At 39.4% G+C, this 57,289-nt stretch overlaps 1 protein-coding gene and 1 long non-coding RNA gene across 3 annotated transcripts; one reads left to right on the top strand and one right to left on the bottom strand.

Annotated features, from left to right (window-relative positions):
* Window positions 1-27,635: 27,635 nt before the first annotated feature.
* LOC104611628 (uncharacterized) lies at window positions 27,636-28,973 on the bottom strand. The gene is made up of 2 exons (XR_737699.3): window positions 28,717-28,973; window positions 27,636-27,977 (listed from the first exon to the last, which is right to left on the bottom strand). It is a non-coding gene; the product is annotated as an uncharacterized LOC104611628 (long non-coding RNA).
* Window positions 28,974-47,745: 18,772 nt separating this feature from the next.
* On the top strand, window positions 47,746-56,576 carry LOC104611629 (phototropic-responsive NPH3 family protein NPY2). Of its 2 annotated transcripts, none has more exons than XM_010278764.3 (5): window positions 47,746-48,236; window positions 48,776-49,547; window positions 53,539-53,608; window positions 54,273-55,451; window positions 55,736-56,576. In XM_010278764.3, the coding sequence occupies exons 2-5, from the start codon at window positions 49,486-49,488 to the stop codon at window positions 56,315-56,317; spliced, it is 1,893 nt and encodes a 630-aa protein (XP_010277066.1). In that variant the 5' UTR covers window positions 47,746-48,236; window positions 48,776-49,485; the 3' UTR covers window positions 56,318-56,576. The 2 variants fall into 2 exon arrangements, with proteins under 2 accessions (XP_010277066.1, XP_010277067.1); XM_010278765.3 differs by lacking the exon at window positions 47,746-48,236 and adding an exon at window positions 48,470-48,611.
* The last annotated feature ends 713 nt before the right edge of the window (window positions 56,577-57,289 follow it).

Below are 57,289 nucleotides of genomic sequence, written 5' to 3'. Positions count from 1 at the left end.
TTGCACTGTACAAATTGGAATGAATGAAATAGGAAGAGAGGAATAAAAATTAAAAAGCAAGTGTCGTTGACGTGTGGGAGACGAATTTGAAGTTTTGTTAATTTCTCTTTCTTTGTTGGGGGAACCTAAACGGGGCCAAGTATATATATGTAAGCTGTCCAGTAATATTAACAGGGTGGGTGGGTATTATGGTCATACAAAGGAAAGTATTGAGAAAGCACCGATGCAAGCGCAACTGCGCAAGGAATACAGGACGATTGAAATAGAAATACAGTGGGTGAATGGCTGGAAAAGTCCAGAGTCCAGACTGCACACGACTGGGCCGGCCTGGTTAATGGAATAATGGTTAAATATTGGCAATCTCTCTCATTCTAGAGACCTAATATGAAGAAATAATTAAAAACCCACCACACCACTTGGATGGATGGATGAAACCACTTGAAAAGTCATAAGCGGTTTTGAGAACATAATTATTTGCAACGATAGGGTTTAAGTGATTAAGTCGTCATAACAATTAACCAATGCAATCATGATTAGTAAGGGGCATGGATATTTTATGATGGGTGGATCCTACATCCTACGGTCCTACCAATGGCAGTGACTACTAAATTACTAATACTGTAAAGGAGTGGTCTTGCGCTGCAGTCCGGCAGTCCCACACCACCGAGTCCAACTCAGAAATGATTAGATAATTAGGGAGGTCGGCAGTTGGAGGTTTCCAGCGGTTGCTGCTGGTTTCACTTTTGATACAGATAGAGGGGAGGATGTGTACCACATGTATCCTCAAACCAACCATTATGCAGTATACATGCATCCATATTTATCAGTTGGCCGTCACATTATTCATATTGTTATTGTCCTTTACTCATTTTTTGGTTTATGTGGACCATGAGTCACGATAATCACCGTTTTTGTAGCGATGCAATTTTGGGTCTTCTGCTTTTGCAATTACCTCTTACTCCCCATCGCCCTCATACTAACTACTCTGGAGTACCCCATGGGTGATGGGTGAAGAAGGGTCAGCACCCGATAACCCTGGGCCTGACGAATGACCAGGGGAGTTCGGATCTCCTGCCCACAAAAGTTCTGTACATTCTACCCACAGCCACATATAAGGAATATCTCATTCTCTTATGGGGAGATATTATTCTCAATGCACAGAACACAGAACTAATGTTTTATGGGTAGACATGGATAAAGTTGTTGTAGGCAGGAGATCCAATCTGTTGAGGGCCGGAGGAGGGGGATTTCTTGTTTCTTTACTTCCAAGTTCCATCCATGCATGCGCAGCGCATCCCAAAATTTCATTTTCTTTTTGAACTTTAATTATTCTCTTCTTCCACTTGAAATGTAACATACTTTTAAACCAATATATTAACCCAATTTCATAAGTAATTGATTTGGTAGGGCACAACAAATAGATTAATTATTAGATTTTTCTTCAATTAATATATTTGTTTGTTTATTTTTTAAAAGTAACAATCGTTTGGGTTATGATTGATCTGGCCAAGAATGTCATGTGGCAGCTTCAGCGGCCATTTTTTATCTCTAGCCATGTTGGCACCATGTATGATAGATAATTATGGTCAAAGAGTGTATTGCACAGATGAGGAAATTAACTCCATTGAAGAAGATGAGACATTCCAAAGACCTCGGCAGGCAACCTCATCTTAATAACCTCGGAAGCCTCACCCTCTTAGAACACGGACGTGTAATTATAAATAAGTAATTTCCACTCAAGGTAAGTGATTTTTTGGGACTAGGAATACTTTTGCACCATCTCTTCTGCTCGGACCAACCACTCAATTCTCTACTTGACTGACTTGAACGTTAGAGTGCCTACCCGGGGAATAATTCTTCGGGCCTCTAATTTCCCCTCTTGGTTACCTTCATCCTTCTACCTCGACTCTGTTCAGTTGATAAGATAAGACACCTCAAATCAAAAAGCATCAACAACAACATCTAATAGTTGATTCGGTGCAATGAATTATATAACGGGCTTTTAGAAAAAAAAGGTAACAACTTCGAAGATTGAAACTATATATATTGTTGATCCGGACAGTGAAACTTTTGACTCCGAAACCGGTCATGTTTCGTGTCCAGTTATGCCTTAAGCTGCTATTTAAAGAAAAAATTAAACAGGTAAAAAAACTGCTACCTTCGATGGTTGAACCATTTGATTCAGGAGGTGATTAAAATTTAATTTAAAAGAAAATATATAAAAAGACATTTACACCCATTCGATAGTTTTCCCTAATTTGCCGAGTCTTTCTTTCTCAATACTCAAGAGAGAAGACTCTCAAAGTTTCAATTCTGAATGATTTGGACGGACTCAAGGGGCAATCAAGGGATTTGGCAATTGGCGTGGCGAAAGAGACCATCAACGACCAGATGCACAGTAAGCATGTTGGTAAATTGGGGGTATTTTAAGAGAGGTGTCAAAAAATTTTCTAAGGACTCATTCAACGGGCTTACAACATTGTGCCTATTTGATCCAGACTGAGACCATCAACCCTCACTGGCCGTTGGTAAGCAGTTCGGATCAGGTAGGCACAATGTTGTAAGCATGTTAAATAAATACTTAGAAATTATTTTAACACTTGTCCCTTAAAATACCCCCAACCTACCTTTGAAAAAGATTAATACCATCGACTTTTGATAATTGTCAAAATATTTATCAAATGTTCGCTTAACATGTTTACTTTGTTGTGCCTAGTAGATTCGGTCCCACTGGTAACTGCCATTTATAGCAGGGAACAAGGGTTTGGGCTTGCAATCAATGGTGACCAAGTCCCTCTTTCTATTTATTTTTTGCACAAGTAATTGCCATTTGTAGAACTGGTCACCCGTGGTTTGGGCTTGGACTTGGAGAGGCAACCAAATCCCTTTTATTTTTTCTCTTATTCACTTTGTGCCGGCGACCAACTCCCCATAGTAAGGGCTGGGTTTGCAGCAGCAATCAAATCCCTCATTCTCTTAGTAGGTGGTTGGCATCATGTTGGGAACATCGCACCATTTTCTGAGAAAAACGGTGTTAGACATGTGGAATTGTAAGCACTATTTTCAGAAAATGGTGCTTATTTTTTGTTTGGAACTAATGTTGTTACATAAGCAATTTTTTTTTTTTTGTTTTTTTGGAGAAAACAACACTGGCTTTGTTTGGTACTAATGCTGGCAACAACACTTTCAACATTGATCTTATTATCCAACGTCCAAGATGATGCTACATTGATGCCACATCATTGCATCGTTGGCAGCAACACTGTTTTCCCAGAAAACATCAAATATGGCGTTGCTCTAGACTAGGGGTGAGCATTATTTGGTTAAAATCGAAAAGCCAAACTGAAAATTTTGATTTTGATTTGTTCGATTTAGTCTTTTTGATTTTTGATTAAATCGATTTAATTAATTCGATTTTTGGTTTCGATTTTTAGAATTAAAAGTTCAGTTAACCGAATTAACCGAATGTAATATATAATATATAAAAGCGAATGTCAAGATATTTTTATTTTTGAGTGAATTTTTAAAACCTTGCATATAATAACTCTAATTCTCTAAAATCGTATAAAAAGAAATCTATCTATATATAAGAATATAATAAAAAAAGCACATAAGATAGGCTGCCGAATTAAAGTCATTTGACAAGGTTGATGCTCTCCCGTTGGGGCCCACTCGATGTTGGCAGATGAAACCTCTCACTATGTAACAAGGGCGGGATATGACGACTTATGGGGGCCCCACCCGCAGCTTCGGGTCATATAACCCCAAACCCAAGACACGCCCATATGCAAGATTTATATGTAGTGGAAGATATGGGTACACAATAATGAATAAAGCTGGAGTCATAGTCTTAAATCTTAATAAACGCAACGCAACCGACAATTGAAGAAGTAGTTTTCTTTCTTTCAATTACTATATCCTTCTAATTTAATAAAGAAAGTAGGTACTGATAACTTTCGGGTAGCGAGGCAATTTGGTAGATCATAGGGTGTGGGTTGAGCTATCACCCACCCAAAATAACTCAACCCAGTAATCCGCATGCACCAATCCACTAGCAGCAGAGGAAGAGACGTTCATCCACCCACTAAACTTGACCAATTAAAGTGGCTAGAAATCAACCATAGAAAACCAATTAAGTAAAGGAGTGGGTTGAATCAGAAATCAGGACCCCTAGTCACGCCTCCTAAGTCCTAGCCTCCCTCCTAGGGACTTAGGGAGGAGGCGTGGATGCCTCAGTCCCAACTCGTAACAGTGGTAGCTCAAGCTGGAGCCAAAAGTAGTCACGGTCACGACAAGTAATGCACTCACTGGCTTTTAGAGCGCGACTAGAGGCAGAAGATGCGATTTGTTGGAAGATACATGCATGTCAAAGGTGGAGGTGGGTGTGATTGAAGCCATCCCCCATCGGCTTGTGTTTGCTTACCAAGGAGAGGGTCAGTCGTCGGGAGTCGGTTCTGTTTTGGTGGATTGTAGGGAAAACAAATTTTAATTTTCAAACGCGGATTACGGACCTGGTCATCATCTTGTTTTTTCTTTAAAACAATTCTTAATTTCTTAAGTGGTAAAATATAGTGTGCTGTGAGTTCTGAATGAGCTGTTGTCTTGTGTACACAGCATATTATTAATTCGTAACTCAGGCAGCACAGCAGGCGCTCAAAAACGAGTTTCTTAGCACTTAAACCATATTCCATTTAGCCTTCAATGAGCAGCATCATCAAATCAACGTTGAATAAAAGCTTGCATTTGAGTTTTGGGATGCATGTAAAGCAAGCAGCAACAAATTGTTTCAACCTTTGAAGCATTTTGTTGGCTTTTGAAAACAAAATAATCTCAAGCCATAGCCCATAGGGAATTTGTGCTTTTTATTAGGCCTTTAAAACACAAAACCTAGCTTCAAATGCAAATTCCCCACCGCACAAAATCTTTAAATAAAAAGCTAAGGTCTAATGCCAATTTAACCTTCTTCCTTGCCAAAAGGAAAAAGGGTTTTATTTATTTAATCTTTTTCCTTTTGTGATTACAAATGGGGCTACTGGTGACTGGTGAGCTTGGACTGGGCTCAACCCGGCCCAATTTGCACCCTTAGCTGGTTGTTACATCCCGATTCCCGAGTGGGCTACGCTACCCCTTCGTCAAACACTACTTCCTAACAACACTGCTGTGCTAATTATACATAATTGGTCAAAGTCATACCCATATATAACCCCCCATGTAACTGTACTGCGCATTGATTTGTACTCGGGAGAAATGCCCTTGTGGGGGGTTTTTTGAATGTCTGCACCTAATACTAAAATGCCTTGTGCATGATTGAGTCGTTTGGATTTTATTATTGCCAAAATTGTGCTTTTGCCTCCGTTTGAAAGGAGTACAACTGCAAACGTTTATATTTGTACTCCTTCCGAACTGAGCTTTTTATAACAGATGAATATCGAAACTCATCCTCCAAACGTGTCACCTCTAAAATTTGGGTTAAATTACAGGTTGACACATAATCTAAAGTTTGATTTATTCTTTTATAAGCTTTCAGTGAACATAAATTATTGGATGATATCTGAACGCGACTAATGAGATTAATTTATGGACGATTACTTGGTTATCGATCTCCCAAGATAAAAAAAAAAAAAAGTAATTACCAGCCCCTTTCACTTTCTTTTGACTTGTCAAAGTAGATGTTTTAGTGAACATTTACATGCTAGTAAACCAGGACTAACCAGGACCAAACCTAAATATAAGGCCGGAGACTGGATTCGACTCATTGTCAAGACCGATCCTGAACTGAAATTTGACATATTTGGATTGACCCATTCCCAGATTGGGCTTAATGACCTCAAGCACGCCTATTAGGCTCAACATATGCATGCATGTATGTTTAAAACCAGGTTAGGCTTGGGCTAAATAAGGGCTAGGCCCGGGCTCAGTAAAAAATAGGAAAGCCCAGGGTTTTGTGCCCATGCAGGGTGCTTAGGTTTAGGCTCAGGTTGGGCCCGCCCACCCAAATTGCACCCCCTAATTTAAACCTCTTTAATTCATCTATCTGTCAGTAGGCTAATAATCATTAGTCGGCTGAGTAGAAAAAAGAAAAAGCAAATAAAAACAAAAATAATTTGGGAGGAGATTTCTTCTCAACCTCGCCTTATCTTCTTTCTTTAGGCTCCATTTGTTTGGAAATTAACAGAAAATTCTGCTCTATTTTATGCTTTAAGATTTTTTATTTTGTTTTTCTTTTCTGTTTATGAGGAGTAAAGTAATAAGTAAAAAGATGTGGTCCCCACTTCATAAGAGTATTTTGAGATGTTTGGCCACAATCCAGCCCACACACCAGGCTTGATATTATATGTCTGGGCCTGGGTCTGGACCAGACCAAGTTGGGCCTTCATTGGCCATTTAACTTGATAAAATTATTTAAGAAAATTATATGAAAATTTTATTATATATATACATATATTATATTATATTATATTATATTATATTATATTATATTATATTATATTATATTATATTATATTATGTTATGTTATAGGGAAGAATTTAAAGAAAAACTTAAGTGGGAGAAAAACAGCTTCTTATTGAAATTGCTAGAAAGGAGACAAGTAGAGTATAACCAACTCCATATGCTTAAATTCAGTCACTACAAATATATAGAGTATAAAGACATACAAAATAATACAAAATACATGGTTTTGCACTCTACATATTTTTATTTATCTTCATTCCAAACTATGCCTCAACTATCTTAGACTCAGTATCATTTTTGCAACCATCTATTACCTACCCAAGACTATGGTAATCAGACTATGAACATAATCTCCATGAAAGTTACATTTAATGTACCTCCCCATCTATTCCAATTTCCAAACATAATCTCATGGTTTTCAAAACAAGACCGGACCGGACAGTCAGACATGAAAAACCGGTAATCGATCAGGGCCCCGGGTCTGGTTACACTAAAAACCGAAAATCTTAAAAAAACGTTGAAAAAGTCAAAAAATCGCCAATTCGGGTGGTCGGACCGCTAAACTGTTCAACCCGGGTAGCGGTTTGTGGGTTCTCTTTTTTATTTTCAATGATTTAAATAAAATAAAATAAACAAAAAATAAAATTCCTTAATATCCCCATCCCAAATCAATTAATCGAACGAAGGATTAGAACCCCATTTTCGTTCTTCCCTCCTCCCTCACACCCAACCGACCACCTACGGCGGCCAACACCTCCGGCGTTTGATGGCGATACACACCGCCCGATGGTGACCGACGACGGCGAGTTTGTAGCGGCGGCCAGCGTATTTCGCGATTTGTAGCACTTCCAGGCTTTGCGGCAGGCGAGTTTGCAGCGGCGGCCATCCCTCACACCCAACCGACCACCTGCGGCGGCCAGCACCTTTGGCGTTCGATGGCGACACACACCGATCGACCGCGACTAACGACGACTGGCGATGGCGAGTTTGCAGCGGTGGCTAGCATTTTTTTGTGATTTGCATCACTTTCAGGCTTTGCGGGTTGCGGCAGGCGAGTTTGCAGCAACGACCATCCCTCACACCCAACTGACCACCTGCGGCGGCCAGCACTTCCGGTGTTCGACGACGACACATACCGACCGACTGCGATTAACGGTGACTGGTGATGTCTAGCATTTTTTGCAATTTGCAGCACTTCTGGGTAAAATTTATTGTAATTTTTTGATCAATTAGGTAAAATTAATGTGTATTGAAGTCTTTTACAGATCAATCTTGGTTGCATAGCAATCTATCATTCTAGAGTGAATGCTCATATTTCTCCCCTTTTATTTTGGTGCCAGGGGAATCTATCTCTGTGAATCTTGATTTTAGGTCAAGGATTTTTGCATTTTAGGACTTAACATTCTAGAGTTTTTTTTTTGTAAATTTTTGTTTTATTTTTCTGTTTTATTTTCTGAAATTCTTTTGATTTTTTGTGTAATTTTTAGATTTTTTTTTGTATTTTATTTTTATATTTTTATGTATTTTGTACTATATTATTTTTTATTTAGATAATTTTATTTTCTGTATTTTTTTATTTTTTATTTAATTTTATGCTATTTTTTATTATTTATAAATATTTTTTATTTTTAATTTATTTATGACATCACGGGTCGAACCGTTCGACTGGAATAGTTGAACCGTTTAACCGGAAACCAGTCCCCTAACCGGTTCTATTTCTGGTTCGTTTTTAAAAACCATGCATAATCTCATCCCATCCATTAACAATTTGATTAATTACAGTATTTGAGCAAATGCCTAATGGTGGTAATGATTTAGAGAGATAGAATTACCTGAATGCAATAGAATACACGGGGCTCACAACCATTTAAACTCTCACTATGGGTCCATGTATTTTATCATTAGCGTGGAACATTTTTATTGGTTCCACAGCCCATTATGTACCCAAAGCGTTCAACTAACTCCAAATTATGGTTCAGATGAAATTACTTAAAAATATCCCTTTCACAAATACTTTGCCCTTTAATCCTGGCATTCAAATATTTCTTTAATTACAAGTTGTATTTTGAAACTAGTATGTTATATGATCTAGTTTTAAATACGTGACATCGCCAAAATTCCAATCCATTGAAATTCAACTTCTTAACTCGGTGCTCTCGGTGCTCTCAGAGATGTAGGTGCTCACTGAGGTAGGTTAGCCTCGACGAGTAGTTGTTCTCCCGTCGTTGAATCTTTCCCAGTAAAATGAATTAGGAAGAAATCGAAACCATGGAAAAATCACCTGAGGAAAAAGATAAAGATATTAGAGTGGAGGAAAAAATGAAGACGTTGTAGAAGTAAACCATTAGCAATCGGAAATTTTGATGTAGAAGAGAATGGGGAGAAGGTTTGGTATAGATTCTAGTAGAACATCTGCCAATGTTTTGCTTTTGATGTGGCCTACTTGGACATGAAGAAATGAATTGTAACTTGGCGACAAATGATCAGGCTATGGAAGAATTGTCGAACTTAATGGCTTCTCGAAACATTGATCAGGAAGGGGGTCGACTGTGTTTTGGCTTGGAATTAAGAGCAGAGATGGAGAAAGATGAGTTCAAGTTTATTAATAAATGGAAGAGAGACTCAAAGATGGATGGAGGAACTAGAGGAGGTTAAAATGCAAGTGTAGAAGGGAAGCATCTAGTGCTAGAAACTAACCAAGAAAATGTGGAGAAGACCGACATAGTGGTAACTGGAAGGTATGCAAATGAATCTCCTATGCATGTTATTGAACAAGGCAACTTACTAAACTTTGTGGAGATGTGCAGGAGAAGACTCTTTCAGGAAATGCCAAGTCTAAATGTTGGAATTGGATGCTTCTTCCTACTAGGAGTAATCCATCTAATAATTTCTCTAGAGAAATCGCACCAACGACTAGAGAGAGAAGGGGAAGAATATAGCCTATAGGGCACGGAGTTGATAGTAGTAGGGGTGGAAGCTCAAGAACAATAGGTATGATGGTAGGATCAAATCAGACAACAAACAATCTAGTGCTGAATGAGATAAAATGGATAGGAAGTGTTGAGGTGGCAAAATTTGGAAGAGGTGAAAGGATGGGGGAGACATGTGTGAAACAGGTTGAGAATTAGCTTTTGAAAAAAGACTTTCGAAATGAGAAGAAATTATGACAGATTCAGATTTTGCTAGAGAAATTGCATCAGCGATTGGAGAGAGAAGGGGAAGAATATAGGGCACAAAGTTGATAGCAATAGGGGTGGAAGCTCAAGAACAATAGGTATGATGACAGAGTCAAATCAGACAACAAACAATCTGCTGCCGAATCAGATAGAATGGATAGGAAGTGCTGAAGTGGAAAAATTTGGAAGAGGTGAAAGGATGGGGGAGATGTGTGAAACAGGTTAAGCGTTAGCTTTTGAAAAAAAAGACTTTTGAAATGAGAAGAAAATATGACAGATTTAGATTTGGTGGTTGAAGCCTACTATCATAGAGTGCAAAGGAAGATGGAGTGGTTATCTAGGAACTGGAAGACCCGAATGAGGAAAATCTCAAGTGGGTCTATGGAGCAGTAAAAAGATCCAAGCCAAACTTGAGAGAGGATGATGAATGGGTTGACTTAGATAAGATGGATCAAACTGAAAAAGAAAATCTATTTGTAGAGGAAGAGTTTGATATTGATGAGCTACTAGCAGAAAATGTGGAGGGTATCGAATTTCCAACAGAAGGGACTGAAACTTAGATTTTCTAGTGTGGACATGGAAATGGAAGGGGTGGCTCCAACAGGTTGAAACACCCCAATAGGCCAATAGGTAGAAGAGGTAAGTTACCTTTTCTCTTCATTTAGTTATTTGGTTTCTTTTAATATGAAAATTGATTTACCATTGCCTCTGATCAATGCCTTGAATTATGGTCTATTAAAATCACAAAATAAGCATCAGAGCTAGAAAAAAGTTAAAGAAAAACTATGCCTTTAGAAAATTTGAAGAAAGGAAAATCCTTGGTTTTTATCATAATGAGGATTGGTGATTTTTGAAATTGTTAGAAAAATGACTATTTTAAAAAGAGAAAGAGAAAGAAAAATGGGGAATCAATGGGAAAGAGAGTAAAAAAGAAAGGGAAACATTCAAAAAATAAAAAAGAGGTAGGATTGACCTCAAATAAAAAAATGGAAAGGTAGGAGAATCAAAAGGCAAGGTTCAACAGTTTCTACTAAATATGTATTTCAATAAAAATTGTAATAAGTGGGTTTAGGGTCCTATTTCGGAACAAGCCCCGAAGGGGATTAAGCTTTTAAGTTGGAATTGTCAGGGTCTTGGGTCCACCTTGACAATTCAAAATCTAAAAGACTCTCAATAAAGAAGTGGTTGATGTTGTTTTCCTCATGGAAACAAAGGAAGCCTTGCTAAATTATAGGAAGAAACACAAGTTTCATAGGGAGTGGGAAAGTTGGGGTGTGGATGCAACAGGGTTGAGTGGCGGATTGGCTCTGCTTTGGAGGAAGGATGTGGAAATAAAAGTGTTGTATGTTGATAGAAACTTCATTCGTGTAGTTTTCACTAGTGAGAACTGCAAACAATGGTTCTATACTTTTGTGTATGGTGAACCTAAGAGGGTAAAAAGGCGATCTTTCTTGAACAAGTGGAGTGCTCTATAAAGTTTAGTCAAAGGGCATTGGGTTTGTATTGGGGACCTAAATATTATCCTTCATAGTTCAGAAAAGGAAGAGGGAAAATTGTATAGTGAAGCAACTCTAAAATAGTATAGGGTCTTTTTAGAAAACTATGAACTACAAGAAATTCCAAGTTCTGGGCCATTATTCACTTGAGTAAACAAAAGAGAAAGGGGGAGAGTTGATTAGGGTTAAGTTGGATAGAGCTGCCTGTGATGGATAGTGGTTGGACTGCTTTAAAAATGTTCAAGCAAGGGTTTTAATCTCTCTCCTTCTCATTATCTTCAATACTGATTTTAGAAGAAGAGGCAAAAGAACCTTTCGATTTGAGGAAATGTGGATTGACCACGAGAACTTTGTAAATCCCTTAGGAAACACGTGGGATCATATAGGATCTGATCAAGTAAAGTTGGGGAAAATGTAGAAACCTTATGCAAGCATTAAAATCTTGAAATAATTAAGTTTTTGGTAATATTAAAAAAATAATATCAGATCTGAAAAGTAAGCTTGGTGAGGACTATAGTAAAAAGAATCCTAATTATGAGAAAGAGAAAATCAGGACCCTTGAAGCAAAGTTAAAAGTATGACTCAGAAGAGAGAAAATGATGTGGTTAAAAAAATCAAGGGTAAACTGGTTCAAACATAGGGACAAAAATACAAAATACTTTCATGCAGTCATGAAAGGAAGGAGGGCTAGGAACAAGATTACAAGTTTAAAAATTACATAAGGGGTTTGGGTGGATTCGGATGAGGAAATAACCGTAGTATTGGAGAATCATTTCAGAGAAGTGTACCAAACTTCAAATCCAAACATCATAGAAAATATCCTGAATAGTTTGAAAACAATTTTAATTGAGGAGGATAGGAGTTACCTTAAGAAGGAAATTACAAAGGAGGAGATTAGAGATGCTCTATTCCAAATGGATCTTAAAAAGTCTCCAGGGCCAGATGGGTATTTAAATTTATTTATCAAAAGTTTTGGACTGTTGGAAATGATGTGGTCAGGGTTGTGAAACATTTTTTCATCACTGGCAAGATGTTGAGGGAATTTAATGAATCCTATATAGCTTTAATTCCAAAAGTAAAAAATCTAGAGGTTGCTTTCCAGTTTAGACCTATAAGTTAACATAACACCATCTACTAGGATTGGTCACGGGTCGGGTTGGTTTGGTTTTACATGTTTTTGTCAACCGATTTGACTAGCTCGGGTTGACTTATAAGCCAACCGGAATTGACCGATGTTAATAAAAAACCGAATAAAATTTAAATGTGCCTAAGGTCGATTTAATCGGTTTGAAACTGAATTGTCATTCTCATCTTTTTAAACCCAAGTTAAAAAGCTTTTTTCAATTTTCACATGTTGCAATTATGCAATTGTCTGCCTTTGTCAGCCTTTATTACTTGTAAATTATTGTTTAACATATTTTCTGGCATCGACAATAAATATATTGTCAGCTCTCATTCTTGTAAACTCACTTATTTTATCAAGAATATAAATAAATGACACTTATTTTATTAAGAATATAAATAAATGACACTTATTTTATTAAAAATATAAATGAATGACAGGTTGGTGTTAGCTTTTGTCAGCTTTTTACTTTTTTAAGGATTCACTTTTTATGAGAAATGTGAAAAGCATGGAGAAGAAAGAAGGGCTAACAATTATAATTGTACATGATAGTCAAGTTGATTCGATTTTTATCGGTTTATACACTATCAAACTGAAACTGACCCCATCTCTCGGGTTTTTATCATTGAGGAACTGAAACTGACCAACACTATTTGAAAACTGACCAACTTGGGTCGAGTTGGGTCGGATTGGTTGGGTTGGTCAGTCTAAACCAGTTTCATAAACAACCCTACCATCTACAGTGTAATTGCAAAAGTCCTAGTCAACAGAGTTAAACCTTTTCTTGAAAATTTAATTAGTGAAAACCAGAGCGATTTCACCTTCGGCATATGCATTCAAGACAACATTCTAGTAGCTTATGAAATTATTGATTTCATGAAAAACTAAAGGGAAAGACTCTATGGATGGTCCTAAAACTAAACATGAGTTAAAAGTTTATGATAGGGTTAAATGGGGCTTATAAAAAGGGTGTTACAAAAATTGGGGTTTGGTGAAAAATGGATCAATTGGGTAATGCAATGTATCATAATTGAAATGGTTGCCCTAGTCAGAATTTCCAATCCAAGAGGGGGTTGAGGCAAGGAGGCCCCCTTCCCCCTATCTATTTTTTTCTCTTCAGAAGCTCTCTCAACAAAATTGGTAAAGTTGGTGAACCAGAAAAAGATATCTGGCTTGAAAATAACCAAAATTTCCCAATTGTCTTTCATTCATTTTTTTTGTAGATGGCAGTTATATTTTTACCAATTCGGATCCTCTGGAGGGGCAAAACCTTGTAGACGCTCTCAAACTTTATGAAGGGCCTCTGGACAATAGGTAAACTTCTCAAAGATTGAGATTTTCTTTAGTAGTAACTTTCATCCAAAGCTTCAAAGACTAATAGCTAAGTTGTTTAAAATGAAATTAGTTAAAGCCCCCTCAATTTATTTAGGTTACCCCCAAACATTGGTAGATAAAAAAAATCTCTTTTTAGTTTCTTAAGAGAAAGAGTAGAGAAGCTATTTTCCTAGTGGCAAGGCCTCTTATTGTCACAAGCAAGGAAAAAAATAATGGTAAAAGCAATGGCTAGTGCTATACCATCTTACACAATGTCATGTTTCTTACTGCCTAAGTGTGTGTGTGTGTGTGTGTGTGTAACAGATTGAAGAAAATCCAATCAAGGTTCTGGTGGGGAGGTTAAAAAAATGTAAGGAAAACACACTGGATTAGCTGGGAGGTCCTCAGTATAAACAAACTAGCGGGGGGGGGGGGGATTCGGAGATCCTTACATAGTCAACTTGGCTTTAATGGCCAAGCAAGCCTAGAGAATCTATACAGAGGAAAATAACCTTTGGTTTAAAATCATCAAAGCTAGATATCTGAGAGGAAAAAACTTGTTATCCTCAAACTTTTCAAAGAAAGGGTCATGGGGCTGACAAAGTATGTTAGCTACAAGCGAGATCCTGAAAAAAGGAGCGTATTGGACAATCAACTCGGGAAATATGGTCCAAATTTGGGAAGATCCCTAGCTTCCAAAACTCCAAAATTTTAGGATAATGGGTTCAATACAAAATACTCTAGCTCTAAAATGGGTTAAAGACTTCTAGATATATCGAATGGGAAAGAAGATGGGATTGCAGATTGATTAAAGATACATTCTAGGAACCCTATAGAAGCAATATCCTCAATACAAATCTGGCAAGTGGACCATGGGGTGATCAAGTAAGATGGTCTTTCAACTCAATTGGCAAATACATAGTAAATTCGGGTTATTTTGTGGCTAACTTTCTAAATGATGAAAGGACAATAAGCCATAATAATAACATGAACAGTCAAGTTCTAAGTAAAGCTCAATGGAAAGAGATTTGGAAAGCAAAAATTGATAAAAAATTTAGAGTTTTATTTGGAAATGCTGCACTAACGCCTTAGCAGTCAAGGAAAACTTATACAAAAAAATTAGTTATGGAGGACTCTTGCCCAATATGCAATGGGGAATCAGAATCCTTAATGCACTATTTGTTCTTAGGTGGACATGGACAATTGACATGGTTTGGCAACATTCTACACTTTAGGCCAAACTAGGGTACAAACCCAATAACTTTCACCCAATGGCTAACTAATTGAATTGAAAAATGTAGCAAGGAAGGGGAGAGGAAAAATTTACTTTTGGGTTTCTCTTTCTTCTCTTGTGGAACATTTGGAACTCTAGAAATAAATTGGTTTTTGAAAATATTGATCCAAATCCAAATGTGTGCCTAATTGTGACTAACAGGATGTGGAAGGAGAGACTAAAGATTTCCCAAAAAAAAATGGCAAGGTTATTCCCAAGGACTTAAGGTAACCCTCTATCATTTTGGAATGCTCCTGATCAAAACCAGTTAAAGTTGAATGTAGATGGAAGTTTTTTGTGCCTAGGAAAGTTAGGTTTTGGTGCATTACTAAGAAATTCTCAAGGTCTAGTGATTTTGGTTGTGCCTAAGCCATTTTGGAGTTTGGAGATGATTGGAAAGTTGATTTCTTGGCTTATGTAAGCCTATTTTTTATTTGGCGAAATTTCATAAAGTACCCCTATGGCTTAGGAAATTGACAAACTCTACCCTTACTGTTGACATATTGTCTTAAAGTACCCCAAGTTTTCTGATATTTGATGTCATTAAATAGTATCAGAAAAATGAAATGTCAAATTTGCCCTCCACTATTCCTCGAAATATCAAAATAAAACCCATTTGATGAAAATTTTCAAGTTTGAGTGCAACTGCTCAACCCATTCCCATTTCCAATGGCTTTTTTTACTCACCAGACGACTGTATCACTAGATCTAAATGATCTAAAGGGTTTAGATCTATTGGGATTCAAACGATTAAAAGGAAAAAAAAGAGGGAAAAGAGAGACAAACAGAAATTTGCAAACAAGTATGAAGTTGGGAAACCTATATAAGATTTGTAAGGCTATGTTTGGTTTGAAGGAAAAGGTAGGGAAAGGAAGGGAAAGACGGGGAAACCTATACAATGTTTGTAAAGGTTTCCCTACCTTTCCCTGCATTTTCCTTCAAACCAAATATAGCTTAAATGTTTCCCTTCCTTTCCTTTTCCTACTTTTTCTTTCAAACCAAACAGCCTAAGGGTAGAGCTAGTTGATTGTCAAAAAACTTACGAGTACTTTAAGGCAATATATAGTATGTGTTTGGTTCTGTTTATGTTTATTGAATAAACGTTTGTATTTTATTTGCTGGTAAAACCGAGAAATGCAATAATTACAACCGTTTATGACAAATAGGCACCTACTAGCTCCACATCAGCGAAACAGTGAAAAAACGCCTAGTCGTTTGTGGAAGCTTTAAAAAATAACTTCCACAAACGGTTGGCATGCACAAAAACCAAAGTTGACTTTTTTTTTTCATTTTCAATGCATGTAGAAGAGCAATAGAGAAAATGCTGAAGTGGCGTCTATGTGGCACCGTCAATAAACGTTTACTGAATAAACATAAACAGAACCAAACACCCTCATAATAAGGGGAAAACTAATCAACTCCCTAAATCATAGGGGTACTTTATGAAATTTGCCCTTCCATTTTTTTTCCTTTTCATGTAAATGATGGCTTCTTCACAGCATTCATTTCTTAAGTTTATGTAAGGTTAAAAGCCCCTACATGAATACCCTCCTAAGTTCCAAATGAGTGAAGGGATGAAAGATCCATCATATGGATGGCTGAACCTTGCAGGAAGGTTGGGCGAAATTTCAAAAATTTCTCTCTCTCATATGGGAATCACATTCCCTATTTTAGAAAACTACATTTTCAAGGATCAATCTTGAAACAAACCGGACCAGATCTGAAACCAAAAGGGAAGAGAGGGATATACCTGATATGGAGTAATAGTAACTCCCAACGAAGGTGTTTACGCCCAAGGAGAAAACCAAAATCTGCTCCCACTGAAGATGACACAATGTGAGGTGAAGTAGAATCAACATGACGACTCTTCAGCAAGAATGTAGTGAAGGGCTGGTGAGCACAAATTCAGGTTGCCTCTTCTAGCAAGAAGCAATATCAAGACCAGTTCTTGATCACTTCCACAGGAGGAGATTGAACTGGTTAGGGGCAGCAAGAACAAGAAAAAGAGTAGAAGACAGGAGCAGTCAAATTTTGAGTTGTCTTCTCTCTTAATTCAGCAGACTATGAGTATATTTTGAGGTCCGCCCTACTCTCCTATTTATAGCCTTAAAGAGAGATTCTTCTAATCCCATTAGAGGTTTCCTAATCCAAATCTTATATTTGGATCTGGACTCTCTTTAAGAGATAAGGATAATCCTTTATCTGCAGATAAAGATCAGTCTTGAGTTTCCTGATCCAAATCTTTATTTGGATCTTGACTCTTTGAGTGGATAAGGATAATCCCTTATTCTATCAACTGATCCAAATCTCAGAACCACCCCTTATTTAATTAATCTTATTAAGCCAGTTCGAATGGGCTTTAGGCCCATTAAGTTTATGCGCTCACTTAACCACTTAACCTGCTGCCCAGTTGGCTATCCTTGTATGGCGTGGGACCCAAACATTGATCTACACATCATCCACATGGGTTCAGCCCATCCTTTGTTACGAGGCCTGGCAGAATTCACTGTAGAAGACAGTGAACCCCTGAGTCCATCACCTTATGAATCACCAAGGATTGTGGGCAGATAAAAGATTAGCCCATCAGGTATTTCCCTCAATGGTCTTACACTTAACATCTCAGCCCATAATGATCAAACACTGCCCGACAAGAGAGAACCTCTCCCTCGGCTGCAAGGTATAGTGCTGCACTCTCTACTCACATGGATTCCGGGAATTAAAACCTATTGCAAAAATTTTGAAACCATAATAATATATATATATATATATATATATATATATATATATATATATATATATATATATATATATATATATTTTGTAGAAACAAAATTCAATGGTTGAAATCAACTACCGTCAGTTTATGTTTCCATCAGAGAGAGTGCATCCCCGATCATTCACTTTGTTCGACAAATGGGCTAATCCTATCACTATGATCACCCACTCAGATGAATTCTCGGACTGTCCCAACATACCTAGGTTTTGACCCCCTCTAAGGATCTCACTGATTGACATATCAAAGACAGCCCAATCCGGCACCTAGTGTAGTATCATAATCGAGTCTAGAGGTTAGGTGTAATATTCCAGTTTTGCCCATCTATCTCCAAGGTCCAAGGCATTATTGGAATTTTGGTCCGGTTCAGGGTTTCAAGAAAACCCACACTGCATGTACCTCAGGTCTCACCCTGGTAGCTGAGACAAACCACACCAACCAACTTGGCGGCACATCAGTGTCAGCCTTGACAGGATAAACCTCTCCAGATCTATCCAACGACTGTGAATATTCTAAACTAACATGAGTCTCATTGGATGTCAAGTTTAAAGGTATTACACAGAAACACACCATAATGACATAAATCAATTATATACATTTTAATTTACAATAAATGTCAAAATGTACATACATCTGATTGGAGCTAAAAGGCATAACAATAAGCACTTAGACCTTTAAGATTTTTCATAAAATATTTAACTTATATAATTTTCACGTGAGACCCACCCCACCCTGCACAGCCATAAACCGCTGCTTAAAATCCCTCCCAAAGTCCCAATCTACAACTCTCGGGCTCAACAATATCCATAGTTGTGCCGAAGCTTGACCTTTCATTCTTTGGTCCATTTACACGTGGGCCCATTTGTTCGTTCTGAAAACTTTCCTTTGAGGCCTAGGGCCCATTAGCATCTTCTAGAAACCCCAAGTGTAAAATCAACTTGGTTTTCTTCTCCTTCCTTTTGCATTTATTTATTTTTTAATTATTTTGTTTTCCATTCTTCTTTACAGACTCATTGGATTTGGAAGCAATTGCAGCGGAAGGCTCGTGGAAAAGTTGGTATTCCATCCATTTATTGTGCACTACTACTAGTCTAGTCTGAGAGATGTAGTCTCATTCCGCGTTTTCTTCATTCCAAACCTCTCCACCGAGGACTGTGCTGCTTCTGTCACGATTCTACAATCATTCCATCAAATTTGATTGTATCTCATGGTCATCTCTCACGTCACAGTTTGGATGTCTCCTTCCTTACGGGCACTACAATCATTCCATCAAATTCACCGGCCGGCCTGCAGTGCTGGTCAAGTCCCATGGGCTTTTTCTTTTCTTCCACCTATCAATCCAATGGGCCTTTTAGGGCTGCCTGAGTAAGGACGGGTTTGATATTTGGTAATTGGTGGGTCAAGATAGGGGGATACTGTTTCCGTGACCTGGCTGGCTGAGATAGTCGAATATTTTTATTATTTAGACCAAACCATATAACTCTGTCAATTATATTATAAAGTGATTAGCTCTTATCTCAGCAATTCTCTTCTTCTTCCATTCCTCCTTCTCTCTTCTTTTCTTTCTCCCTTACCCCTTCCATGTAGCTATGTGGCAGCCCTTTCTTCTTCACTAGAGTTCAATTCAACTCTCTCTCTCTCTCTCTCTCTCTCTCTCTCTCTCTCATGTTACCAATCGCTTAGCCAACCGGCTTAGCCTCCTCCTAAAATTTCTCCTAAACAATCTCTCCCATCTAAAATTCCTCCTAAAACACCTCTTAATTTATATTATAAAATATTATTGATATGAGAATTAATATGAGATTTATGTTTTATATTTTCAATAATTACTGATATTATTAAATATTATTTAGCAAATACCAACACCTAAACTATAATTTTAATTACTAAGAATTACTTGCTGAAAATTACTGATTTTGGTAATTTAATTTCAGAATTTTTTTAAAATTATTTATTTAAATCAATAATTACTAAAAAATTCACAATTAATTAAAATATTAATAAATACAAATTTAGTAATAAAAAATCATCAGTATTTTTTAGCAATAAGTAGTTATTGATATTTTCAGTAATTTTGATCAATTTATTAATATTTAATGATATTATCAAATAATAATTACAAAATTTCAGTAATTTTTAGTAGAAAGTTAATTCCAATAAATGTAAATTTATTTTTATATTTTCAGTAATTTTGATATTTACTTTAATTTTTGAGCAATAACTAGTGAAAGTTAAATTATAAAACTTCCATTTTTTCAAATAAATAATTTGAAAATTTTAATAATTTCCATAAGTATTGGATACTATATTTATAATTACCATAGTTAATGGAACTATATTTATGGGTTTGGGGGTGTTATGGTTTTAGGGGATGACCCCTAGGGTAGGAATGGCAATAAGTGGGTTCGAGGTGGGGATCATAGTTCCCATCCCGACCTCGAGTTTTAAATTAATCCCCGTCAAAAAGTTTAGCCTGCATCCCCAATCCTTGATGGAGAGGGGTTCCCCATTGGGGACTAAATGCTTGAATTTTTTAATAAAAGTTTGTTTTTAGAAAGGTATTTATTTAAAATAACGAAAAAATTAAAATGCAAATAATAGTTGAATATAATTTATATACACATTTAATATATATAATTGGGGTTGGGGCAGGGTGTGGACTTCACCCCCTCATCCCCAATTAGGTATTCCTATTAATTCCATTCCCACCTTGTCCTCGCTAAGGCAATCTCCATCCCCATCCTCGCTTGATCGGGGAGTCTGGGTACTTAGTAGTGAGGGAGAAAATTGCCATTCCTACCCCCGAGTTGTGTAGCTGCATAGAACAATAAGTTTTAAGTCCAATTCCAGGCATTGCACGGGGCCCGCTAGTAAGCGATTAGGTCCCACATCAGCAACCCTCTCCTTCTCCCATTCCCCCTTCTCTCTTCTCTCCTTAAACCTTTCTCCTTTCTCCTTTACCCCATCCTTGCTCTCTCATTCATTCTCTCTCTTTCCTCCCTTTTCTCAATCTAGACCTCCTATCTCTCTCTCTCTCTCTCTCTCTCTCATTTATCATTCCCAACTACCTCCTTAACCCACATCATTATCCTCTCGTTAGAGGTGTAAATTGGGTCGTGCCGCCCGTGGCCCGACACAACCCATACATAGCCGTGCCAGGCTTGGCGTTTCAGGTCCGTGGGCTAGGCCGACACGACCCATAATATGCATATAATATAATATATTATCATACTATTTTATTTGATTATTGTATATATAAACAATTGTATACATCAAAATTCATATAAAATAAAAATTCTAAGATTTTTTTTTCAATTTTTTAAATAAATAGCTTTGGCCCGATCCACGGCCCAGCCAGGCCTAAGTTTGGCCCACGGACCAACCCCTACCCGTGGCATGGCACAAGCCCGCGTGGGCTCAGGCCGTGGGTTGTGCCAGGAGGGAGGCATGCCTCGTGGGCTGGCCCAGCCGACCTGTTTTACACCTTTACCTCTCCTTGCTCCTTACAAATATCTAACATCAATCTTCAAAGGCAATCTTCTTATGATAACTATTCCATTTTCTAAGAACGAATGCATAGTGGGAATTCGGTTACCTTCTTTAAAAGGCATGCAAGATCTGGAATATTTGGTTTTTAATGAATAGATAGGAGTTCTATCGATAACTCAATTAATTATATTTTAATTTTAGTTGAACATAAAACCATCTAATTAAATTATAAAATCAGTTTGTTTAATTAAAATTTCCACTACAAAACTAATATTAAAAATTCACTTGCTTCTTGATAAAATTAATAAAAAAGGACAAAATAATACAAGTTAGTAACTTTTTTTAGTTTTAATGTTTATTTTCAATAAATTGTAACCACAGGATAATTAAAATGAAAAAATAATAAAAAATTATAATTAAGTACAAAAAATACTAAATATAAAAACAAAAATGAATAATTATAATAAAATTAATAAAATTTGTTTCTCTTAAAAAACATTAAAGAAAATAATTTTAAATTAAGTAGCCTTTCAAAATATAATTAATAAAAAGTAAAAAATAAAATTAATGGAATAACCTTGAGAATCAATAAACCTTAATTAAATTAAATTAATTAATTATTATTAGTTTCTTAATTACATTAATTAACTTAAGAAGTTTAGTTCACTTAGAAAATGATTATATAATTAAAAAGATTAACTAAATAATAAGATAATTATATAATTAGTTAACTAATTATAACTTAATTACTAAAGGTTATTTATTTAGTTAACCAATTAATTAATAACATAATAAATTAGTTAACTAATTATGTTAATATTGTAATAAGAAATATAGATAAGAATAATATAAACTACTAAAAATTATTTTACTATATTTTTATTAAGAAAGTTTTATTTAAAAATAGTTAATACAAATTAATACACGTTTATTAATAAAACAACAAAAAATTAAGAAAATTATTAATTAATAGAATGATCCTGAAAATTTGTTAATAGAATTTAAAAATTAACAAAATCATTAGTCTTAAACTTAATTATTATTAATTTAAAATCCCCTAATCCACTAAATAAAAATTTAGTAAAAGTCAAAACAATTTAATAAAAAGATATAAAAACTAAGGCCTCTTTTTGGTTTATGGGAATAGGGGTCTAGAATCGGAATCAGAATAGCCCATTCTGATTCCAATTGTTTGGTTTGGTGGAATTAGAATCCCATTCTCGTTCCTACTGGAATGGCATTCTCCCATTTGAGTGAATGTCCAATCCCTGCCCCTCCCTTGGGAATGAAATCCTATTCCTGTTGATTCCAATTTCCATTCCCATTCTTGTCTGAACCAAACATACTATGGGAATGAACCATTCCGATTCCGATTTTGACTGCAAACCAAATGGACCCTAATAAAATTAGTAATGTCACAAATGCTATTTCTTGAGGTGCAACTTGGGTGAGTTGGGTTGGGTTAAGTGCCAACCCAAGCCCAACCCTAAGTCTCAAACCTCGAGCTTAGGCTTGGCCCAACTCAAGGTTAAGATTGAGTATACCAACCCATGATTAACTTGAGATTAACCAAAATCTTGGGTTAGGCTTGGGCTTGGGTGTGTGTAGCCCAATATTTACGTAGAATAGATTGATGGCATGCAGATATGTATATCATAAAATGTTGGGCGGGCTCAAATTGGGTAATTTTGGGTCGGGCGATCCAAGGCCTCAATTCAAGACCAGCTTGAAGTTCAAACTCAATCCCAAACTATGCAAAAGCTTTGGTTGAGTTGGGTAGGGATTGGGGTTGGGCTCACCCGAGTTGCACCCCTATCTCCTTTTGCTTTAAATTCTTTTAACAAGGCCCATGCATCGCATGGGTCCCCGCTGGTACCAATAGATAGACCATGCCATTCGAATTGAGTAGCATCACCTGGGTCTACTCGATAACACATAGAGAAAATAACCAAACAATAGTCACCTTTTTTGGTTGTATTGACCAAAATTAACGAGTTCACTTCTACACCCCACAAATGCCCCACATGCACATTTCAGCGTGCATTAGGAACATCTCCCGTACTTGTTATTGGGAGATGTTCCCAATACATGGTTGGGATGTGCTGTGGGGTGCAGATGTGAATTCAAAAGTGACACTATAGTACACTAATTTTCTCCTTTAAACACATGGAAGAGAATAGATACATGAGTCCACATATGTGCCCCACATGCACATCTTAGTGTCCATTGGGAAATGTTGCCAATACATGGTTGGGATGTGCTATAGGGCACAGATGTGAATTACAGATACATGGAGTAAAAATGTCTTAATTTCTTATGGTGATTCAAGCACCCCTAGAGGTTCCTTTGGCAAATTTTAACTTTTATTAGGTAAATTACTAAAACCTCCCATGAAACATCCCCTGAAGTTTGATAATTGGAATTACCTCTCCGAAGTTTCTGGCACAGTTGTAAAAGTAGACCCCCTCTATTAAAATCCTCTAAAAAGAGGCTTGAAAATGTTGAAAATGAAGGTTGTGATGATACAATGTGAAAATCCAGGAACTCTTGTCAAGTTTGGACACGGGGCCCAAACTTCTTCAATAGCCCAAAGTGAAGGCTATTTTCTACCACAACTATAAATGCTAATAATCAAGAGATATTAAGAGAGAGTGTTATTGCTGAGAGGGAGAAATGTTCTCAGTTCAAGTGCACTCCTCAATATTGTGGGTTATATTTATAGACCCTACTATTGGGTTTGTTCTAATGGATAGGAACTACCCACAAATCTCTCTAAATAGTTGAGATTAGCCTCTGGGATGAGACACTTGTCCCTAGTTGTTGAGACATTTTCTCAACCAACAACTACTCTAGCGGACCAAGTTTAAAAGAGATAAGTCAAAACAAATTTTATTTTATAGGATAATAATAATAATAATAATAATAATAATAATAATAATAATAATAATAATAATAATTGAAAAGAGGTGTTGATTGTGTTGGTCCACATAGAACAAATACTCCATTGATCGTGTGGTTATTCCCGTTGGCCTATGGATAGTCCCATACGTCGAGGATGATATATATCGAGGGCCATAGGCCACTCGGTCCAACAGAAAATACCCATACAGTTACTTTTGATCAAAATATTTATTTTCTAAATTTTCTCTTCATATGAATTGCTACACAAAAATAGGTCAAAACCTTTTAAATCTCTTTTCTGAAATTGATTTATTTTTCAAATTTACTATCAATTGTTCAAGGCTAAAGCTACAACTTTAAATTCTTTTTTTTTTTCTTGTTGTTTATAAAGTTTATATTATTATTATTTTTTTCTGTAGAAACTAGCCTCAACAGTAATTGCATGGATATTTTAGATATTTTTGTGGCTTTTGTTAGATGATTCTAATAAAGGGGATCTACTTTACAATTGTATTTGAAAGATAAGGGGGATGATTGCAATTACCAAAAACTTTAATGGATGTTTCAGCAGTCATAAAGTTCAGGAAAGGTTTCAGCAATTTACCCTTCTTGTTAAGAGTGAAGACCACCTCGGTGCTCCGTGATTTCTGGACACCCCCATTGTCGTGTTCCTTGCAATCGAGAACAAGGAACTCACTGTTCTTACTTGTCACCAGACACCCACTCTCTCTATCCCCTTCTTGCAATCTGCTAATCCTAAATTCTTAATATTGTTGGGAGTTGGGACCCACAGCTTCTTTTTCGATTTCATTAAACTCTTCTCTTGCTGGTTGCTGCATCCTGCATGTATTACCACCTCTAAACTCTTTTTACTGTTTCACATTCAACCTTTATTATTTCTATTTCTATTTTTATTATACAAAATTAAAAGCAGGCCCATTAATCAGTCACCCTCACCCATTACTTTTTATACTTTCTTTTATGTATATATATATATATATATATATATATACTTTTTTTCTGTGAATTCTCCACTGAACCGTATTTCCTAGCCATGCAGAACCACAACCACTTAGGGAGATCCAAATTTCATCAAGAGAACATAGAAATTAATGGGTGTAGGAAGATCCAAATTCCACCCCTACAATTGGTTTGAATGATATATCGTTTATTAACAAGTCGTTCGCATTCAAGTTATTAACAAGTCATTATTGGGTTGGGTCACTGCTTGAATCGTCTCCCCTGTCAAACCAATATTCCACCCCAACTTTCTTTGCAAAATTCAATTCTGTTCTCTTCTTTCTCCAGAAAAAAAAAGGAACTGTTCACTTCTTGAGTCTGATATAGTGGGTTCAACTTTAACCCTAAAAGATTTATCTTTTCTAGTACAGTTGGTAATTTCTAATACTTAATTCTGATTCAGGGTTTTTCTTTTCAATATTATTGAGTTTTAATTTCATACCCTGTTCTGCAGCTACTGCATTATTTAATGATCAGTGGAACCGTTAAATCAGGGCGTGCCCTGCAGTTCCACTCACAACCATCTAAACTCGTGAATTATTGAAGACTTGAGCTTGGAATCGACGTTCTCTTTTTTGATTATTTTTTCATCCTTGTGTTCTCGAGGGATCCAACCCAAACTTTTGAATGAGTTGGGCTATGATTTTTGGACTAAAGATGGGCCTGACCACCCCATGTCAGACTGTAACTAATGAATAGAAACCTCAGGTAGCCCAACCCTACCTGAGATATTTTTTTATTAGGCCCAACTGAACTAGCCCTGGCCCCCGATTACAGCCCATTCGAGTATGGAGTACATATATACATGGGAATGGGAAAATTTTGGTCGACCCGTCGACCTCCTTTGAACACGTGGCATAGGGGTTTATAAATTATACATAGAGGAACTCTGTTATAATTTTGATGAATATGCGATTGATGTAGTCATGATGTTACCTTTTTGGTGAAACAGTGGATTTCCATGATTCCTCCTTTTTAAAGTGGATGAATGAATGGTGAATGGAGTAATAGAGTAGGGCAGACCGAAAAGGATTTGTTGTTTTTAAGCATATACTCTCTGTGCCATCATGACCTGGATGGAGATCACGCATGGCGTGACCATCAATTTCCCACATATCTTTACAATCATATGATGGGTTTTAATAGAAACAATTGATGTCCGTCTTCATCTTCATCATATTTGATTTATGTTACATTGCACATGCAGCCCAGATTGTATAGAAGAATTCGAGATTTTATACCACCATTGTTCTTTTAAGGGTTAGGTTTTTATGTTATCTTTTTAATTTGTTTTTAGTTTTAGGGACAGTAAATAATCATCAAAAGATATATTGTAAAGGAGGAGACACATTATGCTCGACATCCACAATATTAATTTGAATCACGGATGGGTGCAGTGTTCGTGATTGCTTATTACTGGTAATGAGAGTCTACGTACTGATGCAATGCACTGGGTTAGTTTTAAATTATGGATACAGAAATTATATTATCAAGAATAAATACAATTAATATATAGAAGATGCTCTTATTTCCTTTCCTTTTTTTTTTCCATAAATCTAGTTTTGTGAAAATACAAGATATTTCGTATGTCCATTAAATATCCTTTCCTTGATGGGGACGATTCCCTCATCTATTTCGTAGATGTAACATCTTATGAAGAAAATTTATGAGATTGGGTTTCTTTAATTTAGGGGGGCGTTCTACGACATGAATGCTTTGTTTTTATTTGTTTACATCAGTAAAAAATAAAAACATGTTTTTGAACTCTACTCTTGTTTTCAAAGGAAAAAAAAAAGTTGGTTTTGTTTTAAAAAATAACACATTTTTGAAACCAATAGAATATTGGTTTTTAAAATAAAAACAAATTTTCTAGTATAGAAATTATATGATTTATGGAAAATAGTGTTGAATAATAAGATACATGTTTTTGAAACCGGATTCAATAACATGTTTTTGATTTCAGTTTTGAAAACAAAAAAATATACATACACAACCAAGAACATGTGTTTTTTTTTGGGTTTTTGTTTTAAGAAACAATATATTTTTAAGTGAAATAGTTTTGATTTGTTTTTGGAACCAGCAACAAGAAAAGCAATTCATGTTGTAAGAATGCCCCTTAGGGGGCGTTCTTTTTTGGGTTTTGAGAGGGGGAAAAATCCCATTGGCCAAGAAACCCATTTTCTTTTTTCAAATTTATGTGGGAACCAGGGAAATTTCCTAGGTATCCATCTCCTAGGTGGGTAAATAACTTTCCCACCTAGAGGGAAAGTCACTAACACTTGAATGGGACAAAAATAATCCTTTTAATAATGAATTTTTATAGATAAAATGGCCATTGCCTTATTTACATGGGAAATAAAAGAACATGGGTAAATGCACTTACCCGGGTAAGTCTTTCCCATTACTTTAGTAAGTAACTTACCTAAAAGTGAATTGGGCCTTAGTTTTTTTTCGAAAGAAAGAATTGCTCCCTTAGTCTTTCCCATTACTTTGGTTGTTAAGATCAGTTATCCTACTAAATTTGCTTCCCAGTGTTTGGTTGCTTAGAAAATTTTGTAGAATGGTTGGATTCCACTTTGACAAATCCATGCAATCTCCGATTTCACAACATAAGACTTGCTTTTGGAATGATATGACACAATAATATTTGAACGTTGCCATGTGTCGTGCTTACATGGCTCTTATATTTGCAACCAAGTATCTAAATAGCACCTATATTTGTCCTAGTAGCAAGTTCACTTTGACCAACACATTGACACTTGTGACACCATGCACAGACCAACATGACCCATTCTATTCTATCCTCACTTGGAATGGGTATCACAAATTAAAATCATGAATGCCTTTTAATAAAGAAAACACCCATAAATCCCTCTGTTTTGCAGAAATCAATACAGCCCGGCCTGCTTACATTTTGCAGAAATCAACACCCATGAATCCTTCTGTTTTGCAGAATCCCTGTTTGATGGATAGTTCAGTTTACCCACAAAAACAGAAAGACAATAGTTAAGATGTGGCCTGTGGGTTAATGGGTTTGGTCCCAAGTCTTTCATACAAGAATTTAAAGAAATGCACATTTATATTTCAAAAAATCGAAGCCAACATATGCACTTAAATATTTCTTTAGCCCTGTTGCGTAGATACAAATGCATATAAATTTGTAGATACAAATGCATATTTCTTTAGCCCTATGGATTAATGTATAGATTGATTGGATTTATTTCTCTGAAATTTAAGAAAATTGACAAGGCAAATTAGCACATATAAATGCATATAAATTTCAAGTAAAACTGGAATATTATAGTTAGGAAACAAGCATATGGCAAATCAAAAGATCACTAAAATAAGCACAAGTAATCAACTGCAAATTAGCTTTTTAAATTCAAGGGAGTAAAATAATTAAGACAAAATAGAACAAGAAAATAATAAATTCCGGGTTTATTAGCTTTTCAATTTCAAACGAATAAGAACTTAATCATGTCAATGAATGAAGAAACCTTGGTAGACCTATTGAAGGTGTTTATTAACTTTAAAAAGCAGAGTTTGCAGATCTAAGAAAAATAGTCTAAAAACATCCAAAAATAGGCTACTTTAGCAGATCTAGCACAGGGTTTTAGATCTGAAAAAATGCAAAAATTTTATATCTGCAACAACAAGCTAGGACAATGGAAAAAACGACAGCATAATCCAGGCTTACCTTCATCGGAGATGAGGAAGACGAAAGTTGGCTGTTGTGCTTGTGAATCTCATCTGGTGGAGAAAACGAAATGATGTCCAAACTAGGGAAAAGTACAAACAATGGGACCAAGTGTTAAACATAGGATAGAATAATGCCGCCCTCGACATACATTTGCCGGAGATGATGGCGATGGGTTGTGACCATTGGAAGGCTGGAGCTCGGAGATGACGACGGAAACGATGGGGTTGTGACCGTTGGAAGGCTGGAGCTCGGTTAAGACGATGGAGACCTACATTGACAATATTTTGCACATGCTTCTCGGTATTTTTGTTTCTCGGTGGGGTGGGGTTGCACCTATTTGGTGAGACCCCAGATCCCTAAGTTTGTGATATCGTTTCTAGTCGCATCTCGGTATTTTCCTTTTCTCGTCGTAGTCGCGGCAATCAAACAGACTGTTAGTGAATGAATGGACTAGATTTCATTATTATTATTTTTTCGCTACTAAGAGATGTTCAATTTTTCATGCTCTCATGCTTTTAATAAGTATACTGAAATTGATTTAAAAAGTTAAGTAAAAAAATATAATGCACATTGTGGGTAAAGTAAAAAGTATTAAAATTGATTAACAAGCAAGGATCAGAGTCTCAACTACATGTAAAACTTAACAACCTCTTGTATTGCTCAAGGCATTGTTAATAAATATCCTTATATTTTCTTTTACATTTCCCATTGAAATATATATTAATCTATAACCAATTTTATGGTAGGTTGAGATTGATTTGATATTCCATATATTGCATTTTATCAAGCATGTATATTGATGACTAATGGCAAATCCCAGTCCTAGGAAAAATGAGGTAGATCCTACTCTTTGTCCACCAAATTATGTATCTTGTGTATAGCTTTCAGTTTATTTTAGATAGAAATTTGCTAGATTAGGAGGCCTTCTATAATAAGAATGTTTTGGAATTGCTTCATCAGCATAAAAACAAAAACATGTTCTTGAGTTCTTGAACTTTGTTTTTGTTTTCAAAGAAAAAAAAAAAACAAGTGTGTTTCAAAAAGCAATATACCATCAAAGTTATGGATTTCTATAACAAAAACAAATTTTCTAGTATTGAAGCCATATGATTTATTTAATAATCAGAGGAAAACATGCTTTTAATCAAACCAGAAATTCAAGAATATATTTTTGGTTTTAGTTATAAAAAAAAAAGAAATGTATAAAGAAGAATATGTTTTTTGTGCTTTTTGTTTTGAGAAACAATCTATTTTGAAACCAAATGATTTTGTTATCAGAAGAAAAACAATTCACCTTGTATAACAGGTCCTGAATGTATAAATAGCTAGATTTCCTTGTTGTTCTTCTTCATTAAATAGGACATATATCTATTATTACAAGAAACAAAATATACAGCTTTTGTAATAGGTTTGCCTGTTGCATGCATGAGTGTTTGATTGATGGCAATGGACATTCAACAATGAATCTAGCTAATGAAGAAATATCCGTTAAAAATTATAACGACATGACATCATATTCTATACAATACAATATATGAAGTAATGATGGATGTATTGTTGGTGGTTGGATACTACTGGTATTGGGAATCTCATGCAATGCACATGATTCAATTAAACATCAAAGCCAAGTAGCCAACATCTATCTTTTTTTTTTTTTTTGTCAAGAAACCGATAAATACAGAGTAGTGGACAATTTGAAGTATCTTTCCTTTTATAATTGTATAGATTGGTCTCGTGTTCATGTATATATCATGTAAAACAGTAACCCCATTAATTGCTTTTTAATGGACTTGGATACAAACAATTTTGCTGCATGGGTCGAAATATATATATGGGAGGCTGATTTATTAATTTCTATAAACCATTAATTGTCTATATATGGATGGATCTTTCAGAGTTCCACAGCCATTGTTTATTTGTGCCGTTTTTTGGAAAAGTGCAAAATATGTCTGTCTGGCTTCAATTTGAAGACACCAGCTTTCTCTCTTGCTAATTAATTTGCTATTGTAACACAGATACATAATATAATTTATGGCAACTTGACACCAGATGATAGAGTTAAATTCCATTAATTTAATTCTAATCTCACCCCTTTTTTGGGAAGTAGCAAAAGGAGATGATCCATCCCATCTAATTAAAAGCCGACTGACATGGTAGATGGACCTTTTTACCTTATTTGTAGATATGAAATCATGTAATAACTGGCTCAGTTAAAGCAAACAACTTGGGAAGACAGGTGACCGTGTGATTTTATGTCACAATCCCTCTCTTAATTAATTTCTTCTGTTTTTATTTGGTGACTGATCATGTGGTGTCTTATGTGAGTGGTGCCATGAATTTTTCCATTTATATATAAACAATAATTTGATTTGTTTGGATAAGATATGCTTAATTTATTGCTTTTATGGAAAGGTTTACAATATAATCTCTCTGATTAATCACAACATAATGACTACATAATCAAACAGAAATCATGTGAGTATATATCCTGTTCCTGTAACAAATAGGGAGATTAGATCCTCTTTGTCTGATACTGTTCAATTGTCTCCCTCCATCTGTCTTGTTTCTATGCAGACACTAATGAGCTAGTTGCAGAATTATGTGAAAGTATCTCTCCTCAATTTCAGGGTTTCTTTTTTTCTTTACTTGCATTTTCGATAATGTAGGTATGGGAAAGATGATGAATAATATGTCAAGGAGAAAAGCAGAGAGAGGAGGTGGGGGATGAGAGAGAGAGAGATGGCCAAAGTTGCACAGCTAAGGCTGAATGAAAAAAAAAACTAGACAGGGCAGAAAGCACATGTGGGTAGGTGGATGCTGACACAGGCCAAACATATGGGACAGTGGGCATGCACACAGAAGGGGGCTTGTATCTTTTGGTCAAGTGCCCCCCCCCCCTCCCCTCACAAACCACAAACGAACAAGGGAGTGAGGTGTACCATTTGAGATTGTAAAGCCTCAAAGTTAGACATGTAGGCCCCTCTGAGCATCTGTGGAAGGCGACATGTCTTTTGTAATCCAAACACCTGATGACGACGACAAGCCTTTGCTTGGCTACAGCAGTACATCAGGTAGGGACAGTGTGTAATCTGCAATGGGCATTTGGATACCACCCTCCTCTCATCTCTACATCTACATCCAAGTCTCCAACCTCAACCTAACTTATTAATAATAAACCAACTCAACAATAATATCAACATCTATACACACACAGATCCTTATTGCCTTATTGGGGTTTGAAGCCAATATTAGCATCAACCATCAACCATCAACCATCCCTTGTGAAACCAACTACTTCTCTCCTAAAAAGATTCTTCATGCAAGCACTCCCCACTCGATCCCCACTCCCAGTGGGTACAGTCAGCCGCAATAGGTGGGCGAATCTATTAGATTACATATGGAGTTGATCTCTCTCTCTGGCCAATCTGAAATCATATATATATATATATATATATAAATGTAAATGTAAACAAAATAACAAAATCACTACTTATAATGAATGATTCTGATAGAATAATAGGGTAGAATAGATTGGGAGGATATGGCCGAATCTAGACTTGTTTTTAATTTAATAACAACCATATGCTTATACCATACTGACTCGTGTTGTTATCATGTGGAGGGGTTGGTAGTCATTGTAGCCACAATTCATTGAGCTCTCCGCTCTCCACTCTCCAGGTCCACCCAGCGATGGTGTAAACGGGTCGAATTCGAATCTAATCACATAATATTTGAATTCGAATTCAATTAAGAAATTTGATATCTAAATTTGATTTGACATTGATGGATATTGAAAATTTATATTTAAATTTGAATCTGATTAAATATTTGAATATTAGATTTAATCAATTAATTATTTTAGATAATTAATAAATACATAAAACAAGTATTTTATTTATATAATATATATATATATATATATATATATGCATAAATTATTTATATAATTTAATTATTATATATAAATTATATAAAATATTTAAATATTTTATATATTATATGATGTAGCATGATCCGATCACTCCTATCTGGCACTCACGTGGTTCCTGAAAGGTACCTGAGATGAGGAAGAAGAAGAATTCCCGGGGAGTTTACCCGGTGGGGATACTCCGATGCTTAAGTTAGTACTATGTAGAAGAAGCAAGAAGGAGATGAAGGCTAAGAGTGCAGATAGCGCGTTCTCACTATACTTTTGAGATTAGAGGTCTCAAGAAGAAATTTCTCTTCTGCCCTGAGGGCTTTTATAGGGACATTTACGTCAGGTCGGGCATAACTGCCACTGGGCTCCTGCCACAGCCGTTACCTGCCAGGGCTGCACAGGTAGTCGTTGTGGCGTACATCTCGCCCGGGTGAATGACACGTCTCCGGAGTGACAGGCACGCCCTTGCCTGCTGTGAGATGTGGATGCAGACTGTCGAAAGGACTGGGACTACACCGTCAGTAAGGGATATGGCGCAGTCTGACCGGTACGGTCTATCAGTCGGAAGCTTCGTGGGGAGTGCTCGTGCGGTTCATTCGCGAGCTATTCTGTAGTGAACTTGGAACACTCCAGGGTTACCCTTAGTGGGATTGGCCCTGGGGATGGCTCGTCTGCTTGGGAGCTCGGACGAGCTAATGACCTTAGCTCACGAGCTAAAATTGCCTCGGAGTATCTCTTCAAAGGTAGGTTGGGGGGCCCAGGGTTCGCCTCGTGGCGAACCCCTTTCACGAGCTACAATGTAGCGAGCTGTTTTGTAGACCCGTCACTTAGTCGTACCAGACTACGGCGCTGAGCTGCCGCTCGTGCTGAGTCAGTGCCCATGTGTCACCGTTTCATAGGTTGGGTCAAATCATCCTCCATCAATTGCCCCCCACTCCTCGGGCTAAGAGCATTGCCTTAGCGTGGGGAGTTTATGAAGCACGATTGACTGATTTGACCAAAATTCAAACTTGATTGACTGCCCACATTAAATGCATTTGCGGGAATCAAGAGATTTTCTGACTTTCCTATCCTTTTGGATTCCAAAAATGTACTGAGGTGGCTTTTAACTCTGAATGTTGTGCGGCCGCGATTACCTTAATTACGGAAGACGCCGCCAATCACCTTCGGTTTTCAGGAGGCATGCGGTCAGGGCGCCCGCAGGCCGTTGGATTTGCCTTGATCCGGACTGTCAACTTGGAAGGGTGGAGACTATAAATAGGGGGGCCCCTTGGGCCTCACATTCTCCCACACCATCTTGCTGTGTTCGGATTCTGAGGTCGCGCACTTTATCTAGTCTACCCGAATTCCTCAATTTGCTTCGCTCCGTCTCTTCTGGTGAGTCTCAATCGCTGTCAGCCATGTCTGGGTACCCATGCCACACTTACCATAGGGGCGATAGCCAGGACGACGATGCTCTCTGGAGCTCGGGGGGAGCCTGGGAGTAGATCCCGGAGGCTCGGGAGGCCTTCGGCGACATAGCATCTACTTCTAGGGGGAGGGAGCCTGACACCTTTGGCCCTTCCTTGATGACAGCGGAGAGACTCAGATCTCTAATCCGCTACTTTCGCCTCCCTGGGGACCTGGTTTACAGCCTCCCTACTGACAACTTCCCTTGGGAGCATGGTCCCAATGACCTTCCAGGAACAACTCGAGGCTGGCTTGCGTCTCCCCCTACACCCCTTGATAGTGGAGGTGTTAAATCACTTTAACGTCACCATTGACCAGCTTCATCCCAACGTCATTCGAAACATGGTTGGGACTATATCTTTGTGTTATGAGTATTGTCTTCCTCTGGACCTCGATATTTTTGTCTCTATCCTCTGTATAAAAAATACTGCTCCTGGGGTTCCTCCGGAGAGGCACTTTTACTACATCTCTCCCCGTTGCGGCTATAAGCTCTTATACGAGCTACCGAACAAGATTCCCGCTTGGAAGCAGGATTACTTTGTGGTCCGTAACCCTGAGGGGTGGCCCTTCCCAATTGCTTGGAGGGGTGCCATCCAGGACCCCGGGGCCGAGCTGGATCCCGAAGTTCAGAAAACGATGCTGTCCTGGGCATCGGTAGGCTTCCTTTGCTCGGACTACTTGGCCAAGGAGAAGCTCGTGCAGGCCAGCCTGAGCCCGGGTAGGTTGTTTTTTTAGGTCATGTGGTTTCTGTAACGACGTGGTACTCGCATTCGCATGCATGTATTTCATTCTTGTCGGACTAACACTGATGCCCTTCTTGACAGCCATCATGTCCAGTGCCGATTTGTGCCGCCTTCTCTCGAGCAGCCAGAGGCGCCATGCGAAGAGGACGTGCCCCGACCGGACTCCCCCCTCAGGAGGTACTGAGTTCGGGTCTGTCGAGCTGATTTTATCCTCCCCTCCGCCCGAGATTCCGTCATCCCCACCCGAGGGAACTAGTGGGGTTGACTTCGGAGGGGACGAGCTCCCTCAGCAGGGGGAGGCTCCCTGTAACCCCCTCCAGCCACGCCCTTACCCCCGGTTCTCAGTGGGAAAATGGGAAGGGGTGAACGATTACCTCGTGGCTCGCCAGAGGAGCCGGAAGGCGATTACTAACGATGAGGTCGCTTAGTGGGGGAATATGGAGCCCGGGGACCTCGCCGCGTTCGCCTCTGCCCACTGCATGGTGGTAAGTGACTCATTTCCCTTTTCTTCTCTCGTTTTGCTCCTCTTTGCTGTCCTCTGATCTTCTCTTCTGTCGGTAGGTGAATTCCGCCATTCATGCCATGGCTCTCCAGACGCGCGTCCATCGTGTCAACGCCCTCGACCAGTGGGCTGCTAACAAGAAGCTCCAGGGCGAGCTCGACCGGATCCAGGGCGAGCTCCATCACACTCGCAAAGGGAGCGAGTCTCAAGAGCTGCTCGTCCATGACCAGGAGGCTCAAATCGCCTGGCTTTCTGAAGAGAGTGCGCGTTACTGGGAGGAATCGTCGAGGATGGCGGCGGAGAGGGAGCTCCTCAGGCAGTAGGTGCGGGACTTGGAGTCCACTCTTCTAAATCGGACTCGAAACTTTGATCAGATGGTGGAGGCTAAACGAGAGAAAGCGGTCTGGGATTTTAACGACTCCCAGGAATTCCACGACCTCCACGCGGAATATGGTTCGGGTTCGTACCGCTCTGGGTTTAAGCTTTGCCGGTGGCTGGTTCGGAAGAAGTTCTCCGGACTCAACATCGACGGCATCACTATGAAGGGTCTGTCTCTTGAGACGGCGGACCAAGCGGAGGAAGAGGAGCCTGACTCCCCAGAGGATGAGGAGGCGGATCACTGAGGCGGTGTTTCTCTGGACTTCTGGTGGCTTCCGGGTGCAGTAAACCCGGTCTTTCACAAGTCTTTGGTTGGGCGGTTGTGCCCTGTGATAGTCAGACTTTCCCGAGCTGTTTAGCTCGGTTATTGCATTGTTATTTTTCTCTTTCTCTTTTTCTTTGAAATGATAATGAAAGTTCTTCCTTTCTTCTTCCAAGTATGATGGGCTCTTTGTATCTTTGCTAAGGCGATCTCGATACCCAAGCTATTAGAGCTATATACCCGAAGTAAGGCATCTCTATGGTGCACGACAAATCGATTACCACGTGTGCCCGAACTATGTGCTCGTTGGTTATTCTTTAGTTCGATCATCGTACTAGAATAAGCTATGCTTGGTGGGGTTTAAGCCCGAGCTGTTTACACTCCTCTCTTGAAGTTCGCCCATGTCATGAAGACAACTGGGTCTGATTGCGCCGAGATCGTGTTAGCTCAGCATTTTGGCCCTTAGGCTCTGGAAGTGATTTATAGTTCACTTTTGAAGATCATTCGTGCCTCAAAGGCGACCGGGTCTTATTGCACTGAGATCGTGTTAGCTCGGCATTTTGGCCCTTAGGCTATGGGAGTGGCTCGTGGCCTACTCAGTTGTTACAAATAGTATTGTCTTAAGTTGACAATATTTCATGCCCGAGGTACTTGCTTCCCTTCGAGGGTCTCGAGCTCATACGTTCCTTCCCCGAGTACTCATTTCACTCGGTAAGGTCCTTCCTAGTTAGACCCAAGCTTGCCAGCGCCGGGCTCAGGTACCGTATCCTTTCGAAGAACCAGGTCGCCGACGCGGAGGTTCCGCTTCTTGACCCTGGCGTTATAGTACCAAGCTACTCCCTACTAGTAGGCTGCAGTCCTGATATACGCGAGGTCCCTTACTTCTTCTAGTATCTCGAGGTTGGTATGGAGCTCGTCTTCATTCGTCTGATCACTGTATGCTTCTAGCTGCAGCGTAGGTACCTCGATCTCTGTGGGGATCACTACTTCGGTGCCGTAGGTAAGATTGAAGGGTGTTTCTCCCGTGGCGGTCTTCTTTGTGGTCCGGTAAGCCCATACATAGGATGCTAGGTAACTCATCTGCCCACAACCCTTTAGCCCGGTCCAGCCGTGCTTTCAGTCCGCGGAGGATGGCTTTGTTCGTGACTTCTGCCTGACCGTTTGCTTGAGGGTGCACGACTGAAGTAAAATTCTGTCGGATTCCCATGTCTCGGCACCAGTCTTGGAATTTGATGTCCTCGAACTGCTTGCCATTGTCGGAAATCAATACCCGAGGTAATCCGAAGCGGCACACGATGTTCTTCCAAAAGAAGTTTTGAACATTTCGGGTTGTGATCGTTACGAGGGGTTCGACTTCTACCCACTTGATAAAGTAGTCCACTGCTACTACTAAGAACTTCCTTCCACCCGTTGCTGGCGGGAATGGTCCGAGTAGATCGATGCCCCACTGTGCAAAGGGCCACGGGCTGGTGAGATACTTGAGATCGGCAGCAGGTCGGTGGTGAATAATGGCGTGCTTCTGGCATTTGTCGCATTTTTTAACAAGCTCAATGGCGTCTGCCTTCATTGTTGACCAATAATACCCTTGTCGAAGTGCCTTCTGGGCGAGGGCCCTGCCCCCCAAGTGTTTACCGCACAATCCCTCATGAGTGTCGCGGAGTACGAGCTCAGCTTCGGTAGGCCGCAAGCAACGCAGATAGGGGAGTGTATAAGATCTCCGGTATAGCCGTTCGTCTATCATGACATATTTGGCTATTTGGCGCTGCACCCTTCTGGCTACATTGCGATCTGCAGGGAGGGTCCCGTGTAGCAAGAAGCTCACGAGCGGGTCAATCCAGCTCGGCTCTGCTTGAACGACGGGTGCGACCTCCTCTGCCCCCCCCCCCCCACCGAGAATTCTAGGTCGAGGCAAGTCCTCTATGTACACGGTTCACATGGTGATGTTGCTGGCACTGGTTAATCTGGACAGAGCATCGGCCTCAGTGTTCTCCGACCTTGGGATTTGCCTGACAAAGTGTGACTGGAAGTTGAGCAGGGCCTCTTTGACTTTGGCTAAGTAAGCTATCATGGTTGGCTCGCGAGCATCGTACTCGCCAGTGACTTGGTTGACCACGAGCTGGGAGTCGCTGCAAATAACGATGTGCTTTGCTTTTACTTCTTTGACTAGGGCTAGTCCAACTATCAACTCCTCGTATTCTGCTTCATTGTTAGATGCCACGAACTCTTAGCGTAGCGCATATTCCAGTTTCGTGCCACTTGGGCCGTGCAGAACTATTCCGGCTCCGCTACCCTATTGGTTCGAGGAGCTATCTACGTGAAGGATCCATGGCTCCTCATCTCAGCTCGCAGTTGGCCGAACTAGGAGAGATGCCACACTAGCTGCTACCTCACGGGGTTCGGACTCGACCGGCCTGGGAGCTTCGGGCTCACCCGAGCTGGGAGCCTCGTGCTCAACTGGCGTGGGGACTTCGGGGCTAAATGTGCATTCGGCTATGAAATCTGTTAAGGCTTGGGCCTTGATGGCAGTTTGCGGCTTGTACTGGAGGTCGTACTTGCTGAGCTCAACGGCCCACTTCGTCAACCGACTAGAGACCTCGGGCTTAAGTAAGACTTGCCTCAGAGGCTTGTCGGTGAGAACGATAACAGTGTGAGCCTGGAAGTACGGGCGAAGTTTCCGGGCTGCAATTACCAGTGCGTAAGCCGGCTTTTCTATCTCTGGGTATCTCGTCTCTGCTCCTTGCAATACTTTACTAACATAATAGATGGGTCGTTGAACCCGATCTACTTTTTTTATTAGTATCGAACTGACCACTTCGTCGCTTGCCGAGAGGTACAGTTCTAAAATATCACCCTCCTCGGGCCAGGTTAAGATCGGCACACGAGCGAGGTATTTCTTGAGCTCGTCAAACGTGAGCTGACAGTCTTGGGTCCATTCAAACCCTTTGCTTTTGATTGCCTTAAAGAACGGCAGACAGCGGTTCGCCGATTTGGACATGAAGCGGCTCAGGGCGGCTATGCGGCCATTCAACCTCTGAACCTCCTTCCACTTCCGGGGTGGTCTCAAATCTAAGATGGCGTTAATTTTATCCGGCTTGGCCTCAATGCCGCGTCGGTTAACGATGTACCCTAGGAACTTGCCCAAGGTCACACCGAATACACACTTATTTGGGTTCAGTCTCATATTAAACTAACACAAAATTTCAACAACAGAATGCAAGTTTTGTATTAATTCATGTGAGAATTGAGTTTTGACGACCATGTCGTCTACATAGCATTCTACTTTTCTACCAATTAATGGCGCAAACAACTTTTTTACAAGTCTTTGAAAGGTTGCCCCTGCGTTTTTCAACCCGAAGGGCATAACCTTGTAACAATATAGACCGAACTCCGTGATGAAGACAGTCTTTACTTCGTCCGCCGGGTCCATCCTGATTTGGTTATAGCCCGAATAGGCGTCCAAGAAACTTAGCAACTCGTGCCCTGAGGTTGCATCCACTAAGCGGTCAATTCTGGGGAGCGGGAAGCAGTCTTTTGGGCAAGCCCGGTTTAGGTTGGTGTAGTCGATGCGCATGCGCCACTTGCCGTTGGCCTTCTTTACCAGGACGGGGTTGGCTACCCAACTCGGGAAGTGGACTTCTCTTATGAAGTCAGCTGCGAGGAGCTTATCGACCTCATCGTCGACCGCTTTCCACCGCTCCGGAGCTAGGTTGCGTTTCTTCTGTCTAACGGGCCTAACTACAGGATCAGTATTCAGCTTGTGAGTTATGAGTTCGGGGTCTATACCGGACATCTCTATCGCGGACCATGCAAAAATATCTAAATTTTGGAGTAAGAAGCTTACCAGTTCGAATCGTAGGGGTTCCTGGACGGAAGCACCGATCTGAAGCGTCCGAGTCGGGTCGGCTGCCGAGGTCGAGCCCGCGACTATTTCTTCCATGGGCGCGGCTCTTTCCTCGCTTTGCTCCGTAGGCCGCTCTAGTTCGAGGTCGTTGGCTACCTTGGTCTTTCCCTTCAGGGCAGCGACGTAGCACTTGTGGGACTCGAGCTGGTTGCCCCGCGCTACCCCCACACCGAAGTCTGTTGGGAACTTCATAGCCAAATGGTAGGTGGAGACCACCGCCCGTAGGACATGGGTGATCGGTCGACCGATTATGGCATTGTAGGGGGAGGGGGTCGCGACCACCAGGAAGTCGTGTTTGAATCTAACCACGCAAGGCCACGTGCTGACTTCCACAGGTACTGTTATTTTTCCAAGGGTGTTGGACAGTTTTGTATGCCCTTAGCTTCAACCAGAATGATGTACTTTATGAGTTTATTGTAAATGAATAAAAGTGCATATTTGATTCATGTCCCCTTGATATGTTTCTGTGTAATACCATTAAACAGGACACTTAATGAGACTCGTGTTAGTTTAGAATGTTCACAGCCAGTGGGTCGGTCTGGGGAGACCTATCCTGATAAGGCTGACACTGTTGTGGCACCAAGTCGGTTGGGGTGGCCTGTCTCAGCTATCAGGGTGAGACCCTAGGCACATACAGTGTAGGATTAATTGAATCTTTGAACTGGACAAGATTTCCAGTATTGCCCTGGACCTTGGAGATTAATGGGCAAAACTGGAAAGTTACACCCGACCTTTAAACTCGATTATGATACTGCACTAGGTGTCGGATTGGGCTGTCTTTGATGTACCAATCAGTGAGATCCTTAGCGGGGGTTAAAACCTGGGTATGTTGGGACATTTTGAGAATTCATCTGAGTGAGTGATCATAGTGATAGGATCAGCCCCTTTGTCGGACAAAGGTAATGATCGGAGATGCACTCTCACTGATGGAAACCGAGACTACCGGCAACCGATTTCAATCGTTGAGATTTGTTTTGCAAAGTATATTTTATATGAGATATAAAAGTATATATATTATGGTTTCTAAAATTTTTGCAAAAGGTTTTAATTCTCGGAATCCATACAAGTAGAGAGTGCAACACTGTTCCTTGCAGCCGAGGGAGAGGTCCTCTCTTTTCGGGCAGTGTTTGATCATTATGGGCTGAGAGGTTAAGTGTAAGACCATTGAGGATAATACCTGATGGGCTAATCTTGCATCTACCCACAGTCCCTAGTGTTACAAGGTGGTTTGGCCCAGGGACCAATTAGGGTAAGTGTTGGGCCCATAGAGCCCATTTGATGGGTTTCAGGGAGTGCACTGTCCATAACAGTGTATTCGACCAGGCCTTGTAACAAAGGCTGGGCCGAACCCATGTGGCTGATGTGTAAATCAATGCTTGGGTCCCATGCCATACAAGGAAGCCCAACTGGGCAGCAGTTAGGAAGGCTAAGTGAGCACATAAGTTTAATGGGCCTAAAGCCCATTTCAAACTGGACTAATTTAATAAGTTAAATATGGGCGAATTCTGAGATGGATCAGCAGATAGGATAGGGTCTTAACCCTATCCACTCAGAGAGTCCAGATCTGAATATGATTCAGATCTAGAAACCTCCTAATGAGATTAGGAGAAGGTTGATCTAATCTGCAAATAAGATAAGGGTTTATCCTTATCATCTAAAAGGATGTCTGATCCAAATATGATTTGGATCAGCAGCTCCTAATTGGATTAGGAATTAATCTTTTAGGATTAAAAAAGAAGGAGGGGGCAACAGCCTTTAGAGACAGATACTCACATTCTCTTCAGAGCTGAAATCCCAGAAGAAAGATTTCTGCAATCCCTGTGAAAATCTTTCTTGCCGCCTCCTTCCTGCAACCGCCAGACATCTAGTTCGATCTCCAACTCTGTGGGAGAAAGCAAGATTCCATCTTGTCATCAGTTCTTTGAGAAAGAATTGATAGGAAGTTGTGCTCACATGCCATCCTGCTGTTTCTTGCGAAGGACAGAGTTCTTGGAGAAGAACATTGCTGATTCTGCTCCATCCTACACTGCGCCATCTTCACTGGGAGCAGTCTTTGGATCCTTCCTTGGGCATGAACACTTTTGTTGGGAGATATTTTTTCTCCGTATCAGGTATAATCCTCTCCTACTCCTTTTGGTTCAGATCTAGTTCAGTTTATGGTTCAAGATTGATCCTTGAAAATATGATTTTCTAAATAGGGAATGCGATTCCCATTTGAAGGGAGAGAAAAATTTTTGAAATTCGCCCCCTTTATTTCGCAAGATTTGGGCGTCCATACGATGGATATCTCATCCCTTCAAAGGGGCTGGACTTCTTCTCCGCTGAAGCCCACCAAAGGAGTGTCCGCAGACTTCAGGTCGCTTCTTTGCAGCTGAAGTTGGTCGAACGCAGCTTTGAAGAGGATGTCGGCCGAACTGCCTGAGTTGACAAGCATGCGTCTGACCTCGAAGTCGTTGATCCTCATCTTTATCACAAGCACGTCATCGTGGGGGTAGTGGACCCCTCACGCATCATCTTCTGTGAAGAAAATTGGCTCTCTTGTCCTCGACCGCTTTGGAGGATTCTACTCTTCCCGGGCGGCCCCACGAACTGACGTCCGAGCTGCTGCTGAAGAACAACCCGCGACGATCGAACCTCCCACTATCATGTGGATGACCCCCCGAGTTGTATCCTTTTTCTTTCGGCTGTCCCCTTGACTGGAGGGCTCTCCTTCCCTCCTCCTCTTTTTGGGCGCGCCCTCGTCCTTCTGGTTGATCTCTTCCTCGGTGGCTATAAACCTGTCCGCGAGCTTAAGGAATTCGGTTATGGTCGTTGGTTGGTTGATGACCATGTGCCACTTGAACTCCTTATGTGTCACGCCTTTCTTGGCTACTGCAAGGTGCATGGTGGGGTCCAGGCGCATTATCTGCATATATGCGTCATTGAACCACTTGATGTAGCCCCGGATGGATTCTCCCTCTCTTTGCACTATGCTGAGGAGACTCTCTTCAGCTCGCGGACACCGCTTGCTGGTGACGAAGTGGGACGTGAAGGCTTGCGCGAACTACGCCCAACTTCTTATCAACCCAAGTGCCAGGTTCCGGTACCACGTACGGGCTGCTCCTCTAAAATTGGTGGAGAAGGCCACGCACATGCACGATGGGTTGAATGACCCATCGTACTTGTCGAGAGGGGGGAGCTTAAAATCTTTAGGCATTGGGACTGCCAGGAGCTCGGGAGATAGGGGGATTGAACTGAAAAGATGGGGGCCTTGACTTCACCCGAGCTTACTTCTTCTTTGCCTCCGAGCTCTGACAAGTCGTGGGTGGCGGACCGGCGAGCTCGGCATCGTCGTCTCTATTTCTTGGCGGGCTCGGCATTTGTACTGCTTACCTTTGTACTGTCAGGAACGGTGTGTGCAGGAAGCAGCTCAGGCTGCTGGTGATGGCTACGGACAGAGGGCTCCTTCTTGGAGCCTACGGCCAGGATCTCGAATCGGTTCTCTAAGAACATGGTATTGGCTTGGAGGGCTGAGACGATGTGGACTTGGCGAGCTGGGGTCCTTCCGACCTAACCTCCCGTGGCAAGGCCGGAGTGGCCGGCCATTCCTGTCTGCTGCGGGAGGAGGCCTGGCTCCTTGGAGGGTTCCGGGGGGATTTTCCTTGGCAGGAAAGGTGCTCCTCTTGATGATGGGACCTAGCCTGCTGTGAGGCTGGCTGCCGAGGAGGGAGTTGCGATTGTTGAAGCTGAGGTTGCGGCAGCTGGGGAAATTGCTGCTGATACTGGTACTGAGAGACCTGGTGCAACACGTGCTGTTGATAGATCTGAAACTACTGAAACTGTTGCATTTGAGCCTGCATGGCCCGCATGCACTACACCAAATCTTCCAGCTGGTTTGGGCTAACCGCTGAGGGCACAACCAAGGGTTCTGTGAAGGTTGTTCCGACTGTGGTAGGGAGTGGAGCAATGACGGGTGCCCCTGCAAGAGGCACGTTCAAACTAGGGATCCCATCCGCTGAGAAGGGGACGGTGAACTGTCCGACACAGACAGTAGGGAACTGGGGCTGTTCCGTAGAGTTATTCATCTCCGTTCTTCATCCGATGTTGCTAGAGGAAGCCATGAGCGTTGAGTTTTTGGAGAGTAAAAAGATGTGAAAGTTTAGAGAAAGGCTTTTCGAAGCGTTTCCCACAGACAACGTCAAATGATGTAGCGTGATCCAGTCACTCCTAGCTGGCACTCACGTGGCTCCTGGAAGGTACCTGAGATGAGGAAGAAGAAGAATCCCCGGGGAGTTTACCCGGTGGGGATACTCCGATGCTTAAGTTAGTACTATGTAGGAGAAGCAAGAAGGAGATGAAGGCTAAGAGTGCAGATAGCGCGTTCTCACTATACTTTTGAGATTAGAGGTCTCAAGAAGAAATTTCTCTTCTGCCTTGTGGGCTTTTATAGGAACATTTACATCAGGTCGGGCATAACTGCCACTGGGCTCCTGCCACAGCCGTTACCTACCAGGGCTGCGCAGGTGGCTGTTGTGGCGTACGTCTCACCCGGGTGAATGACACGTCTCCAGAGTGATCGGCACACCCTTGCCTGCTGTGAGACGTGGATGCAGACTGTCGAAAGGACTAGGATTGCGCCGTCAGTAAGGGATATGGCACAGTCTGACCGGTACGGTCTGTCAGTCGGAAGCTTCCTGGGGAGTGCTCGTGCGGTTCATTCGCGAGCTATTCTATGGTGAACTTGGAACACTCCAGGGTTACCCTTAATGGAATTGGCCCTGAGGATGGCTCATCTGCTTGGGAGCTCGGATGAGCTAATGACCTTAGCTCGCGAGCTAAAATTGCCTTGGACTATCTCTTCAAAGGTAGCTTGGGGGGCCCGGGGTTCGCCTTGCGGCGAACCCCTTTCGCGAGCTACAATGTAGCGAGCTGCTTTGTAGACCCGTCACTTGGTCGTACCAGATTATGGCGTTGAGCTGCCGCTCGTGCTGAGTTAGTGTCCATGTGTCACCGTTTCATAGGTTGGGTCAAATCACCTCCATCATTATATATAAGAATTAAATAATTGGTCGAATTCAAATATTTATCAAATCGAATCAGGTCATATATGAATTCAAATTCAATTAGCTAATCAGTATGGATATCATATTTGAATTTGACCGATTAGATATTCGAATTATCTGAATTCAATTCGATTATGTCAAATCTCAAATTCAAAATCGGATTTTCGAATACCGTTGACACCCCTAACTATAATTTGGGAGGATTCAATCCCAACCTGATCCAATCCAGGTTCAATTTAATTGAACTCGAGTCATTTAAACATAAAGAAATACTATATGTATGTATGTATGTATGTATGTATGTATGTATGTATAAATATATTTATATATTATAAATAAAATTTGTATATATTTTCAACAAATGCTACTCTTAAATTGAACCACACTAAAAAAATGATTATATAAAAACATATTTATAAATTCTTTCAAACCCAAGTAACCCATCTAAATCCAACTTAGACTATACAAACCCAATCAGAACCAAAACCCAGCCTGAATTGTATTGAATTAAGGGGATGTTTGGAACCGTGGCCATTTTTCAAAAAAATGGTGCCACGTTGGATCCACATAGGCGTTTCAACAAACGCCCATGTATCTCATTGTTTGGTTAAGTCAATTATTAAAAAATCAGGCATGCCTTGAAAATCGGGACCCTGCCGATGCATCAATGAACCGTTTCCCCCAACGGTTGACTGATGTGTATCCTATGTGGTGTTTACCTATCAGCACAAACATGAAAAACGGTGATGAAAATCACCTTACCAAATATCATAGTGTTGCTCGCTGCCTATGTGGCAGAAACGCTTTTTTGTGAAAAATAGGTCTTGGAAGCATGGGCGTTTTTTCTTGAAAATCAGTCCCAAAAAGTGCTCACGCTTCCAAACACCATGTAACTTTGGATTGGGCCAAAAGTTGATAGTGAACTTAGATTGTACTAAATAGGGATCATTGCTCTGGGCCTCATTCTCTTAATTCTTGCTCATTCTAGGCAAGAATGGGCAAGAATGAATAACATTAGAATGTTTGTTTACAAAATTCTTGCTAAGGGACACATTCTTTTTAGAATGAAAAATCAGCCCCATAACACAAAAATTGATTAGCTTTCAGCATGAAAAATAATCATGCCCTATCTTGCTCATTTCATTCTTTAAGGAAACTCTACCTATAAAACTGTTGTCATGTATGCTTACTTTTGCGGAACCATTTTTACAAAAGTATTTTTATGAAAGTACTTTTACAAAAGTATTTTTGTGAAAGTACTTTTATGAAAGCAATTTTATGGAAGTACTTTTATGAAAGCACTTTTACGAAAGCACTTTTATGAAAGTACTTTTACAAAAGCACTTTTAGAAAATATTTTTATAAAAGTAGTTTTACGAAAGTGCTTTTATAAAAGCACTTTTATGGAAGTACTTTACAAAAGTACTTTTATGAAAGTACTTTTATAAAAGTATTTTTAAGAAGGCACTTTTACAAAAGTATTTTTATGAAAGCACTTTTACCCAAATACAAAAACACTTTTATAAAAGCACTTTTATGAAAGTACTTTTATAAAAGCATTTTTACGAAAGTACTTTCATAAAGCACTTTTGCAAAAGCAATTTTATAAAACATTTATGCCAATTAGTAACCATTGACTAATGGAGACCTAGGTTTGTGGTTTGTGAATACCGACACTTTTTTTTTTCTAAAGAATGAAAATGAACAACATAGGACACTTGTTAGTCTGAAAAGAATTCACTTTTTAAAAAAAAAATATTTGATTCATAGCAATATTTTCCCATTCTACCTATTTTTATCCATTCTTTTTTTTATTTTAGAATTTCAAAATGAGAATTGGACCAAACATAGACTAATGCTCTTCCACTTCTTGCAACAAGGATGATCTAAAACAATAGAACACCAATGAACACTTAGTATCAGATGGGTCTGGTTCCTTTCCACGTCTACAATCCAAACCTTTGATACAAGGCATCGTGTCCATAATAAAAAAAGCCCAAATGCTCAATTCGAGAATAAATGTTTAAATTTCGTGGACGCTTGACATGGGCCGAAACCACTAGTTAAGTTCCACATGGATTGATATGGAAATGGATCCAACATGTCTAGTTCAGACCTGGTCCATAATCCATTTCATGGCTTGGGCTTGGGGGTCTACCAGGTGGCAAGTGGCAACACGCATGTAACGTAGCGGCTAGTGCATGTGATGTGTGCATCAAATTGAGATTAAACTAGTGCGCCGTACTTCAATATATGAGCTTCACATGGGATAACAATTTTTTATCAATAAATAATAATAATAATATTAAGTAAGTGAGACTAGAGAAGCCCCGCACCGTCCTGACAGAAGTGAGAGCCCGGCATGTGAAGTCCACAGTCAAGGCCCAGCCCTCTAGATTCAAAATTTCGGAATATCGCAACATTTTTCTTTTTTTTTAATTTATGTTTTCACGAGAGAAAGGATATCAAAGCAAGAAATAAACGGCGCATTTTTTTTTGTTTTTATTATATTTTCTATGACAAACATAAATGTGGAATAAATAACAATAATAATGAGACCTAAAAAATAATTATAATAATAAAAAAAAAGAAAATGAACAGTTGGATACCATTATTATCAAAGTACGAGAGGTAATAGATGGGTCGTTTTCTACTTCTAATATGCAAGGGTAGTTTCGTAATTTTGGAGTCGACTGATGAGGGGGTATTTTTATACGTGAGTCTACGTTCAGGGGAACAGCAAAGCTGGTGTGTCAGACTTGGCGTGCATTACGGTGGAGAGAGAGAGAGGGGAGTCTCAAAGTCTCATAGTCTCGACTCTCGACTGAACAAAGAAGCCATTCTATTCTGTTCTGAGAACTGAAAGGAAAAAAAGTAAATTTTATTTATATTTCTTTAAAAAAAGTATATATATTTTTTCAAATACAAGGAATATCAATGTCTTTTGATCTTTTCCCTTTTTTAATTAAAAAGTAATGTGTTTAAGAGAGAGGCATCGGTGGTGCTGATTCTAATGAGACTGTGAGAACATTCTCAGCTTGGCTTTTTGTGTATAGTTTGTGTTGCTGCTGGGTTGGAAGGCAAAATGAGAACAACTGTTAATGGGTGATTTTAGCGTTGGATCGGAACTCGGAAGGGTTGGTTTCTTTAACTCATTCACTGTGTTGACTGTTGAGTGCAGTGGTGGTTTTGCTCTGCCAGGTGCAATGCTGATACAGGAAGTACAAGATTATTGAGCCCACTAATATTAACTCTAAAGAAGATCGACTTCGGTACAGTTGGGAGGTGGAGAAGTTTCGTTGGGTTTTACTTATCATCTTGGTAGGCTTATCCTTCTCTCTGTCTTGTTCTTTTTTGTTTATCTTGACTAGTTATTGGTTTGGTTTCGTTGTTCTTGTCGTCTGAGCCAGCTTTGTGTTCATTTTTTCTTTTTTCTAATTTTCATCTGGGAGTAATTAAGGTGGTCTTTTTCTCTGATCTCTCTCTCCTTTAAAACAAGTTGACATGGAGCTGGTTTTATAGGTTACCTTCTCTAATGATCACCACAAGTGGGCTTTTAGTGTATTAATTGATCCCAAATATTTATTTGTTTTATGGGTGGTGGCCTTCTGTTGCATCTCTAATTTGATGTCCGGGGGGTTGTGGCAAAATTTCAGCCCCATGTTCAGTTATTTCAAGTTTGCAAGGATTTAATTGGTACTGTTGTTCTCTGTTTAAATAATGTAGTTTCTTTTTCTACCGGCTTTGGGTCTTTTTCCCTCTCATTTTATTGCTTATATTTTGTGAAAAAAAGAGATTGTTGTTGTCTTCCGTTTCGGTGGTTTCTTCAACTGATACCGAGATGCTGTTTTCTGTTGTAGCTTGTAGGTTCTCAACGGAGGAACAACGGTGAAAGAAAAATTAAGAAGGAATGTGGATTGTATTCTAGGGTCTGGAGCTCGAAAAACTGCAGATGAGAAGAAGTCTTGGTGATACTGGATCTTTTCCTGTTGATACATTAAAGTGGAGGCTTAATAAACAATAAAAGGAGAACCATAAACAAATGAGGAAGGGGCGGTGGTGTCAGGTTTGTGCTTGTGGGTGTCTCTGGTCTGAGAATTATTTAGTGTTGAGAGCCTGTTGGCAGTGTCTCCTGGGCTGACCGTTTGCGCCCGGGGTCCGTGGGCTCTGCCGTCGACAGAGGAAACAAGCTCTTCTTTGGGTCTTTTGCCATTGAAGAGAAATCCGTCTTAAAAAATTACATACCTCGTTTACTCTTCCTCTCTGTCATTTTACTCCTGCCTCGGTTCATGCGATAAGATTCGTTCCTTCCCCGTAAGAATATATCCTTCACCTTTGATCCAACCTTCCTTCCCTTGAAGCCAGGAGAATCGGTCAAAAAATTCACAGTATCCATTTCTTACACTTAGCCTTTTCTTGTTCATTACTGGTCTTCTGCTGCCTCTTTTTTTTTTTCGCTGGATATGGGCGACGGTGACGGCCAGGAAGGTGGTTTAGTTAATTAAGAACTGTGAGAAGCTTGCTTTGGAATCTCGAAGTAGAAGCTGTATCAGATCTTTTCCCTGCAAAAATGAAGTTTATGAAACTTGGATCAAAGCCAAATTCATTTCAAACTGAAGGGAGCAATGTTAGGTGAGATCATCTGGAGCTTGTTAATGGCTCTTCCTTTTCCAACTTCCTTTAGGCCTTACTGCTCTTATGCTGATGTTTTTCAACTTCTAGCGTTGGTTCTATTAACCATTTAACATTTGGACTTTTCTTAAATTGGGCTTGTGTTCCGGGAAATTCTAAGTGTCACTTGGTGGATGATGTATGATCTTTTTGTCCTTCCAATTTGACGTATATTTGATGAAGGGTTTGGGGGTAGATCAGGAAACTAAGCCAATTTCTGTAATAACATGTATCAATGATTTAGTAATGGTCTTAATCTCTAAAGTTCTTACCTAAGTCTTGAGTGGTTGAAATTTCGCCGCTCAATGGACTTGTATTCTTCTCTTTGGTGGGACCCTTGTAGAAAACCTTTTTGTTCTCTGGTTGCAGTTTTTGTAGGAATCGGTCTTCCATTTCTTGGATATGGTTCTTATGAAGAATAGGGGTTTCCCTTATATTGAAATGTTATTTTCAGATGACTGCACTCTTATTGCTGGACTTTAGAAAGCATGTTACCTTTCAAAAGTTTCTGGGTGTTGCCTATTGTTGATCATATCATGGATATCAGCATACATGCTCCTGTACTACTTGATATTCTACTAATTTTGAACCGTGATGCCATAAGTTTTCTAAGATACAGGCTTTTGAATATGTCTGACTCGAATGGTGGTAGGACTGAGTGATTGACCAATAAGTGGAATCTAGTCTGATGATTTTATGGGGTAGCCTTACATGAAGGCCAACATTACTGGATCATTTTACTTCTTGCTAACAAGAACTGTCACCATACGTCCTTCGCTTTACTAAGTGATCCTGTGATGTCAAGTTTACTATTTTGGCAAGAGAAACTAGTTTAGTTAGAAAATGTCTGGTTGACTTTTGCTTTTATAATTAGTGGATGTTGCCTTCTTTTACATGTCTTTGACATTGTTTTATTTAGTTAACTGCAATATTATACTGGAGAAAGATGCTTTTAGTATACATCTACCTCCTCTGTCTTTCTACCTGCTTATATTCATAAATTCCGACTTTTTCACAAATGAGATTCTCTCTATATTTTTAAGATTTATGATCTTGCAACTAATCACTCGAAGATTACCACTGTACTTGCCATAGTTCGGCATTTACTGGTCATTTATAAGAGGAGTTGCAAATCTAGATTTTTTTTTTTTTTAAGTGGATATTTTTCTGACCTGAGAAGCTTGAGAACACAGGTTTGAGTCCGAGTGCAGTCACTTTGTGCTAAAAAATGAAAGAAGGAAAAAAGGCCAAAATTTAGGCCTGCATCCACTCTAACCCTCCCAAGCCCCCAGATTAGCTGGGACCATCATTGGATAGTGGCCCTTTGGAGATGTTTCTCTATGCAATTTTAGCAAGGGTTGTCACCGTCCTCATGTTGATGATGACACATTCCAAGTTTATATTTTGGTGTTCAAATCCAGTTTTACTATACCATGCATGAATATCTAATTGTTTTTATATTTCAACATAAACATGTCATTTCTTTTGTTCTTTGTTTTTATTTAAGTATTCCTGGGTGTGTAACTGTGTAAATACTTGGTAATTTATTAATCCTATGCTTTAAAGCAATTTAGTTAATCTGTCAAGCACTGATTCTTTCAGTACTACCTTTTTCTTACATGGAAATGCAGTGGGTGACATGTATAATTTATTATACTATGACAACTGACTATAAAAAAAATGATATGTTATGACAATGAAATTGATAGGCTAGTGTAACTCAACAGTTCTTTTTTTTTTTTTTCATTCTTAATTTGAAGCACTTGATGTGGACAAGATTTTCTTCTTGTTTTCATTCTTAATTAGAACTATCTCATTCAGTGAGCGTTACCGCTGCTATAAATTTTAACCAGTCATTTGAAGAAGCTTCTTTTTTATCTTTTTATTTGTTTTTCCTGCTTGATTTAAGATATGTTTTTTTTTCTTCTTTGCCTTGCAACTTTTTCTTCTATAATTTTTGTAAACAAGAAAAGAAAAAAGCTAAGTTAATAGTAAGTGATATCAAGGAAGAAACTTTAAAGGCAAGAGGAGACAAAGTGTAACTGAGGATTTGATCTTTGATGTTATTGGTGATGGTTGGAATATTTGGAAAAAGATCTATCCATCACAGACATCAGGATTTATTCTTTCTTTGCAAGGGAAAAAGATAACTTTCCCTTTCATGCAGAGTTACCTTGTAAATTTTTTCTTGTTAGAGAAATTTTGGGAATTTTACCTACTTGTCAAGCAACATGGGACAGTTCCATCACCTAATCAGTTGAAATTCATAAAAGAAAAATAAGGAAAAAGGCAAAGAGTTTCTGATGGAAAAATACTTCTTAAGTATACTTTGAATGCTATAGGACAAGCTTGATGTTTACAGAAGGTTTCTTTCATTAGTATTTTGAGGTGTGGACATACAAAATATGAATAAATTGATTGGACAATGTTACATCTGGTTATGGATCTGCTTCCTAACCTTCTATTTATGTACTAAGTGTGGCGACATATAAAGGAGCCAGGGCTCCATTATCCAGGAAACAATAAGCAGATAAACATGTGAGGAGAAAATAAGCATTGAGAGTTACAGTTTAGGAATAAAACTTCAACTGTCAATGAGATAAAATTAGGATAAGGAGAGAAATTTGCAAAGGTGTACAACCATGTGGTGTGGATGCAAAAAGTGAGTGTTGTTGGCTAATCAAAATATCTTCTGTAATTTTCTTCTCCAAGTCTTCATTTTTTCTTCCATTCTTCCCTCTTGCACTTTCCTTGGCGTCACAGTTGTTTCACTTTTTTTTTTTTTTTCACTAGATGCTTCACTGGCTTACAATGACTAATTTTTAGGACACCCAGAACTATCTTAAATCTAAAGATTAATTCACTTCCTAAACCCTAGGAGGATTAATTCAAAACATTTAATACAATCATAGGGTCTCATGGAGAAATAAGGGAGGTGAGAAAAATGTATGCAAACTCACAATAACGAGGAAGAAAAGTGAATCCTCTAGACCATTGACTAGAGTAACATATTCTGGTCTAACCTTGTAAATTGGACACACCTAAATACACAGGTGATGGCTGTTTTATTGAGAAATTACAAAAATACCCCATCTAAACTTTAGGTGTGTATTGGAGACACTTGGTCAGGATTCAGGAATAGGTAGTTTCTTCTTTATTGCATCCTACTTTCATGATTTCATCAGCCTTCTCAAATTGATCTTTTGTCTTGTATTTATTACTCATTCTCTAGTGTTATAGTTCAGATAATTTTGACTCTTAGAACTGTAAAAGTATGTGCCCTTTGATCTAGAAATCATTCTTTTTGTATTTGTATAAGTATGTTCCCTTTGACCTAGAAATCATTCTTTTTGTATTGGACTCTTGTCTGAGAAAGTGTGCCACACAATGCCCATGGTTTTCATCTTTTCTTTATGGATCCCTGCATCTTTTTCTATTTGAATTCGTGCTGGAAATACTGGCAGAAATACACTGGTCTAGAAAACCTGGCAATTATAGTTGAAAGTAATAACAATTCCATTAAATTGTTCTTCATTGCTCTAGAACATATGCCTCCAGAAGATCTTTATGTGGTATCACCTTTTTTCTTTTCACTTGTAATACTTGAGTTCCATTACTTCATTCCAACACAAGCTGGATTTCAGGTTTTGTTTTCAGTAAGTCCTCTCAACTACTTAGTGTAGCACACAAATCAGCTGTACTCTGTAGTTGCTTTAGTATAGTCATTAGTCATTTTAGTATACAAAATATGTGGTGAAAGTTTGTATTCTAATTTCATGAATTTTTAACTAGTGTATCTTATTTCTATATGTATTAGGCAAAAATGAACAAATCCACTGCCTTAAAAGTTATTTAAGATGCATAAAATGGCAGTATAAAAACTATAGATGCATGTAGATATTAGTTTTTATCTATTTTACAGATATGATTAGAGGAATATTTCTATTTGCAGGTATGTAGCAACTGAGTTGGCAACTGATATCATTGTTAATGTTGGTGACATGAAGTTTTATCTACATAAGGTACAATTCTGTTATTTGGATATGCACATTCACAAATATATAAGTTGAAGTTAAGATAGGCATTGGTGGAAAATAAAGTTCAGTGACCATAACATTTATAACGGAAATACCCTGAACTTTCTTATGTACTTTGAGATTACTGTTTCCTGTAAGGTCAGAAAAAAAAAAGGGCCTGGGATGTTTCAATTCAATATCTTTCTTTTACCCAGCAAAACAAAGAGGAAAAGGAAAAAGATAAGGGGAGGAGGTGATTTGGGCACATTCAATATCTTTCTTTCACCCAGCAAAACAAAGAGGAAAAGGAAAAAAGATAAAGGGAAGATGTGATTCTGGCACGTTCAATTTTCCATAAGAGGAGAATACCCCTATTTATATTCAAAAGTTCAATTCTTTAAGAAACAAAGTTATTTCACATTAATCCCCAAGAGAATTCACTACCCTTGTACATGCAAAAAGTATGTATTATGAAACATATATGATTTAACAACTGCTTTAATGGAGTATCCATAATTCTAGCATTCTGCATTTCTAGTTTAAACAAACGTTGCAACCTTGGATGTTCATCACTTGAACAAATCCACATGTTAATATTTATTACCATGCCCTTAAACTGAATCTATTTATCTGGAAATTCTAATTTACTATGAATATTTTGATTCTGTAGTTTCCCCTTTTGTCCAAGAGTGCTCGTTTGCAGAAGTTGGTATCGAATACAAATGAGGAAAACAATGATGAAATCCATATCCCTGACATTCCTGGTGGACCTGCAGCTTTTGAAATATGTGCCAAGTTTTGTTATGGTATGACAGTCACCCTTAATGCTTACAATGTCGTTGCAGCTCGTTGTGCAGCAGAGTACCTGGAGATGCATGAAACTATAGAGAAAGGAAACTTAGTCTATAAGATTGATGTCTTCCTAACCTCCAGCATCTTCCGCAGTTGGAAGGATTCGATAATAACTCTTCAGACAACAAAATCTCTGCTACCTTGGTGTGAGGAGTTGAAGGTGGTAAGCCACTGTATCGACTCTATAGCTTCCAAGGCTTCCATTGACACTTCCAGGGTTGAGTGGTCCTACACATATAACCGCAAAAAGCTCCCATCAGAAAATTGGACTGATCCTGACTGGAAGGGTGTCAGGAAATATCAGGTGGTGCCAAAGGACTGGTGGGTTGAGGACCTTTGCGAGCTTGAAATTGATTTCTACAAGAGGGTTATAGTAACTATCAAAACTAAAGGGAAAATTTCCAATGATGTAATTGGGGAAGCTCTAAAAGCATATGCATTTAGAAGGTTACCAGGTTTCAGCAAGGGCATGATCCAAGGGGGTGATGCCATAAAAAACCGGTCTTTGGTGGAGACCATTGTATGGCTATTGCCCACAGATAAAGGCAGTGTCTCCTGTAGTTTCATGCTCAAGCTCCTAAGAGCACTTGTCTCTCTGGATTCTGGAGAAATGGGGAAGAGAGAGCTGGTGAAGAGAATTGGACGACAGCTAGAGGAGGCCTCAGTACCTGATCTTTTGATTCGAGCTCCAGGGGATGAAACTACAATTTATGATGTTGATATAGTACAAAACATTGTGGAGGAGTTTGTGATGCTGGATCGGAGTGTTCACACTGACCTTCCAGTAGCTGAAGAACTTAAAGAGATTAAAAGCCCAAGGTTTGTGTCTGATGCTTCCAAGCTTTCTGTGGCAAAGCTTGTGGATGGCTACCTTGCAGAAATTGCGCGTGATCCCAATCTTTCTCTGTCAAAGTTCATATGCCTTGCTGAGATGGTATCAAGCTTCTCAAGGCCACACCATGATGGGCTTTACCGTGCAATTGACATGTATCTCAAGGTAACTTTATAAAAATATAGAGTTTTGCATTGTGAGTTGAAATCCTTTCTCTTCACTGGAGTTCCAAGGATTTCTGGAAATAGATATATGCTGTGCTTACTAATAAACTCTTAACTTCTTCAAACTTCAAAGATGAGCACACAAAAGAGGTTTGATAGATGGCATCCAAATACAGGACTACTAGTGTACAAGCATCTGGATCACTTTCAAATGCATGTGCTGTGTTTATATTACAACCTATTGTTTGCTAACTTGTATTTTGAACTGATTTTGTATTGGCACAGGAGCACCCAGCAATCAGCAAAAGTGAGAGGAAGAAGATATGCAGGCTGATGGATTGCAAGAAACTATCAGTCGATGCCTGCATGCATGCTGTACAAAATGAGCGACTCCCCCTGCGTGTAGTTGTGCAGGTCCTCTTCTTTGAGCAGGTCAGGGCTGCCACATCTGCTGGTGGCAGAACAGCTGAACTGTCTGGGAATGTCAGGACTTTACTACCACAGGAAAATGGCGGGTCCCATGGGAGCTCAAGATCTGCAACAACTAACACGGAGGACTGGGACGCTGTCCCAACAGCTGAAGAGCTCAAAGCCCTAAAAGGGGAGCTTGCTTCCTTGAGGTTGGAGGGTGGAGGTAGAGGAAGCAACAGACATGGAAATGATGATAAAAGTACGATTGACAAAGCAGCAGCTAATAAGATTAGAGGGTTGCTCATGTCCAAGAAGATATTTACTAAGCTGTGGTCAAGCAAAGGGGGACAGAGTGAGAATAGCAGTTCTGATACATCTGACAGTCTGGGTTCTACCAACAACCCGGAAGATACCAAGTCCACACCTTCCAGAAGCAGGAGACATTCAGTATCTTAGTAAGAAGAGAGAGGGTTGTGCGGGGTGGCCTCCCACTGTTGACGTTAGGAAAGTTGTAACTACTGACATTTCCAATTGACGGGGTGAAAGAAGGTAGTGCTCACTAGGAATCAGAACCAAAGAGCATGTGGCTTATGGCTAGACAGTGGAATTGATTCATGGTTAGTTCTTTTGTTCACTTCAAGGAAATAGGGAGGTTTTTCTTTCCTTTTTGGTGTACCATAAGTAAATGAAATGTTATACTATCAGTTTATCTTCATTAGCGCCCCTATTTTCTTTGTTCTGTATTTCGTTGGCTTTGCTTCAATATATTTCCCAATGTTCTGAAAACTGGACTGGTCGGTTGAACCGTGACCTGGCCCCCCTAGCTGGTCATACCCCTAAAACCGGTATGTTCAAAAAACCATGAAAAACCATTTGCCCGGCCAGTTCAACCCGAGAACCGGTGAATTGGTCCCGGTTTTGCTTAATTGGCCAGTTTTTTAACATTCTCATTTTTAATTAGTAGAAAAGGACAAAAAAAAACTTAAAATTGGGCCAAACAGCCTCTAAGGTCCAATCGAAAAATCCCAATCCCAGCCAAAAATAAACCCTCTTCAATCGATCTCTGATTCTCTTCTTCCTCTTCAAGCCTAACCTAAGTCCAGCGAATCCAGCGACCACCACCAGCACCTCGCCACTAACACCAGGTAGTCTCTCCCCTCTTCTTCTTCTTTGGTAGTGGCAGCGGTGGACTCTGTTCACCACGTACGTCCCTCCAGCTATTCCCTCCAGTTCTTCTTTGGCAGTGGCGGCGGTGGCACTTTGTTTGTTGGTAGAGTGGCCATAGGCCCTCGTTTGATTCTCAACATGTTGGAATACCCAATGGCCATGTGACAAGCCACATGTTGATGGAAGATGATTATTTTATGGTTATCTCCATGCAACACTCTCATACACAATCATTCATTTCAAATTATTACTTATTTATTT

This window comes from Nelumbo nucifera, chromosome 1 (genome assembly GCF_055504915.1).
Source record: "Nelumbo nucifera cultivar China Antique chromosome 1, China Antique-T2T, whole genome shotgun sequence".
Taxonomy (NCBI): domain Eukaryota; kingdom Viridiplantae; phylum Streptophyta; class Magnoliopsida; order Proteales; family Nelumbonaceae; genus Nelumbo; species Nelumbo nucifera.
This window is presented reverse-complemented; position numbering and strand designations above follow the sequence as displayed.

What these genes read in the sequence shown, in the direction of transcription:
- LOC104611629 (XM_010278764.3), top strand. Translation starts at nt 49,486, where the DNA reads ATGAAGTTTATGAAACTTGGATCAAAGCCAAATTCATTTCAAACTGAA. An exon ending in TGAAGTTTTATCTACATAAG is followed by an intron (nt 53,609 to 54,272) that starts GTACAATTCTGT and finishes TTGATTCTGTAG; the next exon opens with TTTCCCCTTTTGTCCAAGAG. An exon ending in CAATTGACATGTATCTCAAG is followed by an intron (nt 55,452 to 55,735) that starts GTAACTTTATAA and finishes GTATTGGCACAG; the next exon opens with GAGCACCCAGCAATCAGCAA.